Source organism: Rhineura floridana, chromosome 6 (genome assembly GCF_030035675.1).
Source record: "Rhineura floridana isolate rRhiFlo1 chromosome 6, rRhiFlo1.hap2, whole genome shotgun sequence".
NCBI classification, from domain to species: domain Eukaryota; kingdom Metazoa; phylum Chordata; class Lepidosauria; order Squamata; family Rhineuridae; genus Rhineura; species Rhineura floridana.
This window is the reverse complement of record NC_084485.1, coordinates 75802533-75874621: the sequence shown is the minus strand read 5'-3', so window position 1 is coordinate 75874621 and position 72089 is coordinate 75802533. Positions and strand designations below refer to the sequence as shown.

The window sequence follows — 72089 nt, the reverse complement described above, 5'->3', positions numbered from 1 at the left end:
TGGAAGCAGAGTGACAGTGGCACTGGGGAAAAAGGCAGGAGGGGAGAAAGAGAGAGGACTGTAGAAGAGTGGCAGAGATTCTATATATCAAAGATAGCATCTTCTAGTGCAGCAGCAGACTTCTCCTTTAGGGCTATGGCTAATTGGGAAAATCTCATTTGTAGTATATGATTATCAAAAGCAGTTTGTGCAATCAGCAGCTGATACTGCAAGGAAAGAGAGGAGCTGCAGAATAGGGTCAAGCAAATCTGAGCCCTGAGCAGCCACTAGCAGCAGACTGATTTAGGGCTGGTGGTGCTTGAAAGGCACTAGTGTGGGCCGATCAAGATATCAGAAAGGGAGAGATAAGGGGTGCCTGCCGAACAAGGCAACAGCCTGATGCAGCTTCCTTGGTCTCTTGATGGGTCACAGCAGTGATGCATGCTGCGATTTCTGGCTACCACCACCACTAAGCAGTAGCCAAGGAGGGGATAGAGGCTATGCACTTACTCCCTGCCGAGTGAAGGGGAAGAGCCCAGTTCACACAAAGAAAGTGTTGGAGAGTCGCGATGCTGGGAACGGAGAGTTCTGAGCGAGCTTATGTGTGTGTGTTTGAATCCTTTCTAAAGATTCTACCTTCCCTGCAAATCTGTCAGACAGAGACTTTAAGCTTTAAAATAAGAAATAACTACTTTATTCTGAAGTACATGCTTGATAGGAAAGAGTCCTATATCTAGCTAACTAGCTAAGTTGGAGAAGCAAACACTGAGCCCAGTGCTTGCCCTCATGCTTTGGAGGAGAGGGAGAGACAAAGGAATATGTCTGCTCCCCTCTCAAGAGAAAGAAGAAGACTGGGAAGGAGGGAAGGAACTGGGATCAACATCCTCTGCATATCAGTCTAGCAGGAACGGACAGCAGGAAATCAAAGGACAGGTACAGCCTAGCAATCAAGAAGGTCTCCTCTCTAGCTACCCTTTTTAACCCCATGCAGCCTCAACCCACAAGTTGGAGGTGAACCCGATATACAGTATTCCAACAGAAAGCACTGTAGTGGAGCTTGCTGTCCCTTCCTTGGCCATTGCTTGATAACAGCTTCTGAGGCTAAACCATGATGAGTTTTAACAGCGGTCTGTGCTATCTCCATTAAGATTCTGCCTATACATGCCGTCTCTTTTCAAGGAGACTGGTTGTCTGGTGAGCATCTCTTCTCAAATCCAGACCAAAGGGGCTGTTTGTGTTATGTGTGAATGTTAATGGTAACATGGGATAGAACAGGAAAGATTTTTTAAATGACTACACACTAGCCAGTATAGGTTTTATGTTTGTTTTACAGAGTGATTTAAGGTGTGGGTGTGTGTATGTATGTTTAATTGGAAATGCCCTTAGAACTGATGTGCCCGGAAGCTTTCCACACTAAACATTCACCTCATTAGCACAATACCAGAGACGCAGAAAGTGGGCAAAGAATCTCACACCAAAAGGAGAAATCCTGCTGTGGAGAACAGACCATCTATTATTTCTGATTCTGCTAACACCCTTCTTGAGGTGTAAATGTGTAGGGAGAGTGAGGGCCAAACTAGACGTGATGTTCAATGCATCTTTGCATTTCATAGACAAGGTTTCTAAAAAAAACCAAACAGACAAAAAACAAATAGCATTAGCTGAGGGGCTGGGCATTGCAGGAGGTGTACAGGGAGAATCTAACGCTTTCCTGCACTGATGCGATCCTGAGAGAAATCTCTCCTCTGAAGCTAGTATTTACATTGGGAGCACCAATGGGAGGGATTTAACCCTAATGCAAAACCTAGGTTCAGAGGAAGGATTTTCCTCAGGTCTGCATCAGGAGAAGGAAGAGTTAGATTTTTCCTATGTGCTCACTGGGATCCTAATAAGTGACAGTCCTCCCAGCTGATGTGATGTGCATTAAAAACAACAACCCTGATTGATTGCAAAGCAGTTTGGCCCTGAGTGATACTGAAGCTATTGTTAATGCACATAGACTGCAGGGATTGAATGTTTACCAGCCACACATCTGCCTTGCAGATGTGATTTTAGGCTTTGCTTTAATTGGCAGGAGAGAGCCAGTGTGGTGTAGTGGTTAAGCTACTGGACTACAACCTGGGAGACCAGGGTTTGAATCCCCACACATCCATGAAGCTCACTGGGTGACCTTGGGCCAGTCACTGCCTCTCAGCCTCAGACGAAGGCAATGGTAAACCCCCTCTGAATACTGCTTACCATGAAAACCGCATTCATAGGGTCGCCATAAGTTGGAATTGACTTGAAGGCAGCCCGTTTCCTTCCATTTAATTGGCAGGTTGGTTGGATATTGGCTGTAGAGCAGTGGATCTAGATCCTGGTCCAGCTCAATTGTTGGTGCAATTGTGAAGCTCAGGCCTTCAGCGTTGCTATTGCAGGCTTGTCCTATGCCACATCATTCTTTCTTTCAGAGCTACATACACCCCTTCAGCTGTACCAAAACTGGATGCAGCATTAAGTCCATGTACCCCACACAATGGGGAAAAGTCATTTGCAACCATGCAAAGCAACTGAGGTGAATCAAACAGAAATCTTAGTGTTTCTGCTCAGTGGGGCAAGGTGGTGGGATGCATCCTTAAAAGAAGGATCCAATTATCCTTGATGCAGAAGAGGAAGAAGCTGGCTCGAAGGGGAAAGGCCAGCCACGCTATTTGCTGGTGCACTATACCCTTTCTTTGCTGTGCTCACTGCTTTCTAGCTCATCCGTCATACAGCAACGACAGTCAGCGTGTGACTAATTTACCCGTAGCTCACTTTAATAAATCATCAGGAAAGCACCGGCTCGGGCACAAATGAAAAATTACTTAATTTTAATTAAGACTGCACAATTAATTTGCAGGACTCCTGCCAGGAGCTGGGGGTTACTCCATTCCAGAGCCAGTGAAGTTGGCTTGTGGTGCAGATGGTAATAGAAATCCAGGCAGTTTGGCTGAAATGTGTGTGGGATGAGCTGTGGGGGTAGCGTAGGAAGCCTGCAAGGCTCACAGGCACCTGCCTGTCTGGAAACATGCAAAACCCTTGGAGTGCATTCAGAAGGATGCATGGTGGGAGCAGATATGTTTTGCAGGCAACACACATGGGGTAGGATCCAAAGAATGACTTTGGATCTGAGCATTTCTAGTAGGATTTACTAGCTCTTTTCTCTAAATAGCAGACCTTCAAATGCACCCATCCAGTGCCATATTCCATCTGCCAGTCACCTCTGTCTCACAGTTTGCCATGTCATGAGAGGCTCCCATTCAAGAAGCACAAGGCAAAGAGTCGCATGTTCTGAATACGGCTAATATTGATGGTGTGCAGACTGAACATAAGAAGAGCCCTGCTGTGTCAGACCAAAAGCCTATTTAGTCTAGCATCTCATTTCCCACAGCGGCCAACTAGATGCTTATGGGAAGCTCAGAAGCAGAACATGAGGGCAATAGCCCACTCCCACTTGTATTCCTCTACAACTGGTATTCAGAGGCATACTGCCACTGATACTGGGGGCAGCATGCAGCCATAATCACTAGCAGCCATTGATAGCCTTTTGTTGTTGTTATGTGCCTTCAAACCGATTACAACTTATGATGACCCTATGAATCAGCGACCTCCAGCAGCATCTGTTATAAATCACCCTGTTCAGATCTTGTGAGTTCAGGTCTGTGGCTTCCTTTATGGAATCAGTCCATGGCTTGTTTGGCCTTCCTTTTTTTCTACTCCCTTCTGTTTTCCCCAGCATTATTGTCTTTTCTAGTGAATCATGTCTTCTCATGATGTGTCCAAAGTATGATAACCTCAGTTTCATTTTAGCGTCTAGTGACAGTTCTGGTTTAATTTGTTCTAACACCCAATTATTTGTCTTTTTCATGGTCCATGGTATCCACAAAGCTCTCCTCCAACACCACATTTCAAATTAGTTGATTTTTTTCTCTTACCTGCTTTTTTCACTGTCCAACTTTCACATCCATACATAGAGATCAGGAATACCATGGTCTGAATGATCCTGATTTTGGTGTTCAGTGATACATCTTTGCATTTGAGGACCTTTTCTAGTTCTCTCATAGCTGCCCTCCCCAGTCCTAGCCTTCTTCTGATTTCTTGACTATTGTCTCCATTTTGATTAATGACTGTGCCGAGGTATTGATAATCCTTGACAAGTTCAATGTCCTCATTGTCAACTTTAAAGTTACAGAAATCTTCTGTTGTCATTACTTTAGTCTTTTTGATGTTTGGCTGTAGTCCTGCTTTTGTGCTTTCCTCTTTCACTTTCATCAGCATTTGTTTCAAATCATTACTGGTTTCTGCTAGTAGTACGGTATCATTGACCATGGTATCCTTCTGGGCTGACTTGGTGAGATGGGTATTGGAGGCACTGTTTTACAATGGTTCCGATCCTATCTCCAGGGTCGCTTTCAAAGAATAGCATTGGGTTACTGTCTTTCGGCCCCCTGGCAGTGGTGCTATCTTGTCCCCCATGCTGTTTAACATCTATATGAAGCCCTTGGGAGCAGTCATCAGGAGCTTTGGGGAGAGGTGTCAGCAGTAGGCTGATGATACCCAGCTCTATTTCTCTGTAACATCTGAATCAGGAGAGGCCGTGCAAGCCCTGGACCGCTGCCTGGACTCGGTGGTGGGCTGGATGAGGGCCAATAAACTGAGTCTGAATCCTAGCAAGATGGAGGCACTGTGGGTTGGTGGTTCCCGAGTTCAGATAATTAGTCAGTTGCCTGCTTTGGACGGGGCCATATTCCCTCTGAAAGAGCAGGTCCGTAGTCTAGGGGTGCTCCTGGATGCATCTTTGTTGCTAGAGGCCCAGGTGACCTCAGTGGCTAGAGCTGCCTTTTACCAGCTTCTTTTTTTTTTTTTTTTTTTTTTTCAATAATTTTTATTCAGATTTTCATAAAACATACAAGACAAAATCATAAAACATTCAAAGACAAAAAACAAAATCAAAAATAGTTAAACAAAAAGAAAAAAAGAAAAAAAAAACAAAAATAAAAAATAAAGAGTAAAATATTGACTTCCCATTTGTCAAAGATCAAATCAGTTATAAGTCTATAATATATAACAATCCTGTCTCTTAAGTCATATTATAAAATCACTTTCCTCCAGTAGTTATCTTACTTAATCATCAAATCTCATAAACATTACTTTATTCTTTCCACAAAAAGTCAAAGAGAGGTTTCAATTCTTTAAGAAATATATCTATCAATTTTTTTTTCCAGATAAGCATATCGATTAATCCATCTCATTACTAATTATGATAATCTTATTGTCATAACCATAGTCAAAATAAACATTTCAATTAATCCATCACATCAGAATCTGTTAGGTTCAATAATTTCAGTAGCCATTGTTCTATTATCTCTATTAGTTCCATTTTCCATCTTCCATCTTCAGTAGTCTTGTTAAGTCCAGTAATTTCAATATCCAATCTTCCATTATCAGTATTCCATAATAATCTTGCTGTCAAAGCCATAGTCATATAGTAAGAGTCTGATGGGAATTACCTCTATCCCAAATATTTTCTTGCCATCCATTCTGAATAGGTTGCTGAAATACTGCTGTAAAATCATATCTCTGTTCTTTTTTTCAAAATACACTGGGTCATCTCTTAAAAGTTTTTCCATTGTCACATGGCTGCAGTTAATTCCATAGATTTTCTCTATATTGGGCTCCATCACATCATTCCAGTCCAGAAGATTATCCATGCCATTGATAACTTTATCTCTAGAATCTTCATTCATTTCTTCAGAGATAACATTGAGTTCCAAACAATAGATTTTATTTCTAAAGTCCATAGACTCCAAATCTTGTTCCTGTTCCACGTTGGTTCCAATCTCCGGGATCTCCTCTCTCACAGGGACCCCTATTCCAGTCTCCAGGGTCTCCTCTCTCACAGGGACCCCTGTTCCAATCTCCGGGGTCTCCTCTCTCACAGGGACCCCTTCCAGGGTCACCTCTCTCACAGGGACCCTTATATCTTTAATCTCCTGCTTCATTTTACTCAATTCAATTTTCATTATCTCAATCTCATCCATTATTTTCTGAAACATAGTTATTTCCAGATTTTCAGCCACTTTCTTAATTGCCATTTTAAAAGAAAAATATAGGAAAACCACTTCTTATTTCAGCAACAATTGGGTTAATTCTCCAAACTTGGTGACATCACAGTATAAACAGAGCAGACAGCCTTATCTCTCCAATAGTTAAGTAAACAAAATGCAGTTCCCAGGATCGAAACAATTAATGGCAATCGTCAAGAAACAGATTCGTCAAAATAAAATAGACCAAAAAGAGAGTAGTCTCAAAACAGTATAATATTTTTCAAAATAAAAATCTGGAATAGAAATCCCTCTTCTGTGTATATCTTTAGAATGCAAATCCAGGACAGCTTTTTGCAACAAAAACAGAGATAAGCTATTAATTAGTGCGTAGCAGAGAGAAGTTATGGCTCCCCAGTGAGATGTCAAAAACTGATCAATCTGGCAAATCTCTTTTAAACAGCAACAATTTAAGTCAAGTAAAAGAAAAATATAGAAAGAAGGGTGCTTGCCTGTTAGTGCGTTCTCTCTTAGAAGATAAGATGAACGTTCGCTTTAACAGATAGAGCTTGCTGTTGAAAATCCGTCCCACCTTCGTCGGCTGGACCTCGTCCCATAAATTAATGAGATCTGGTCGTCCCAACAAAAATAGGCTTTGAGGTTAATCTCTTCGTTTCTCCCTACCCGGGAGAAGTTTAATCAGTCAAAAAAAAAAAGAAAAAACTGACTGATATATCTGAATAAGCTTCTTTTGAGGCAGGAGCCCGTCTCAAAAGCAGGCACAGGCTAAGTCACCCTTCCCGGAAGTCCTTTTACCAGCTTCGACTGGTGAGACAGCTGTGGCTGTTTCTGGACCGGGATAGCCTGACCACTGTTGTGCACACACTGGTAACCTCTAGGCTGGATTACTGTAATGCGCTCTATGTGGGGCTGCCCTTGAGGTTGGTCCAGAAGCTGCAGCTGGTGCAAAATGCGGTGGCAAGACTGCTCACTGGAGCAGGGTATCGCCAACATGTCACCCCACTGCTGAAAGAACTGCACGGGCTGCCCATTTGCTACTGGGCCAAGTTCAAGGTTCTAGTTTTGTCGTACAAAGCCCTATACAGCTCGGGACCAGGATACCTGAAAGACTGTCTTACCCCTTATATGCCCAGTCGATCACTGCGCTCTGCAGGTGAGGGCCTCCTGCAGATACCATCTTATCAGGAGGTTCGTTCTGCACAATATAGGAAATAGACCTTTAGTGTGGCGGCACCTACCCTGTGGAATCCCCTCCTCTTGAATATTAGGCAGGCGCCATCTCTGCTATCTTTTCGGTGCCTACTGAAGACTTTCCTCTTTCAACAAGCCTTTTAAGTTGAGACCTATTCCAGTCTGCGTCTGTGTTAGAATTGTTTAATATGTTTTTTAATAATGCTTTTAACCCTTTTTAAGGTTGTTTTTTAAAATGTTTTTAATGCTGTTTTGTTTTAATGTATTTTAAGGTCTGTTTTTATGATGTCTTAAAATGTTTTAGTGCTTTGTTTGCCGCCCTGGGCTCCTGCTGGGAGGAAGGGTGGGATACAAATAAAATACATAAATAATTAAATAAATAATAAATCTATAGCCTTTCCCTCCGTGAACGTGTGTGATCCCCTTTAAAGGCTGTCCAAGTTGGTGGCCATCACGTCATCTTGTGGTAGACAATTCCATAGGTTTAACTGTGTGCCACTATATGAAGAAATACTTCTTCTTGCATGGCCTGAATCTCCTGCTATTCAGCTTCATTGTGTAACTCTGGGTTATGGTAGTATAGCACCATGGAATGATAGTATTTTCCACACTGCATAATTTTATAATCCCTATCATGTCCCCTCTTTGTCATTTTTTCCCTAAACAAGAATGCCCCAAACATTATAACCTTTGGGGAAGGTCCGTAGCTCAGCAGTAGAGCATCTGCCTTGCATGCAGAAGGTCCCAGGTTCAATCCGTGGCATCTCCAGGTAGGGCTGGGAGAGACCCCTGTCTGAAACTCTTGAGATCTGCTGCCAGTCAGTGTAGACAATACTGAGCTAGATGGACCAATGGCCTGACTTAGTATAAGGCAGCCTCCTGTGTTCCTAACCTTTCCTCATAGGGAAGGTGTTCCAGAATTGAACAAGTGAGTAATGATGTGAGGGCTTAGAATCCAGCAGCCATTTTGACTGTCCTTCCCTGCCACTGGCTGTCACTGAAAAGCCCTGGCGACCTGTGTGTGGGGAGGGCAGAGTCAGGCTTTCATTTGTAAGATGCTTCTTTGTTGAATAAATGGAGTTGGGAAATCGTATTGCATCCCACTCTGCCATGTTCTACAGTGCTGGTGATGGGAGAATCTGTCCATTTCTGTTTCCTCCAGGTTCTCATTTTTCCAAGCTTAAGTTCATTTCTGTACATTATTTTGACTGATATGTGCATTTTGTGCACACGTCCCCCTAATGTCTGCTCTTATTGTTTTTTTGTAGGTTTTTTTTTTGTTTGGAGAGCACTGCAAAATTTGGAGAAGTGTGACTTTCGAAGGACAGCTGCATTTGGTTTGTGTATTGGTTTGGAAAGCGTGAATTAAATTGGTTACCCTTACAATGTGAACTTGAATGAATCCCCCCCCTCCTTTCCTAGTGCTGGGTGAGGCAGCTGCTGCCATCTTTCTTATCCCCATTGCCTCAGGATCCTCCCCCTAAAGTGTGCCTCAGGGACAGGGGTCAGAGGCCTTGGGGGAAAGGAGGACTGCAATGGCTGTGGTGGGCCCTCTGGGTCTTGTGGGCTCTGGCATTTGACCCACCATGCCGGATCCTGGGACTGGGCCTGAACCCAAGTACAGAAAGTAGCATTCATTTTACTCATTGTATTGACAGATGCATTAACTCAATATGAAGGGTTCCATCACATTAACAGCTGCTCTATCCTTTCTGAAGCACAGATGAAAGACAGCCACCTTCGTGTGTCTGGATTTTGCCATCTCTAATGGCTATAATCCTGTTTCCCATCTGTGAAGTCAGCCTCACAGTCTTTGATTTATACTACAAATACGTTATGGGCAGATCTTCAGTCTGGGCTGTATGCGACATAATGAAAGAATGGAAATAAAATTATGTGTGAGAATAAAAAAGGGGGGTCTTGGGTCTCTAAATGTGCACGTCTTTCTCCAGTATCAAACAGCCTCAATCGGGATGCTTTGGGAAGGTGTGGAGATATGAATAATATTCATGCTGCCCTCACATTATGAGAACGGTAATACCTGACATTCAGGCAAGCTAGGGATACGTTACTGTAAGCCACCCCTTACTTAGATTTCCTTGCCACTGTAAGATGCCACCCTGGTCTCCTTTTGGGAGGAAGGCTGGGATAGAAATAGAAGAAGACGACTACGCCAAAGATCTATAGCTTAAGGGGAAGGGCTCTGGCCCGGTGGCACAGAATCCGATTTGCATGCAGAAGGTCCCTGATTCAATTGGCGGCATCTCCAGGTTGGGCTGGGAATGCTCGCTGTCTAAAACCCTGGAGACCCTCTGCCGGCCTAGACTATACTGAGCTAGATCGACCTTATTCAGTATAAGGCCGCTTCCTGTGTTACTATAGAGGCTTACAAGCATAAAGCCATAGTCCGTGTTAACTACACTTACTTCAGCAAACAGTTGTAGGCACCTTCTTGAGACTCATTTGTTCAGTCAGGCATTTGCTGGTTGTTAATTACTGAGCTTATGGTTATAATTTGGCTGGTTACAGCAGGTGGAATTTTATGAAGTTTTACAATGGTTATGGTATTCTAATGTATTGTATTTATTGATTTGTAGATTACCCCAAGGAAAAAGCCTTCCCGCTCCTGCTCTGACTCCTTGAAGGTGCCGTTATATGTAGCTTCCAGCCATACATAACATGTTCAGCAGAATGAGATGATAGGCTGATGTGGCAGAGGCTTCTGGACTGTATCACTTCTGGTCACAGGTAGGGCAAATTATATTTTGGAATGGTTCCCCATATAAAGAACTCCCTGCATGTAGTTAGCCAGCACAGGGGAAGGGCAGTACTAAACTTTCATCTCTTATGTGCTAGTTTACAACATGCAAGGAGAGTTGTGATGCTGTTGTTTTTACAAAGAGTACATTAACAAAATTGACACCCCTATTTGCAGTCTGAAGTGGCACAGACTAGAATTCTAGTATCTTTACCTTAAGTCTTCTGTCACATTCTTTGTAAGGCTGAGTACTGGGGGAAGTCTAGTTTTGCCATGGACCCTGCTGACCTGGATTTTTGATTGCTTGTGAGAGTGCAAACACTCATTTCCCGACGTAGCCAGAAGCTGCAGGTGCTCTCCTGTCTATACAGCAGCTGTAACCTTGTGGAAAGTTTTAAAGAAGTTATCACATGGCTAGCACCATCAGATCCTGTAGATAATGTTATGGTTCTTATGCTGCTCTAGTGAATTCCTGAGACGACTTTCCAATGCACGGCCAGGAGGGACCATAGCTCAGTGGCAGAGCATGTGCTTTGCATGCCAAAGATCCAGGTTCAGTCTCTGGCATCTCCTGTTAAAAGGGTCAGGAAGCAAGAGCTGGGAAAATTCTCAGCTTGAAGACCAAGCTACATGCTACAGTATTTACAGTTTTTCAGGAAAGGATCATGGCTCAGTGGGTAGAACACATGATTTCCATGCCAAAGGTCTCCGGGCTGGGGAAAAAAACCCTGTCTGAAACCCCTGGAGAGCTGCTGCCAGCCAATGTAGGCAACACTGAGCTACAAGATGAATGGCCTGACTCAGCATAAGGCAGCTTCCCAAGGTCTATATAGTATACAATGGCGGTGGCAAGGAATGGAGTGGGATGGTGGGACAAGTGATGGGGACATACTGATGAGATTTTACCTGCCACCTCGTCTGGAAACAACAGACACACCAATTTGCCCCCACTGTGAGCTCTGACAATGTGATTACTCTCCTGGGTTCCAAGATTACCTTAAGGCGTGGCTGAGAACAGATCAGACATCAAGGCTGCAATTGTAATGGTGACTGTCATATAAAATGATTAGATAAATGCAAGGAGGGATAGACCTAATGGGAGCTACAAGCCGATGATAAAAAGTGCACTTCTGTTCAGAGACGGTATGTTTCTGGCAGCCAGATGCCATGGGTTAGGAGCAGCGGAAAGTTGTGGTGATACTGTCATTGCACTGTGTTTCCTTCTGGCTTTTAACTGGCCACGACTGATAGGACAGGAGGATGCAAGAGACAGATAGACCACTGTATGAACCACCCTGGGCACTCTTGTATTTTTAATCTGAAACTACTCGTATATAACCAATTCTACTGACATCAATGAGACCATACAAGAATAAATGGCTTTAGGATTGTGGAGTGAAGTCTATGTAGAAGAGGAAAATAATGCAGGAAAGAAAAGGGAATCTCTTTCCAAACATGTGGTTGTTTTTTCTTTAGTGTTACCAGGAGTTTGATGGATGCTGTTACACTGTGAAATGACCTGTAATTACTCAGTGGGACAGTGAAGATTCATCAAGCAGTGATCAATATTCACAGCATCCAATCAGCTGAGAGTCTTCAGTCCTGGTCTTCAGGCATACAGATGCTGTATGTTGATGGAAACTGTTTATCCAACAAGCATAGTAATGCAACACACATACATGCACCTTCAACTATGTATAGTACACATGAGGAAAAGTGGAATGTCAGAAAGGAAGGGGAAAGAGTGGCTGAGGGAGACAGAGAGAAGGGAGTGGCCTGCCCACTTTTGGATCTGGTCCTGTCCCACCCATGTTCAGCTCACCTTGCCCACCACTTACTTTAGTCTCATAGACAGTTGTGGTGTAGTGGATAGAGTATCGGACTGGAACCTTCAGGGACCAGGGTTCAAATCCCCACTTGGCCATGAAATTACTGGATGACCTTGGGCCAGTCACTGCCTCTCAGCCTAACCTACCTCACAGGCTTGTTCCGAGGATAAAATTAGGAGAGAGAACCATGTTTGCACATCATCTGAAGCTCCTTGGAGGAAAGGTGGGATATACATGTAATAATAAATAAATATACCATCAGCATGTGGCCCCATAGGATTACCCCAAGACAATGTGGCCCTCAACAGAAAAAAGGTACCCTGTTCATGTTCAATTGAATCCTGCCCATGACTTGCACTGTGCCAAATTTAAAAGGCAATGGATGCAAGCCCCACTTGCAGAGGGACTATCAGGAGTGCACCCTAAGGCTCCGAATCGTTCCTTTGCAGCCATGACTTTTCCTGCCCCACACCTGATGTCATATGACATCAGATGTGAGTCAGGGGGATGTGGCTGGGGGAAACAGCTTTGCAGGGCAATCCTGGTTGGCCTAATTTGGCCCATAGGCTAGAAGTTGCCCATGCCTGACATAGCCTTTTAAATGAATGGTGTTTGCAAACACTAAGAAAGCTTCATTCTGCATTGGGGGAAAGGATGTACTCTTCACCTCTCCAGCTCAGCAGTGTACATCTCTCCTGATGATTTAGGGGAGAAAGATCCTTGTCAAATTCACTTCAGGAGTCTTGATAGTGAAACTGATAACATCCCTTTTCAGGGCAGCAAAAAGAGAGCTTTGAGATAGTTGCCCAGTAGAGAGAATACAATTGGAGTATGCTTTTCATGAATGTGTGACAAAAGCTTTATCTTAAGCATCCATGATTGGAAGTAAACCATGTTGATATTGGTGGTATTTACTTTAAGCAAATATGGTTCAGATCAATATTGAAGTCCTTCATTTTCAGAAGAGGCAATTGCATTTGCAGTGGTTCACTGAGAGGCAATCTCTTTCTGTAACTTTAGCTCCAACTCGCAGCTAAGATTTTTGCAAGTAGTCACTGGCATTTGCTTTTGTCTGTTCCAGTTATCTGTGACACATAGAGATCGTGATTGTAAGAGTAAGAGGGCATCACGTTTCCATACCACCCAAGCTGTGATCAGAGAGCCCTTTGGTGATTTTTCACCTGGTCAGAAGGACACGAAGAGGAGATATCAGTCAATTGAGAATTGATCTGAATTATTATTTTAAAAGGGAAAAAAAGAGTGAGTACCATCTCACTGCAAGGCAAGAAGCTAAGGTGAAGAAACTGCTGCATTTGGTAGATGCCTTATCCTCTCACTTGTCTTCTTCTGACCCCCAGGGCATTTTTGCTTAGGAACCTGGCTTCCAGTTCTCTTTTCAAAATCTATTGGGGGAAGTTTTTTGCTCTTCAATTTTGTTCCATTTCAAGTAATGAAAAGGATCTGTCAGCATGAACAAAAGGAATTTCTACTGGGAAAAACTGACTTTAAGCTGAGGAACCAGCTCCTGCTGCAAGACATCAACCCCCTGGGCACATCAAGAACAAGCTGGAGGTCTTGCCCTTAAGCGGCTCTCACAACTTTTAAATGTTCCACCAGGACCACAGTTTCTGACTAAATCGGACTAAATGGGTGCATTGATTTAATGCTAAGCAGATGTTGTTAAGTAATTAAGACTCTTTGTTTAGAGCAGTTTTACTGGAAAAGGATGAGAAGATCCTCAAACTTGAATAGGCTTTTTTGGTCATTGTATATGTTGGGATGGGTGTATGGAAATGGAAATGGACTGCCTTCAAGTCGATTCCGACTTACGGCGACCTTACGAATAGGGTTTTCATGGTAAGCGGTATTCAGAGGGGGTTTACCATTGCCTCCCTCTGAGGCTGAGAGGCAGTGACTGGCCCAAGGTCACCCAGTGAGCTTCATGGCTGTGTGGGGATTCCAACCCTGGTCTTCCGGGTCCTAGTCCAACACCCTAACAACTACACCACAGTGGCTCTCAGGATGGTTGTATACATTTTTTTTAAAAAAAATTGGTATTTTGCTGGAATCACTAAACAGGCACACTAAGGCACACAAAGTCACTAAAGAGACACATGACAAACAGGGGCAGAAAAAGTGAATCCCAAAGAGGAAGGTTTATTCTGACATTCAGCTAGGCACATTTTGTGCAGTGTTAGAAAAAAATCCCTGTGCAGTGTGAAATAAGTTTTTGTGCAGTTCAGCAGATGAGATTTAATAAGGAGCTAAGTAGTTTCTAAAAAAGAAATAGATGAGAAAAGATTAAAAGAAATAGAAAATGAAGATAAATACTGGTTCCTTTCAAATCTTCACAGCCTTATATTACCAGTCAGTGCTTTTTTGGTATATATAGCCAGCTCAAAATAGCTGGCATGGGCAGCAAAAAAAGAGGCACTGGTAATCCATGCTGGTGAGTACTGTCACACACAGAAAAGCCCTCCTAATAGTATATTATGGGACATTACTTGGAATAGTTTGAGGGGCAGGGAGGATGTTGGCTGCTTGTGCAGTAGGAAAAAAAGTTTAGAATAAACCCTGCCAGACAGTTAGCAAAGAGAAACCTCTGGTGTGGACTGCCCTGTCCTTAAGGCTTTTTCACATGATAGGGAAAAGGGCTTTCTGTTGTTGTTGTTAGTTCTATGCTAGTCTTCCCCAGCCTGATGCCATGCTGCTGGGGCTGCTGGGACCTGTAGTCTAAAATATCTAGAGAGCACCAGATTGGGGGAAGCCTTATACTTTACTATAACCCCAGTCCAATAGCAGAGTAGCAACATCCTCTCCTCATCTAGTGGATGCAGCTGGGATGGGAAGCCTGTGGTGCAGAATAGTCTTTGTGCTGCATTTTCCTCCCCTCCCCACAATAGGGCATGAGCACTCCTGAAATGAAGAGTGGAAGTGCACAGCTTCAAAAGGGGTGGGATAGGAGAAAAGTCTCTCACAATGATGTGGGGATGGTGGGAGGGAGAGGGTAGCCTTCCTCATATCTGACTTTTTATTTCTGAAGGACTTCAGAATCACCAATTATGCCGCCTGACAAGATCAGCCTCACAAGACCTTCTCTCGGTCCCACCTGTTAAAACAGCTAGGCTGGTGCAGACCAGAGAGAGGGCCTTTTCGATCGTGGCCCCCACCCTCTGGAATTCCCTTCCTTTTGATCTCCGACATGCTCCCTCCCTGAGGCCAAGCCTTAAAAACCTGGCTATTCAGGCGGGCCTATGGAATTGGGGAGGATTAATTTTTATGAGGTTTTAACTGGAATTGCTTTTAAATTGATTATGATTATGTTTGCTGGTTTATTATGTTGTATATTATGTACTGCTTTTATTATTGTAAGTCGCCTAGAGTGTCCACAAACCTGGACAGATAGGCGACCAACAAATAAAATTTATTATTATTATTATTCATAAGCTCTCTTTTACTTCCATGGTATAGCTTCTAAAGAGGGTAAAAATCAAATAAAAGCTACCATCCAGCTGAAATTAAATACTTTTTACTCCCATTCATTTATTTTAAGTGCATAATTTTGGTTGCCCTAATAATATTTTTAAATGATACAATGTGTTATAAATGTAGAAGATGGAGAGATACTTGTGTTCATGTCACAGGAGATGTTACAGCCATAGGCCAATCTGCTCCAATTGCACTGGTATGCTTTTGAGCCCAATTCAAAGTGCTGGTTTTGACCTATAAAGCTCTTTATGACTCAGGACTCTAATAGCTTTTGGAACGCCTCTCCCAATATGAACCTATACAGACCCTTAAATCTTCCTCTGAGGCCCTTCTCCAGGTCCCCCCTCTGAGGGAGGCTCAGAGGGTGGTGACAAGGGAGAAGGCCTTTTCAGTTGTGGCTCCCATCTGTGGAATATGCTCCCCAGTGAGGTCCACCTGGTGCCTTCATTGTCATCTTTTCGGTGCCAGGTAAAGACATACCTTTTCTCCCAGGCATTTGGTAGATTGAGATAATATTTTTGTTTTAGTATGTTGCCAAACCTTTCTGTGGCTGCATGGGGGTGCTATAGCTATTATTTTGTTGTTGTTCATTGTTATGTTTTATACTATGTTTTATTTGTTTTTGTTTTAACATTGTTTAAGTTGCTAAGGGACCTTCGGGTGTCAAGTGACTACTACTACTACTACTACTACTACTAATGATAATAATAATGAAAATGATAATAATAAATATATTGCATTAAGCACCATAGGCAAGACAGGAAAATGTATTTAACCAGTGAAATTCACCAGTAATTGGACTAATGGGAAAATGTGATTTTGCTGCTGTTGAACTTATACAACAGATTAACAATTGTGTATTCATAATGTACTTTCCCATTTACTAGAATTGCACAGAACTGTTAACTGCTATCTGTATATTACACAACCATAATTAATGGAAATTTGTGATTGTGTTTGCACATTAATATGAGCATGACACGGTTATTGATATGAGGGGCTCTTGCATCCCTCCATATATATGTTCCGGAGGAGAACATGAGAGACAAAGAAACTGGCCGAGAAGCAGGCAGATATATATGGAATTGTGCAGATAAGAGATATTACCGTAAACTGCCTTGAAAATTTTGAATTGATGGGTGGTATAGAAATCATAGAATCATAGAATAGTAGAGTTGGAAGAGGCCCATAAGGCCATCAAGTCTGTTAGGTCCAAACCCAACACGCAAGCCGCCCTGTCTCCCCAACTCTCTTATTACACCCGGGAAGAGTGCGGAGCTGGGTGCAAATGAACCCACTGTCAGAGACCAAGTAACACACAAAAGAAAGCCTTTGCAAAGGGGACCCAATACTTACACGCCAAAGCTTGCGAGCATGGGAACCCCGTTTAATTGGAAGTCAGAGATTATATAGGCTTACCCCGAGGTTTACAATATCGGGTTCACGTCATAATAACAAAAGAAGCAGTTATCCATAATTACAGTTTCAGGAGCATATCAAAGGAGGTAAAGGGGTACAGGAAAGGGGCACAATTGGAAACATCAAAAACTATCTTCCAGACTTCGTGTCTGCCTATTTCGCATGTCCTTGAGATAAGCACTATGCAGGGATAGACAAAGACAACTATGGAGAGGAGGTCCAGTTGCAACCGGGCGCCCCCTATAAACCAGAGACAGTCATGATATTGCTGTGCTTGCATATCAAAGGAGTAGGACAAGTCAAGGATATGAGGGGCATAGAAACAGTATTTGACATATTTGTGTAAGGCACATTTGCAACAATAAGCGAGGTTACATGTTTGTGATAAAGAGATGCATAGCAGGGAAGTTTCCAGCTTAAACCGGCTTTTATTATGCGAGCCGCTGGAATGTAGGTAAGGGTCAGGTCACCAGGAAATAAACCGACATTTTATATCAAAAGTCAAGTAAAGGCCACTTTGGTTCTATTTCCCATAAAGCCCAAGTTAATGTTGGCCTAGGTGAACTGTAGTACGATAAAGGAAGCAGAAGATCACAATTATCCTTAACAATTCCCCCCTTTCAGCCCTGAGAGACTGACTAGTCTCTCAGGCAGCTGCATTCTCTTACTTGGGCTGCCAGATCGGTCTCAGCGCCATTTCCACATAAGTTGGTTGTGCCTTTTGAGAATAGGCCAAAGTTAATTTGTTCACACAGGTTGAACCCAACTGTACCAGGTTGGGGATACATTGTAAGCAACAACACACTGTTATTAACAGGGCAATCACTATGCCTATGTACAGTAAGATCTTATGCCAATCGGGCCATGCAGAAAACCAATCAGAGAATCCTGAGAACAAAGAATAATTCCCAATGCGTTCCACCTCTTGGTAAATATTTCCAATATCATTAATATGTTTAATTACATCGGCCTTACTGTCCGTGATGTGAGTACAACATTCGCTCCCTATCAGCGAACAGACCCCCCCGTGAGAGCTTAATAAAAAGTCCAGGGCGAGCCGATTTTGCAGGACTACGGTTCTAATTTGGCCTTGTTCGTTTGTAAGGTCTGCAAATGAAATGGCCGAGTCATTCATAAAACGCTCAAAGGCTTGAGACAATTCTATGAGCTCTTGGTAAGTTTTGGCTGCTCCGTACATGGGAAAAAAACCTCTCAGTACTGCCTCCCCTGCGCTTCTTCTGTTACGACGGCGCAGGGTGGGCAATGTGGGGGAAACCCGTAGACCTGGGACCACCCTTCCCAACGTGCAGGTCCAAGAACCCGAAATTGGCAATTTCCTTACCGCTGAGTGTCCACAAAGCCACCAGAGTCCAGCTGGGGTTTGATGATCCACTAAATCCGTAAGGAAAGGCACTAAGTGGTGATCTGCAAAAGTCAACTGCAACAACAGTTGCCAGATGGATAGCCAAGTCAGGCCTTCCACCCTACGCGTTCCATTTATGAAAGTCCAATTGCCCGGGTGTGTTGAATAAATCAAGCCATCGCACAGCATTCCCCCTGTTGGTTGGCTGCCACTGCTTACACAAATGGATTTGGCGATGGGTCCGCTTAGAACCAACCCTCCCTCTAATTCCTGTGAGCTAGAATGCGAGGCGAAGGAGAGATACTCTTTCAACGGCAAAGGGGCCCCTGTTAAGGGGACTCCGGCCTGTCCATGCGGTGGTGTGTGTGCGCATACATAACAAGTGCCCTTTTTTGGGGCTGCTTCTTCCATTAGTGCTACAAAGGTGTTACCATCCCACCCATCGCCTATTTTAGTGTTTCTTTGTTTAAACCCGCCCATCTTTTTTTCTTTGGGAGGGGCTGGAGTTGCCTGAACGTTTCCAGATTTTTGAACATTTAATCTGTCTATTAACCAAGCATAACAGGATGGCATGCCAATGCCTACACAAAACTTTGGTCTTACCGCTGACTTGGGTTGGACCTTGTTATTCTGCACCTGAAAAGTAATCATATTATACTCTGTTCTGATGGTATTCACATCTAAATTCGAGGGGCAGCCATGATTAGGCATGGGGCGGTATTGCCTGCACCGAAGCGCTAGTCTGATGGGCCACTCAATTTCCACCCGGGTGCATTGTGCTACCCAGTTGCCTGTGTAGTTATGTTGCAATACAACGGCCGCTTTATGACACAAACGTCCAGCAATGTCAGCCTTCACTGTTCCATCTTCAATGCCTTGCACAGCGTATAAGAAAGGGTCCGGACAGTCTCGTGTATTAGGTATGGTTCGCCCAAAGTCTTTCAAATAGGTGTAGTCTTTTTCGCTGCAAATTTTCACATCGGGCGGGCAACATATGAGCCAGGCTGGGTGGAACAGTACACAAACGGCCCATATGAAAACCCACAGCTTTTCTTTCTGCTGAAACATTTCTTACTCAATTTCTACGTTCTGGAAGGGAAATTGAGTTGCTTGCCACTGTCCTGTATCCTCGTTCCTCTGCAAACGTAGTTTCGGGACCTGAGGAGGAGGAGGAGCCGTTACCACAGCAGGCTTCACATGGGAATGGTGTATCCACGATTTCCGTCCTTCCAGGAAAACAGCGGCTTGTGTGGTTAAAAGTACTTGATGTGGTCCGGTATATCTCGGCTGCAAAGAGTCGCCCCTCACGAATTTCTTTGCCCAGACAAAATCCCCTGGAACGTATGGGTGCACTTGCTCCTCGAGTGGCACTGTTTTAGTGGACCCTGCGATTTTCCACAACTCACGGAGCCGGTTCTGTAAAGAAAGATACTGGGATACAGTTATGTGATCCCCCCCCAATAGTGAAACATCCACATTTGGCAGGGTCCCCCCTTTTGTGGGAGGTCTGCCATACATTAGCTCGTATGGGGAAAGCCCGAGGGCTTGGGTTGGGCGAGTTCGTAAGTGGAAAAGGACGAGGGGAAGTACCTGAGGCCACCTTAAACCTGTTTCCTGAGTATACTTAGCCAATGCCGTTTTAATTTCCCTGTTCTGTCTCTCCGTGGCTCCGGATGACTGCGGATGGTAAACGGTGTGGAATAAATGCTTGATTCCCAACCCTTCTTCTATTTTGGTCAAAATCTGTCCGGTAAAATGTGTGCCGCGGTCCGAGTCGATTATCTCTGGGACTCCAAACCGCGGTATGATCTCTTTCAACAGTAATTTTGCTACTGTTGTAGCGGTGGCGTTTGTGGTCGGAAAAGCCTCTATCCATGCTGTCAGAGGGCATACCATGACTAGAAGATGTTTCTTCCCTTCTGCTTTTGGGAGATCGACAAAGTCAATTTGTACATTCTGGAAAGGTGCAGCTGGTACTGGTCTACCCCCTTGCGGAGCCCTATTTGGTAGGGCTGGCCCATTTGCTTGACAAATGTGGCATGCTTTCACTATTGCTCCACACACTGGTTGAATTCCAGGGGCGTACCAGAAGCGTGTAATGGAGTCTACCAGCGCGTGTGTGCCATAATGGCCTCCGTGATCATGAAACCACTTGGCCGCTGTGTGATATACTGCTCTGGGTAAGCAGGCTCGACCATCAGGCATAACCCAAAGTTGTTGCTTCTGGATCGCTCCCAGGTCTGTCCATTTCTTCAGCTCCTGTGAGGGTATTGAAACAGATACCGGGGGAAGAAAAGCAGTGGTTGCTAAGGCTAATGTTGGCATGCTTATTGGGAGCAATGCCGCTTGGCGTGCGGTTAGGTCTGCCAGTGCGTTTCCCAACGTCACAGGGTCCTGTTCCTTAGTATGTGCCTTGCAATGTACTACTGCTAACTGTGAGGGCTCAAGTATAGTCTGTAATAATTTCTGCACAAGTTCCAGGTGTTGTATTGGTTTGCCCCCTGCCGTTGTAAACCCCCGGTATTTCCATAAGTGAATGTGGCAATGTATAACCCCAAAAGCATACCTGCTGTCCGTGAAGATGGTCACCTTTTTTCCTGTCGATATCTGGCATGCTCTAGCCAGAGCATAGATCTCTGCTGCTTGTGCACCCCATCGTCCCGGGAGTGCTGCTGCCTCCACCACCTCCCATTGTGTCGTTATTGCAAAACCCGTGTATCTCACCCCATTCTGGTAATAGGAACTACCGTCCGTGAAGAGAATGACATCCGATTCCGGTAGGGGTTCATCAGACAGATCCGGCCTGATCTGCAGGGTGGATTGCAAGACTTCCACACAATCATGATCGGGGAGGGGTGGGGGTAGCTCAGGCAAGAGAGTAGCCGGGTTCAGTGGTCCGCAACGTTCAAACCGCACATTGGGGTCCTCCAAAAGCTCCGCCTCCAGTTGTTGCTGTCTCTGGGCTGAAAACACTTGCGTGGTACCTTTGCGCAACAAGGCGGACAATGCATGCGAAGTCCAAACAGTGGTGGAGTGTCCCAGGGTCAGCCCTTTTACTTTGGTCAAAAGCAGGGCCGCCGCGGTCAGTGTGCGGGTGCAAGTAGGGGTTCCGCGGGCTACATTGTCAATCTGTTGTGAGTAAAATGCCACTGGGAAGTGGCTGGGGCCATACATCTGGGTCAGAACCCCGCTAGCCACCCCCGACCTCTCGTGGACAAACAAATGAAAAGGTTTATTATAATTCGGTGGTTTCAGAGACATCGATGTAGCCACACTCTGTTTCAATAGTTCAAATGCCTTTTCATTGTCCCGGCTCCATTGTATCTGATCTGGAGCTTTGCCTGCAGTGAGCGCATGTAGCGGTTTACTCAATTCACCACAAGATGGCAGCCACGGCCTGCAGAACCCAATCAAGCCCAGGAACCCTCTTAACTGTCTCTTGGTTTCAGGAAGCGGGCAATTCTGTATAGTGGCAACGCGCCCCGGGTCCATTTGCCGTCCCTCCGGTGTTAAAATGAACCCCAAGTATTTAACCCTTTCTGACAGCCACTGGATTTTCTTCGGGTCTATTTTATGACCTCTTGAATGTAAGTATAGCAAAAAGGCCTTACCGGCTTCTCGCAGCGCCCCCTGGTGTCCGTTTGCAATCAGGATATCATCAACGTACAATACCAACACGGAGCCTCCTTTCGGGGTGAACCCCTCAAGATCATCCCTCAAACATTGACTGAACACCCCGGGACTATCACAGTATCCCTGTGGGATTCTTGTCCACACGAAAGAGCGTTGGTCCCATTCGAACCCGAACAAATGCTGCGAATCTGGGTGGAGAGGAATGCTAAAAAAAGCATTTTTTAAATCAATGACGGTGAACCACTTGGCGTCCCACGGGATCTGACTAATGATCGTCACTGGGTCTGGAACAACAGTATGCAAGGGAACCACATACCTGTTTACCGCCCTCAAGTCTTGGCAAAATCTCCACCGTATGGGGTCTCCTGGTTTCTTGGGTGGTTTTTTTATTGGTAAGATGGGCGTGTTGCAGGGGGTTCGCTGTGGCCGGATGACCCCCTTTGCGATGAATCCTTCAATTATGGGGCGTATACCTTCTCGGGCTTCTAAAGACAAGGGGTACTGTGCGACATTTGGCGGTGGGAGAAACGGTTTTACCTGAATTCTAACAGGGCTTACCGATCGCAACAGTCCTACATCCGTGTCCTCTGTACCCCATAAATCCGGCGGCAAGTCGGCAAGGTCTTCTGGCAGATGGTAACCTATGTGTTTGTGTTTAATTGTATTCCCTTCTGGTACCCCCAAAACACTCATTAATAAGCCCACCCCTTCAGGGGTGCAGGTTAAGGTAGCCTCCAGTTTACACAACATATCGCGACCCATCAAAGAAATAGGGCAAGAAGCAGAGTAGAGAAAAACATGGTTAAACATTTTGTCATTGTATTTCACTTGCAACGGTAACGTGACGCACATGGGTGTGGGGTTTCCGTCTACCCCCATTGTCATTTTTACTTCCCTACTCAACCAATTTTCAGAGACAACATTTATCAAAGAATATGTGGCTCCTGTGTCCACTAAAAAGGTCACCGCTTGCCCCTGTACATTTAAAGAAAGCCTGGGTTCCTGGGTTGGGTAAGAGAGAGAGAGGAAAAGACCTGCCAAAGACATAAGATTCATTAATCCTGTTCCCAATCCCTCCCTCTCCCTAGGTAGTCATTGTTGATTTGGCTGTTGTACTTGACGCCCGCCGTATTGGTCCCATGAAGCCGGTGTTTGCTGAGCTGCAACAGGCGGAGGCGGGGGTGGGAACCCTGCATTCGCATCTGCACCTACATAGTCTGGGTAAAAAGGGTTGTTATTGTATTGTTGCAAATCCCCTGTCCTCCACGGACAGTCCTTCTTAAAATGAGTGTATTCGCCACACTGAAAGCAAGCCCTATCTCCTTGCCAAGAGTTTCTCATTTGTCCCCTTCCTCTCTGCATTCCGGCTCTTGGCCCCCTCGGAAAACCTCTACCTCTGCCTCGAAATCCTCTATTTGGTGGCTGGCCTCTTATAGCAAGAGCCAACATTTCAAAGTCCTCTTTCTTTTCCTTTTTTCTCATTTTCTCCTTATCCTTATCCCAAACAAAGTCCGCTACTTCCAAAATCACAGTCACAGCTTCCCCCCCCCACCCAGGCCTGAAGTTTAAAAAGAAATCCCTCACCGCTGGCTGCGCTTGATGGACAAAATTTGCAATGAGGGTCGGGTGATCCAGCACATTTTCCGGGTCCAGATTGGTATAACTACGTGCTCCCTCTAACAAGCGCGACCAGAATTTCCTGGGAGGTTCGCTGGCCTCTTGTTTGATTGCCATAAATTTAGCTTGGTTGGGGGGTTTCTGTGACATTCGTTCTAAGTGCCTCAAAATCCTATCTCTATCGGTCTGCAACTGAGCGCGGCGAGGCTGCGTCCAGTCTCCCGCTACCCAAGCTGCAGCCGCCTGAGCCTGTTCCGGCCAAGCCCTATTTGCCGCCGCCTCCGCGGCCCACGCAGTCTCCAACGTCCACAACCTGCTACGTTCTTCACCTGTCAAAACTCTCCTCAACAAATGCTCCACGTCCGAGTACGTCGGATTGTGACTTTCAAACAGTCTGGCTAGCAATTCCCTAATTTTTCTTGGCTGTTCCCCGAAGGTCCCAGCCATTGTACTCCATTCCTTTAAGTCCCACTCTAACCAGCTCTTCAATTCCACTACCTCTGTACGCTGGATGCCTCCCCGGCCATCCACATACGGTTGGTCATGTATAACAAGAGGCATCTCCAATGCCTCTACCTCCTTCCTTCTCTTGTCTTTGTATCGCTGGCGCGTGTCCATACCCCCTGAGGCCCCCTTCTCTTTTTCTTTTTCATCCATCTCATCATCTGAGATAGGTGAAGAGCCCCTCTCCTCCAGATCGGGATGCCCGCCACCGGGAGCTGGTGGCGGATCTGGAGCAGAGGGTATTATAGAACGAGTAAGGACCGTTCTTTTATTTGACGTATCGTCATTAAAATACTGAGGGGGGGGTTCCTCAATGGACAAAGTTCTAACTGCCATCAAAGTAAGACTATCCCATTTTTGTGACCCTATTTTCCATAGGAGCCAAAATTCCAATTGGTCCGGGTGGGTATCCCCAATCCGCCTCCGCACTCCCAGTAACGGAGCGGTTTCGAAGGACCCACCCCTCGGCCACCGTTCACCCGGTGCCGACACTGCAGTCATCCGCGGCCACTCCTCCTCACAGAGCTCTATCATTTTTTTCTTTTTCAGGCCTCTTCTTCTAACCGGCAATTCTTCTTCTTGCCACAGCATGCACATAATTCCCAAGGGGCTGTCCTTTACCGGTACGCTCCCTTTATTTCCCATGGCGTCTGTCAGCGGGTTTTTTCCTCAGCTGCGCTTTATCCCCAAAATGTCAAAGCCGCCCACTTTATTGATAGCCGAGAAAATTCTCTCGTGGCGCCTGCTATCAAATAAAGGGGTGCAATGGCAAAAAGGGGGTCCGCACAAGGGATCCCGGACGAGCCCCCAATTGTTAGGTCCAAACCCAACACGCAAGCCGCCCTGTCTCCCCAACTCTCTTATTACACCCGGGAAGAGTGCGGAGCTGGGTGCAAATGAACCCACTGTCAGAGACCAAGTAACACACAAAAGAAAGCCTTTGCAAAGGGGACCCAATACTTACACGCCAAAGCTTGCGAGCATGGGAACCCCGTTTAATTGGAAGTCAGAGATTATATAGGCTTACCCCGAGGTTTACAATATCGGGTTCACGTCATAATAACAAAAGAAGCAGTTATCCATAATTACAGTTTCAGGAGCATATCAAAGGAGGTAAAGGGGTACAGGAAAGGGGCACAATTGGAAACATCAAAAACTATCTTCCAGACTTCGTGTCTGCCTATTTCGCATGTCCTTGAGATAAGCACTATGCAGGGATAGACAAAGACAACTATGGAGAGGAGGTCCAGTTGCAACCGGGCGCCCCCTATAAACCAGAGACAGTCATGATATTGCTGTGCTTGCATATCAAAGGAGTAGGACAAGTCAAGGATATGAGGGGCATAGAAACAGTATTTGACATATTTGTGTAAGGCACATTTGCAACAATAAGCGAGGTTACATGTTTGTGATAAAGAGATGCATAGCAGGGAAGTTTCCAGCTTAAACCGGCTTTTATTATGCGAGCCGCTGGAATGTAGGTAAGGGTCAGGTCACCAGGAAATAAACCGACATTTTATATCAAAAGTCAAGTAAAGGCCACTTTGGTTCTATTTCCCATAAAGCCCAAGTTAATGTTGGCCTAGGTGAACTGTAGTACGATAAAGGAAGCAGAAGATCACAATTATCCTTAACAAGTCCAACCCCCTGCTCAATGCAGGAATCCAACTTAAATCATACCCAAAGGTGGCTGTCCAGCCGCCTCTTGAACGCCTCCAGTGTTGGAGAGCCCAACACCTCTCTAGGTGGTGTTTTGACTAAATGACTACTTCTACCAGGCTGCAGGTTTATAAATTACTTCCAAGCTGATGCCACCCAGCTACTGACAAGGGGCAATGTACCTTAGGATGCATTTAGAGAAGATAGCTTAAATGTCATGTGGAAGGCTTTGTTATTTGACTGGCAGGATGTACGACCCGCAGTTTGCATAATGTTTGTCTTCTCTGGAGAGAGGAGGTGACATACAGGGAGAAAAAATATGAAAGGATTTAAAATCTAGAAGGAAAGAATGTGAGTTTGTTATTCATGCACTGACATTAAGGAATAGGATTGCAAAGTACACCAGAGCCTAAACTTGTCTGAATGCAACAGCCTCTGGTCTTGGAAACCCTTTCCTCTAATCCCAGATGTATCACTGGCTAGCTTTGTGAAGGAAAAAGTGCTCTGTGCATACTTCAGTATGTCCTCTTATTACTTAAACAGTAATAAGTAATTGCTCTGACTCAAATTCAACCCTGGATGGGACAAATTTTAAGCCATTCTCTTTTTATTTCATTGCAGAGCCATTGGCCATGCAATACTATGCATGCTTACCTGGAAATAGACACACACACTCTGTGTTGAATAGGGCTTATTTGTGTGTTTAGGATTGCAGCCTGAGTCTTTGTAAAGAAAAGCCTCAATGCTGAATTATGTTTGCATGGCAAATAAATTCACTTCTGTACAATGTAATTAATTATGTTAAAAACCCATACAAAAATGCTACCAGCCCTAGATACTCCATGCACAATCTCTCTGTTGCTTATAATAAACCTCACATTAAAACAAAAGAGGGTTTAGTTGATTGATATCCTGCCTTTTAAGTAATCAATTACATTTAAATGAATTTTCATGTCACCAAAACCTTTGGGATATTGAAAGAACTGTTAAGATAACTTAACAATTTAATAAAGGAAAACTATAATGTGTTAGAAGGAAAGGCTCTCATATTATAATTTCTTTTTCATTTCCTATCGCAGTAACACAATACCTATTACCAACCCAAAATAGCCTCAATATATAAACTAGTGTGCCCTTAAACTCCAAGCTTTGCCCATTAAAATTTGTGTTAGCCAATTAATCAGCGAAAACTTGGTCTGATTAATGTATTATATAAAGCTTGCAGCCTTCATTAAAACTTACAATGCCATTCCTTCCTAGCTATTGCTTCTAAGCAGCACTTTGCAGGTATGAATCCCATGCATTACATATCCCTTCACTTGTGGCAAGCCTGCCTATTTGCCCACACTTTCACATGGTGAACATAAACACGCAGGTCCACAGGAGTGCACACAATTTCCTACACAAGTTGTGCATAACAAATTGGTCATTTGTAAAATGCCCCTTTGTTGGTTTTGGTGGAATGGTTAGGAAGGTTTCTGGATGCTGGCCCAGCAGGCTGGAAGGTGGTGGTGGTGGTGCTGATGGGGTGGAGGAACGAATCTTAGTGTTCTGCACTAGCTCCCCAGCCTGTCAGCCACACCAGTTGGAGTTTCCCCTAGGTGTCAGCCACAGGTAGGTGGAAGATCGTTCTCATTTCATAGATTTGTTAATCTTCTTTTGGCAGCCTTGCTGAGGAAATAGGTGCATGTGAGATGTGGCCTCTCATCTCCATTCTTTGGCAGTGCCTGTCCCCAAGACATCTTGCTGCCTACACATGACACACATGGGCACATCATTGAGAGACGAAAGGGCCTTCTGCTCTGCCTGTACGCCCTGTACATAAAATTTAGTCACTGGGAAGGTTTGTTCTGCATGGGCAGGCAGGCAGCTCAGTCTAAGCTAAAGCTCCATCACAGTGCCTGGGCTGGGGGAAGGAAGAGAAGACCTGCAGAAGACCAAACGGAGCCATGGGACCAAGAGGTCAGGAGTCTGGGGCAGACATCCAGGCCCCCACTCAGCAGATGAACAGGAAGTCCCCCAATGTAGCAGGGCGAGTTCACCTCATTTTGAATTGCCATCTAAAAAGCCCACCCCCACCCCTTAAGACCATTAAGTCCAAAGTCTAAAATATCTAACTGCACCACTGCAACTGAGGCAACATACAACTTCGATACGCGTTCCTCAGATGAACATCTAACTGCCCTAGTTAAAGCTGCAATCCTATGTACACACTTTCCTGAGGGTAAGTTGCATCAAACTGAATGGGGCTTACATCAGAATAGGCAAGCATAGAATTGCACTGTGAGTGACCCTTTCTCAGAATTGAATGGGTGGTGTAGTAGTTAGAGTGTTGGACTAATACAGGACTAATACTCAGCCATGCACCAACCTCACTCAGTGATCCTGGGTCTAGCTTATCTCTCTGCCTTATCTACCTCCGGAGGGTGTAGTTGTCTGGGGTCTCAGGGGGGCTTAGATCCCTTACTTTTTTGGGAGCAGGGTCCCAGCAGGATCACTATGTCTCCAGCATCCTATGAGCCAATCAGCATGAAAGGGGAGTGGGTTGGCTACCAAGAAGAGTCTCCTAACATGCTTCCTTGTCTTTTCTTGCTGATTGGAACCAATCAGAGTGAAAGGAGGTGAGTCAGCCACTGAGAAGACTCTTCTCAGTAGCTAATACTCTCCTGTTTCATGCTTATTGGCTCCTGGGGAATTTGTTGTTATGGGAAAAGAAGATCTCATTCTCTACCCAGCAGAAAAAAAGAATAGGGCTTCTAAATTTGCCACTACACTACTGCCTGCCTCACAGGATCACTGTGAAGATAAAAAGTGGGAGAAGAACCCATTGTCCTGAGCTCCTTGGAAGGATGATGGGATAAAAATGTAATAAATAAATAAATGCTCTATATAGTGTAAAAACTACCACAATGACAACTGCAACTATCACAGCATAGCTTTGTCATGGAGGAAAAGTAATCTTGGATCAGTTATACAAATCTAGCATGCTGTTGGTAATGTTGTGTGTGTGTGTGTGTGTGTGTGAGAGAGAGAGAGAGAGAGAGAGAGAGAGAGTGAGAGAGAGTGAGAGTGAGAGTGAGTGAGAGAGAGAGAGAGAGAGAGATGCACCTTGTGAAAGAAACCCTGCTGGATCAGGCAAGTGGCCCATCTAGTCTAGCAGCCTGTTCCCACTGTGGCCAGCCAGATGCCCATGAGAAGCCTATAAGTAAGAGAACTCTTCCCACTTGTGATTCCCAGCAAAAAGTATAAGTGAGTAGAAAAGCAGCAGTGAGTAGAAAACTTGTCATTTGGATGCTTCTTTTGTTGTCATCTGCATGGCAAAAATAATGAGCAGGCCAGCTATCAATGGGAGTTAAGTTTAATGAAAATCTGAGTGATTGTTCTAGTGTGAGGGCAGATGGCTCGAGGGGCTTGAAACCTTCTCCATATAAAACAGGGGTGTCCAAGGAATTCTGTGTTGTTTATAGTTACATTCATGTTCACTATTAAAGATCTCATTCATTTTAGTTGTTAAAATCACATTCATTTTGTGAAACACTTGCTGCAGACACATTTACTCAATTAATCACAATATTCCCCCCCGCCACAGTTTGTGATTTTTGTCATTCCTTAACTGTTTTTTAAAAACTTTTTTTAAAAAAATTGCTACTGCTTGTAGTGGCAGTGACCAGGGAGCTGTTGGTGGCTGCCACATTTCCCCACATGCCCCAGGATGTTGCATCATCTGGGGCAGCCTTCCCCAGCCTAGCGGCTCCCGGATGTCATAGGACTACAGCTCCCATCATCACTGACCATTGGCCATGCTGGTTGGGGCTGATGGGAATTGTATTCTAAAATAGTTGTAGAGCAACAGGTTGGTGAAGGCTGATGGAGAGTATTGTGTGTGTGTGTGGGGGGGAACTGGTCTCCCCCCAGGTGGGTTTTCCCTACAATGCTCCAGAATGACTCAATACCTGGGCATCTGGAAGGGAAAAATAACAGCCACCAGGAGCATCCTTTGAATTCCATTCTCCTACTGATACCGGATACCGGTAAGTTCTATCTCAACTCAAATGGTTGAAATCCATTTTTAACTCTGTGCATCCATTTTGGAAGAAATGGCAATTGAACCGAGGTCACTTCCAACCCATACTTTTAAAGCATGTTAAAAATACTTGGCTTCCCCCAAAGAATCCTGGGATGTAGTTTGTTAAGGGTGCTGGGAACAGTAGCTTTGTAAGGGGGGTGAACTACAGTTTCCAGGATTCTTTGAGGGAAGCTATGACTGTTAATGTAGTATGGGGTGAATGTGACCTGAATGGCAATTGAATCACTTACGTTTTTCATTCATACTTAAATGCATGTATTTCACCAGCACCATCCCAGGAACAGATATTCTAGCTGCACAGAGAAGACAAGCATGTCTAAGGGAAGTCAGGCTGGTAGAAGCATTCAAAGGTGGAATGGTGATGCATTCAGCCATGACGAGATCCCCCAATTTCTATTTAAAATGGTGTAGTCCAGACAAAACTGATCTCACGATTCTGCTGCATGGTCAGACTGACTGTGAGCACACAATGCTTGATTTGGGGTCATCACACAGGGAGATCTCCTGATCCCAAGCAGTGAACTTCACTATAAGCTGACGGCCTAATTGATGAAGTAGCAGTGAGCAGTACTTCATATTTATAGGTGGGGTGGTGGAAAATAGGGAGTCTATTTTTTACTAGACCTAGGATGGGGAGCCTGTGGCCCTTGAGATATCATTGGACTCCAGCTTCCATCAGCCCCAAACAATGTTGCCAATGGTGAGGATGATGGGAGCTGTAGTCTAACAGCATCTGGAGGGCCACGGGTTCACCATTCCTGGACTAAAGCAACTTGTAGTTCAGCTTTTAGTCCTTCAAACAGAAGCCAAGCTGTCAAAGTGAGAGGCAAAGTACTGGAAAGTTGCCATCCTTGTCTGGCCCCTTGTTCGAGTCACCTCGGAGTCAGATGGGGTAAATCACCTGACTTCTACTTGACGTGAGCTTTGATTCACAGCAGCTGGAGTTGCTGGCTCAGAGCCAGCACTGCAGGACCAACGGGAGAAGCCTTGGGTGACGGAGTGACTTCTTTCTTTATCACTTGCTGCCTTTGTCACCTTTGCTTTCTTGATGCTGCCCATTTCACCCTTCTGCTGAAGCCGATGTGACAGCCTTCTGTCAAAGATGGGGAGGTGAATTTTATTCCACCTTTTTCTTTGCCAGTATCAGCTCTGTCAGGGAGGCATGCTGGACGGCAGAGCTCTCCCCCAAACCCTCCACCAGCAGCAAAACACAGAAGGGATTATGCAGAAAGAATGCCCTTCAAGGTTAGTTTGCTTCTCATTTCTGCTCCCTGAGATGAGACACCTGCTGAAAGTTTTTAGAAATCTGAAATAAGTTTCCAGGGCATTACAGTCCCTTATTACTGCTGTTTGTTTCTGAGACCGGAGGGATTATCTGAATCAGTGAACTGAGAAATTCTATCATTCTTGCAAAAATGGGTAGAAACAGAGGTGGCTTGAGGCACGAGGGAGCAATTAGAGTGACCTTGAAGGCCCAAGAAGTGCGGTTCTTCAGCAGGAGGGACACCTCAATTAGGGTTGCTGCATGTGGACAGAGGATGGGGTGGGAAGGTAGGAGATGGCCTGTAGCAGCCTGGTTGGAGGTCTAAGGGCCAGAGCTAGAAAACAACAGTGCCATTATCCTCCCTCTTCCCTTGTAAAATACAAAAAAGAGGTTGTAAATCAGAAACATGTGTCTTTGGGTGCCTCCAGACTGTCACTATTTTGTGGGAAGGATTCGATTGCATACAGAAAATTTAGGGGCCCCTCCAGACATCCTTTTAATTGCACATTCATGGTGGTTTGTGCTCATGATGCTATTGGGGTAGTCATACGCAATCCCACTTTCAATATGGTTTGCATCTGCAAAAGTTTTAGGGCGGTCATATTGCTTCGTTTTCAGACAGTGGATATCCTGCAGTAGCTCAGTGACGGAGCCTCTGCTTTGCATGCAGCAGGTCCCAGGTTCAATCCTTGGCATCTCCAGGTAGGGCTGGGAATGTGTACTGAAGAGCTGCTGCCATTCAGTGTAGCCACTTCTGAGCTAGATGGGTCTGACTCGATGGGTCTGAGCTCAATTCTGAGCTAAATGGGTCTGACTTTTTTTTAAAGTGTTTTTAAATGTATATATTTGTGTATTTGTTTTTAATTGTTGTAAACCGCTCAGAGAGCTTCGGCTATGGGGCGGTATACAAATGTAATAATAATAATAATAATAATAATAATAATAATAATAATAATAATAATAATAATAATAATAATAATAATAATATGAAGCATCTTCCTAAATTCCTGCTGAAATCCCATAGCATTTCATGCCACAAATGTTCTAGGATTTTTTTGGTCCCACTTTTGTTGTGCCATAGTCCCTCCAGACAGCAATAATGTGGTAGCATTAGGGAAGCATCACAGAATTGCTATTAAATCCATCACTAATGCAATATTATTGTGCTAATAACATGTTGCAGAATACACTTGCAATAAAACACCAGTCTGGAGGGGCCCTAGCACAACGCTTAAAAAACAAACCAACCCTGAACATTTTGCAGTTAGGAAAGTCACGGGGAAATGCACTGAAAAGTGTGGAGTGGATGAATGATTAATGGGAAGATACGCAAACACCCCATAATCAATTCAGGATGCATGCTTGTCGTAGTATAATCACTTCATAAAGAAATCAAAACTAATGCTCAGTAAAGACCGGAGATAGTCTAACCATCGCAAGCAAATCAGGACAACTGTTGAATAAATGGGTCATCCAGTAGGAGCCCTTTATGGTTCTCCCTCATATCTTTTGAGTTTGTGCTGCTCATGGGAAGAGAAACTGCGAGACAACCATGAGGAGCAAAAAGAGCACAGTGGGAATGGCAGACAGAAGACATGAGATGACTATGTCCAATCTCATCTGAAGTACTGTCCAATTTGAGTGCAGCAGTTAAGGAAGTATGGCTTCAATCTTAACCTCACTTATCTGGGAATAAACCGCATTCAGTTTTATGGGACTTAACTTCTGACAAGACATGGTTATGAATGCGCCGCATGAAGACAAAGTGGAATATGTTCAGAGGAGGGCTATGAAGATGGCTTTGTTTTCTGGGGCATGGAAAACAAGCTTGGTTGTTGAAGGAACTGGGTATCTTTAGCACAAAGGGCTACTTTTCAAATACCCAAAGGGCTGTCACATAGAAGAGGGAAAAGGTTTGTTCTCTGCTGCCCCAGAGGGCAGGACTAAGTCCAGTGGGCTTCAGTTATAGGATGGTAGGTTTTGGTTGAACAACAGGAGAAATGTCTGGATGGTGAGAGTAATTTGATGGTGGAACCAATGGCCTGGAGGGGTGGATCTCTCTCTCTCTCTCTCTCTCTCTCTCTCTCTCTCTCTCTCTCTCTCTCTCTGGAGCAGCCTTTCCCAACCTTTGGGTCCCCAGATGTTGCTGGATTACAGTTCCCATCATTCCTTACCACTGGCCATGCTGGCTGGGGCTGATGGGAGTTGTAGTCCAACAACATCTGGAGACCCAAAGGTTGGGAAAGGCTGCTCTGGAGTCTTCAGGCAGAGGCTAGACAGCCATCTGTTGGGAAAGAAGCTCTAGCTTGGGATTTCCTGCACTGAGTAGGACAGGTGTGGGGAACTTTTGACCTTCCAGATGTTGCTGAACTACACCTCCCATCAGCCCCAGCAAGCATGGTGAATGGCCAGGGATGATGGAAGTTGTAGTTCAGCAACATCTGGAGGACCAAAGGTTCCCCACACCTAGAGTAGGCAATTAAACTAGAGGATTTACGAGGCTCCACCAACTCTATGATTCTATGAAGAGGAAAGCACTGTGGCATCAAGACAATCTGAAGATCATTTATAGTGCAATAAACACACAGGCATGACTCCATTTTCGTGGGGAATCCAGATGCGTCTCCTTCAGGCAACACTTCTGTTGAGTGGGAATATTGAACATTGCAAGCAAACAGCAGGATTTTGGCACTAGGAAAAACAGATAATGCCCCCCCTTTCCATGCTACTGTGTTTACTGTGATTGTGACAGTTGTGTGGAATATGGTCACCCAAGTGTTGGTAGGCTCCTGTCAGACAGTGCTGGAGTTGCTGGGTTCCAGCCCTGAGATGTGCATGTTAAACTCTTTGCAGCACCTTCAGCAACACAGTATTTCTATGTTGTCTCCCTTCTCCACCTGCTGTAACAGGCAGGACTCCAGGTGGGAAAATAGGTGACATGATAGAATCAGGGAGAGGAATCACCAGAAGAAGCTACAGGTGTGTTTATTCTTACTTGGCATTGGGGAATGAAAAAATGCAGCAAACTCTTTGGATTATAATCTGGCAACCCTGGGTAGTGCTCCTGGCATCACAGGCAGGGCCCAGGTGGGGCACTAGCTGAGGACCTACAACCAAAGAGGGAACCATTGTCTAAAGCTGGCTGGAAACTACCACCCATGTGGCCGCTATCACCATCCACCTCCCCATCAGGAAAAAAGCATCTCCTCCCTACCCAACACACTGCTTACTTTCTAGGCTTCTAGATTTCTTTACCATCCTCCTTGCTACTCACGGGAGCTGAGTCACTCCCAGTGAGTGAGTGTTGTGCCTCTCTGCCTGGAGCTGAATTGGTTGCTCACTGTAAGCTCACTGTAAGTGTGGTGGCACCTACCCTGTGGAATTCCCTCCCATTAAATATTAGACAGGCGCCATCTCTGTTATCTTTTCGGCACCTATTGAAGACCTTCCTCTTTCAACAAGCCTTTTAAGGTGAGACCTATCCCAGTCTGCAACTGTGTTGGAATTGCTTTTTAATATGTTCTTAAACCTTATTTTTAAAAATGTTTTTAATCTTAGAAGGTGTTTTGAAAGCTTTTTTAAGAAATGTTTTTAAAGATGTTTTTGTTTTAATGTGTTTTAAAATTTGTTTTTATGATGTTTTAAAGTTTTTAGTACTTTTGTTTGCCACCCTGGGCTCCTGCCGGGAGGAAGGACAGGATATAAATCAAATAATAAATAAATAAAATAAATAAGAAGAACTTAGAGAAAGGGGGAGGGACAAAGTACACTCTACACAATGTTTCACTGCGACATATTGTCTCATTTTTACACAAGGTTGTTTGCTATGTTGGCACTTTAAAATAAATATTTACAAAAAACCCACCAATTTTTGATGCTACTGCATCAAATTTGTGAGGTAATGATTGGATATGCGTTCTCTGCTTTTTATCAACATTTTTTTTAACCCAAGTCTGCGGCATGCTTTTGTCCCTGCCCCCCCCCGCTCAAAAAAGTAATAGTAGAAACTCCAGATGTTCTTTTCAAAGTGTTTTCCCTGTTCTTCAGTTCTGGTAGTGATATCTTTCTAATGGAAAGGATTTGTAGATAAAATGAAACTGCCTTTTACCAAATCCAGCCATTGGCATACCTACCCCAGTGCTGTCCATTCCCCAGTCTTGCTTTTCAATTTGTTCACAAATGACCTGGAGTTAGAAGTGAACACTGAGGTGGCCAAGTTTACTGCTGATGACACTCAGTTGTTCAGAGTGGTTAAAACTAAAAAAGGTCACAAAGAACTCTAAAAGCATCTCTCAAAACTGGATGAATCGTCATTAAAATGGCAAAATTGGTCCAATGTAAGCAAGTGTAAAGTGATGTACATTGGGACAAAAATCCTAATTTCACCTTTACACTAATGGTGCTTTGTCACCCATCCCCTTTTAGAAAAAAATTAATTTAAACCCCATCAGGTCTGCCTGCTTGCAGCCAGTGGTGGCGGCGGCTTTTCCTCTCTCCTCCCTGAAGATAGAGCAAAGTCCGACTGGATCTTTTCCTCTTCTTCCCTCCTCCTTAACCCCCCCCATAAAGCTAATATAGAAACTCCATATTTTTCCAATTCTTGAATTTTGGTATTCCAAATGAGAAGGATTTGCAGGGCCAATCTCATCATTGTCTAGGATGAAGGGCAGTGGCTCTCCAGAGTTTCAGACCACGAAATATTCACAGCCCTACCTGGACTTGCCAGGGATTGAACAAGGGATTTTTTGCATGCTGACATGCACATTTTCTGTTTACATCTAAGTTAGGGCTCCAGTTCTGTATCTGACAGTGCAATCCTATGTATATGTCTACTAGGATGGAAGTCCCTATGAATCTGTTTGTTTTATTTATTTATTCAGTTTAAATCACACCCTTCCTCCCAAAGGAGCCCAGAGTGGCAGGTAAATATGCATAGGATTGCAGATTAAATTATATCACTAAATTATATGGTTGACAAAACAACTAAAAAGACACCTATTGGAATACTGAGGTTTGTGCTGTTTTTCTTTGACAATGGTTGTCCCATCAGTCAAAATTTGTTTTAATTTATTGGGGAAAAGCCAAGATGCAGGGGTATGGTTTAAGAAGGTATGGGGCCAAAGGGCCCTCTGATATCCTATGCCCAGGGGCCCCAAGAAATCTGGAGCCAACCCTAATCACAGGTTATGAGCATCACGACTCTTCCTCCCTGCCAATCCACATGCTTTTTTGTGTGTGCAGAGTTTAAGGTGTCCCCCACTGGTTTGGATGCTGAGCAAGACTGGCATGGACCACTGTAGATTTCATCTAGTCCTTTAACATGAACAAAAAAGTGACAAATGCACCATCAAGGTTACCTGCTGTTCTTGTAGCAACATCTTGTCACTTCATTCTTTCATCGTCATCATATTTTTAGTTCTCTGAAGACTGGAGTGCATATGAAACCTATGAAGCTATCAGACCATTGGTCCGTTTAGCAGCTACATTTAGCTCATCAGCAGGCGCAGTAATCATCATTCCAATGCTAGTCCCCTGATTCTGTCAGCAACATTATCCACCATTTCACAGATGAAAATAGGAACATCCTTGTAGCACTCCAATTCTCATACAAAGGATTATAGCCTGAACTCCCACCCACTATCCCACGTTACTAAAGACTGGATCCTGCCTGCTATATGCTTTGCACAGTATGGTGGTTCAGTGTTGTGCCATCCTTTGCATGCCTGTGTGATAGATAAAAGTTGTATCCACTCCTTGCTCAGAGACTGAACATTCTAGAGACTCTAGGGAGGAAATGGAACCCAGAATAATGTCAGTTTTATCCTGAAAATGTTAACAAGGTATCCCCCAAGAGGCAAAATAGGGCCAATGATTTACCAAGGAGAAGCACCAGAAAATAGGAACAAACTGAAAGCGTTTGTACAAGGTGGTAAAATTGTGGTAGGCGCATCCATGCCACATTGCTCAACGCCCTCCTTAGCTACTGCCTATCAGTAACGAAAGCCCCGCCACTTCCTCCTGTACCAGGCAGCCCCCACAGCAGTACCTGCCCACAAAATGGTTCAGGCAGGCAGATGAGCTCCACACCAGGTGTGCCAAAGGGAGTGAAATAAAGCAGAGAAATTAGAATGGGACACTTAGGTCAAGAGCACAAAGGGGTATCCATCATTGCTGCAACCTGGCTGCTGCCACTACGTACACTCTGTGATATGGCAAGCAGACCCAGGCCCTGGCTTATGACTGGGCTTTCTTTTGGGTGGATTGGTGGTGGCAGCAGTAGCAGGGAGCAGACCTGTGGGGCACCCTCTTGATCCACTGGAGGCAGATGGGTAGATGGAAGCTTGACCCTTGACCCTTGTTGGTGATCAGGCCTGGAACACAGGGGGCAGTGTGCTTCCCTGTCAGGAGCTGTGGTAGCTGTCTAGTGTCCTGATCCATGGGTATGCCCACCACCGTAGATGGGTGATTGTCTAAGCAAAGGGGAGGTCAGTAGTCCCAGGGTTCCAAAGAGATGGCAAGGCAAGGCAAGATTAGCACCTTGGAGAGGGACCTACGTTGCGGGTTTCAGGACCATTGGTAGTGAACCTGCAGCTGAGGCAGAAAGTACAAGTTGTCTTAGTAGCATGCTGGAGCAAGAAGCAGATCTTTATAGCCTGGGCTAGGTATTGATTGACTAAAGACCCCACCCCACAAATGCTTCTTCTGACCAGTTCAAGTACTGGTGCCTTCATTTGTTGTTACTATGTCTTGTGGTTTGAAGCTATAGGGATCTCTTCTAAGGGCTCCGTTATCCTTTAAGGAGTCTGTGAACCAATGAATTAACAGAGTTTAGTAGCACAGTTGTCACCCTGAGGTTTAGGAGAGGACTTGCAAGCTTCACATGGATATGAACCAGGGAATGGATCCCTCACCTTCTAGGGCATGCAGTTGTTGAAGGACTGTCCCTGGGGATTCCTGGTCTGGGGCCATGACACTTGGTAACCACAGATATTTTGAGCTGCTTGGAAGAAGGCTGGGATTATAAAACAACAACATAACCCACAAACACACTTGATATCACACTCCAGCTTTCAAACATATGCACTGGACCTATTTATGCCTAGCCAGGAATGGCCTGCTCCAGGTTGCTCAGGAAACAACCTGTTTGTTCTCTGATGACTTTATTCCTAAAACCCTCTGATTTGGTATCTTTCGCCATGCATCTAGCCCACGCATAAAGCTTATTTGGATAGAAAATGATCTGATTTCCAAACTGATGTGCTAACAGGAATTCTTAGCTTGCAATTTTTCCTTTATAATGACAGATGAGAGGACTTTATTTGTATCTCTTCCAAAAAGCTGACAATTGTACTAAAATGTCAATCGCCCTGAAAACTCAATGCTTTGATTGATAAAATCACCAGCTCATGGCACCTCCATACAACTTCTTCCATCTTGTTATAGATATAAGACAGAAAGCCTATTCTAGCATATTCAACATGCATAGATTTATTGCTGTCTTCATGGTGTGCAAGATACAGAAAAATCATAATGCAAGGAGTATTGTCCTTTTTACTAATAGCCTGGTTTATAGTTTAAATGTTCTTGGGTAATCGTTAGCCTGCCAAAAAGGTGCAAAAAACTATGCTGATATGGGGGATATAGTGAATTTATATTTGGAGCACTGGATAACTAATGTTCAAAAAAGTAGGTAGACATACCATGTACAAGAGGAGGGATGTATGGCTGGCTCCCGAGTGCAGCAAGACTAGGCATTTTTGAGAGATCTATGACTTTTACAAATGGCCCACCAAACACCAAGATCGTCCCTGTTCTCATTTTGCACAGAGCACCCAAGAGAGTTTAAAGTATCATAAGAAATTGTTTAGCTCATGTGCCCTACCTTTTGAGGTTACAGAGAGTATATTGCCAAAGGGCCAATGAAATCCTGTTGCCAGTACCAGATGGATATATAGATCAAAGTCCAGTGCTAATCTGAGTTGATGATGATCCTGAATTTTCCATATGAACATCTACCTTATTCAAATACTTTCTGCATTTCTTGCTCCGTTTCCCCAGCAATGCATTTAAGGAGAATCTACTGTCTCTCCAAAGGCATGCACACATGGATGTATTCCTCATTTATTATTAATTAATTAATTAAATTTCTTTCCCGGCCTTTCTCCCATAAAGAGCCCAGGGCAGCAAACAAGAGACAAAATACTAAAAACTTCCTAAAACATCTTAAAAACATCTTAAAAATAAAACATCTTTTTAAAAAAAGTCTTTAAAAATGTCTGAAATCAACAGTAATTCTATAGATGGCCTGAAAGCAGCTCCTTAATAAAGGGCAGCGAGCAGCAGTCATTCTACTGTGCCAGCATCTGTCAGATACAACTATTATGTATCATTTGGTGTAGCTGAAATAAGGTGATTGTGATAGGGAGTGATGAAACAGGAAGTGTCTTGGTTCTGCCTGGAATTTATGTGGCTGAAACAGAGCATTAGCATGAGACATTGTTCTGTTCTACTGGCATTACCTCTTAATACATTCCTAATGCTCATCATTATAGTGTATAGCCCCTGCTTCATTCCACGCAGCCAGCCAGAAATGTCCTCCAATCAGTCAGCTGTCACTATTCATAGATCAAGATTCATGATCATAACAGATTCAAGACTCTGTCCATGTGGCAAGCTGCCTTCAAACAGTGCTGCCATCCATCTTGCGCAGTGACCTCTGGTTTGGGATGGAAAAGCTGCAGCAAAGGGCTGGGCGACAACTGCAGAAAGAAAGGAGAGTGATGGGAGGCAATTGGACTTAGCTGGAACTAAAGCTGTATCTCTGCAACACACACCTGTTTATCTGTTATGGTTCATTTCCTATAAGGAGTCTGGGATTCAGCTCTATGAAAGTACTAAGGTTTATCTACTACAAACCCTTAGGCTCATCAGACTGACCTTTCTAGAAGTCCTCTGAACCATCCCAAGAGATGTTTGTACCTTGGGCATTTTAACGAATGATCTCTTCCTTGAATCTTTGGGGTGGAAACAAAATGGGGGCAGGGGCTAGTAATGAAACAAGGAAGGGATTGGGCTGAACATAGATTCTTCTGCCACCCACTCCAACCCTCCCTGATGCTGAAGAGGGAGGAGCCAGGCATGGATCTCTGTTTTGGAAGGTGAGAGACCAGGGGAGCATCACACATATTCTTCTTCTGGGAGCTCCTTTCCTTTTCCTTGTGCAAGCATCTACACACACAGTATGATGTGAGAACTGCTTCTAAGATCCACCCCTCCCTTCCATTGATTGTGCTGGTCCCTAGGGAACAGCTACTGCAGTAAAGTCTGGTTTTAGAACATGCAAAATGAAAAGAGTAGCTTTAAATTGTTTTCTGGTTTATTTACTTTTTAACAATAGACAGTACACCAGCTGTACCTTACCTGTGTCCATCGTGGAGATGTACCCTGGACAAGTGCCCATAAGGCTGCCCAGTTCTAATAATGCCACTGTGTGTGCATGCGCACGTAGCTATGACAATTAAGCTATCTTTTATTAGATCAACTATTTAGAAAAAATACTTGAAGTGGGTGCCTTGACCCTTGAGTTACATGGAATGCAGATTTTTTTGGGGGGGGGGATATTTGGACATTTATATCCTGCCTTTCTATGTTATAAATCAAACTCAAAGTGTACTTCATATAAGAATATGACATTAAGAATATGATAAAGTCATATTCTTATATAGAATATGGCACTTGGAGTAGTAGACACTTTCTAGTAGTGGGCCAATTCATGCAGTGTAGGGCATTCATGTTTTCATGTACACTGTATGTCTCCCAGGGGACATTATGAAGTAGGAAGGGAAAGACGTGACTGTAAACACACAGTGATGTGTAGCAAATGTGGGACATACAGCATAAAGACAAAGACATGCAGTAGATATGTGTTACAGATGCACAGTTGACTCTACCAGGAAGGCATCCATCAAATCAATGCAGACATGCCTTCTCCTCACTATTTGCAATATTTGCTTCTGGAAACACTAGTACACAAATAGGGCTGGCTCCAAAAATGTCATTGAATGAGAAGAACAACTTCCACTCGCACAGTGGAACTTCTTCTCCCTCTCCTCTCCCTGTGCACTACCCCCAGATCTGTACTAGAAAGCTGCGGGAACATCTGGAGACTGGAACCCTCTGAATATTGGAATGAATATATATAAGTGAAGCTCCATACGAACGAAATGTTGCTGCGCATCCCTGGCGTGTGTCTCTGTGTGTGCATATTACTTCACCTTGGAGTTGAGAGGGTTGAAAAAACAAAATCTATCATTAAAAGACAGGAGTCTCTGCCTTAACTTGGGCCTTGGTTAATGTGCCATGTTTATGTTTTTATTTTTGTAACATTTAAACAGTGTAACTAGTTTGCATACAAGTCAATGGAGAATGAGGTTCCTCCATGTAGCTAAAGTTTATTTGGCCTGGGAGGAGGGGGCAATTTAAGTAGGCCCATCTCTGACTTGTGGCTGCAATACTGGACTACTTTGGAAAGCTGCTGTAAGTTCTCTCTCAGCACAGTCCTCCAACCAGCAATAGGAGTATAATAGTGCACTACAGGGTTGTTGTATCCTATCTGTAATATAAGAATAAAAGTGATAGATAACTCTGCATTGCTGTTGGAAGCTACACTCTCAGCTTCACTCCAACCCTCCACCTGCAATAGGGAGCTAATACCCTTGTACAACATTGCAGGGTTGTAAATCATGCAGAAGCTGACTTGAAGTGTTCAGTGTGAACTACATTGCAAGGCTGACATATAAATCACTCTCTCTGAGCAACAGCCTGTTCCAACCTGCAATCTGGGGGCAAAGAACTGCATTTGCTTTGGAATTCGCATCAGCAGGGCTATTTTAAATATAAAAATGCTAAATAGGAACTGTGTTAGAGCAGGAAATCTTCTCTACTCTACTATATTTTGAGTTTTTGTTTTGTTTTGCTTTTCTGGTAGGGGATGGTAGACACACCACTACTGAATTCCACCTACATTAAAATCTTGATTTCTATGGGCAGGTCTTGCTTTCAGTGCCCCTGAGGACATTTAAAAATAGCTTCTAGCTGTGAATCAGAAGTGGCCTATCCAGACAATGTTCCTTCAACTAAAAGTTCCATCAACTAGGAGTGTGTGTGTCAGTCTGTGTCCCCTCCTGTTCCAGTCTCTCCATTCTATTCTCCCCCACCTGGGTTCTCTGCCATCATCCCATGCTATTGAGTTAATATAGAACTGTTCAGGGTTTTCTTCTCTAAAGATTGGCTTGCGTATCTGCAAACCCTGGAGTTGCCCTGAATCTGTTGATACCTTTTCTGTGGTTTGGCTCCAGCTCCACAAGCATGGGAAGAATCTAACTGGTGTTAATTGAGGAGGAGGAGACCAGCCAAGGCTGCTTGATGTTCAGCACTTCAATTGTCAGTTGTTGTTGTTATTGTTGTTGTTATGTGCCTCCAAGTCGACTATGACTTATGGCGACCCTATGAATCAGTGACCTCCAAGAGCATCTGTCATGAACCACCCTGTTCAGATCTTGTAAGTTCAGGTCTGTGGCTTCCTTTATGGAATCAATCCAACTCTTGTTTGGCCTTCCTCTTTTTCTACTTCCTTCTGTTTTTCCAAGCATTATTATCTTTTCAAATGAATCACGTCTTCTCATTATGTGTCCAAAGTATGATAACCTCAGTTTCATCATTTGAGCTTCTAGTGATAGTTCTGGTTTAATTTGTTCTAACACCCAATTATTTGTCTTTTTCACAGTCCATGGTATCCGCAAAGCTCTCCTCCAGCACCACATTTCAAATGAGTTGATTTTTCTCTTATCAGCTTTTTCCACTGTCCAACTTTCACATCCATACATAGAGATCTGAAATACCATGGTCTGAATGATCCTGACTTTGGTGTTCAGTGATACATCTTTGTATTTGAGTACCTTTTCTAGTTCTCTCATAGCTGCCCTCCCCAGTCCTAGCCTTCTTCTGATTTCTTGACTATTGTCTCCATTTTGGTTAATGAGTGTGCTGAGGTATTGATAATCCTTGACAAGTTCAATGTCCTCATTGTCAACTTTAAAGTTACATAAATCTTCTGTTGTCATTACTTTAGTCTTTTTGACGTTCAGCTGTAGTCCTGCTTTTGTGCTTTCCTCTTTAACTTTCATCAGCATTCGTTTCAAATCATTACTGGTTTCTGCTAAGAGTATGGTATCGTCTGCATATCTTAAATTATTTATGTTTCTCCAATTTTCACACCTCCTTCATCTTGGTCCAATCCCGCTTTCTGTATGATATGTTCTGCGTACAGATAAAACAAATAGGGTGATAAAATACACCCCTGTCTCACATCCTTTCCGATGGGGAACCAATCGGTTTCTCCATATTCTGTCCTTACAGTAGCCTCTTGACCAGAGTATAGGTTGCGCATCAGGACAACCAGATGCTGTGGCACCCCCATTTCTTTTAAAGCATTCCATAGTTTTTCATGATCTACGCAGTCAAAGGCTTTGCTGTAATCTATAAAGCACAGGGTGATTTTCTTCTGAAATTCCTTGGTCCGTTCCATTATCCAACGTATGTTTGCAATATGATCTCTGGTACCTCTTCCCTTTCTAAATCCAGCTTGGACGTCTGGCATTTCTTGCTCCATATATGGCAAGAGCCTTTGTTGTAGAATCTTGAGCATTACTTTACTTGCATGGGATATTAAGGCAATAGTTCGATAATTACTGCATTCCATGGGATCCCCTTAATAGGAGCTAAATGTCTATTTCCCAGAAACATTTAAAAACACAATTGATAAGGTTCATTATTCCTAACATGCTGTATTTATTATGAGATTTTGAGATGTTTTTGTATTTTTATATTTTGTTGTACACCGCCCAGAGAGCTAATGCTAGTCGGGTGGTATAAAAATCTAATAAAATAAATAAAATAAATAAATAAACATGTGTGGTAGATCCTCTGGCAGATTAGTGGGATGCATTCACATTTTGCAGTCATTCTTCCAGGCCCATTTACTTTGAGAGTGAATGAGAGAGAATAAATCCATGAACACAAAGCAAATGTAATGAAGGCACAAAAGATGTAGCCATACAAAGAGTCTAAAAGAATGGCTCAGAACTTCCTCATTCATTTCAGTGTGTGCTTCTTCAGATGCTGGCTATTTAACTCCCACTTTTTAAAAAAACAATTTGCTGCCACTGGGGGTTGCAAAATAAGAACAACATGGCAGCAGTCAGGGTGGAAAGAAAGGATACTAAAGAAAGGCCATGATCCACCTCCCTGCAGTTCCTACCCATTCCAAGGAAATGTGCCTATAAGAGCTTCCCCATGGTAGCTATTCCTGAAGAGTCAAAAGAGACCTGGTGGGCGAGGCTGACATCTGTTTTATAATGAGAGCTACGGCAGCTTATGCAACCCAGTGCCCTCCAGTCAAAAACAACTGGAGGGCACCAGGTTGGCAAAGGCTGAGCTAAGATGTTGTATGAGATGTATGGCAGCTCTCTCTCTCTCTCTCTTGAAATTCTTTTTGGAGTGTCTTGAAGGTTGTTTCACAGCATAAGGGTTTAAATTTGCCTGTTTACTTTGTAACTGATCGGAAAAGAAATGAAATTGTCATGCTAATATATTTTAATTGACCCATTAGAATTGCTAAATAAAATAAATTTTCACAGGCAGATGCGTCCAGCGAAGCATGAACTTTCATTTCTCACTCTTGGTTAGCACAAAGCAAATTATTATTTTTTGGTGCCTTCCAAGAAGATTTAAATTACAATTCATTGTCTGACACCCAGTTTCCCCCCACATGTTTTTGTTCCATATGAACATACACATACATATTTCCCTTATCTAAGGTGTGTGTGTGTGTGTGTGTGTGCACGCGCATGCATATACAAAAAATACAGGGGTAGGGAATCGTTTTGTCCTGTCAGACCAGATCTTTATCTCCCCACACCCCATGGGCAAGCTTTGGCAGGTGGGCAGGATGTCATAATGTTATCAGGTGATTGACAGGTGGGCGGCATCTGAAACACGCCGGTGAAGCAACACCAAGCAGGATTGAACTGTCCTCTCATCAGCTGATGAGGGAAGGGTTCAATCCTGCACTCTGCAGGGGTCTGATTCACCAGTGCTTTCTCCACAGGATTGAACCCCACCCATCAACTGACATCATTCAGTGACATCAGCTGATTGACAGATTGGCGTGATTTTGGAGAAATGGCCTCGCTGGACAAATTGGACCCCCTGACAGGCCAAGACTGGCCCACAGGCTGGAGGTTTCCCACCCCTGGTTTAATAGAGTAATTGTTATGACAGGACCTTGAACTTCCTCATGAGCAGAGCCCACTAGAAATCCAAGTCCCCATAAAGAGAGCAGTAGGATCTTTTGCTGGAGTTAGCCGCACGTCACCCCCAGAGCATGTATAATTTTACCCTTAACCCAATAACACATACACTGAAAGTAAAATAAAGAGTGGTTTTATTAAGAGAAGGAACAAGGAAAAAAATATTGCAGTATACAATTGCAGTTAACAATGAGTAGTTTTCTAACTATTATTTATTCATTCATTCAGCATCACTGGATAGACTAAAGCAAAGAGACTAGCCCTATAAACACTTTCACATTAAGCTCACCCACACAGAAAGAAAGAAAAAAGGAAAGGAAAAAGGCCCAGATAGTTGCATATACCTTTCCTGGAGAGTTGCTGCCAGCTGAGAGAGACTTTCGTATCTAGCCCAATGAGCAAAAGCTCCGCCCTTTGTAACCAGCACCAGATTTGAAAGTTCTCACCCAAATCCATAGCTCTGAAATTGTCCCAAAGATGCTAGCGTGCGTTGATAAGAAAAGCAGTTGTTGCAGCCCCCCAGAAGATGAACTGAACTCCCCTTCTCACTCCTCATGTTTTATACCTTTTCCTAACTAAACTGACCTCAAAGTAAACCCAAAGTAAATGTCTCCAGGAGGATGTGGACCCATTCATTTTCTGATAAATTCCCAGATAATAGGTGTGATCTCCTGCTGTAGATTCCTGATGATTTCTCAAGGTTAAGATCATCATAATCCTTGTGTAAAACAGTTTCTTTGTTTGACAGGAGTTTATCCTGTCTTCTCCAAAGGCTTAGAAATGCACAACACCACCTAGTTTGAAAGGAGCTATTCTGTTTCCTCCTGATGGCCTAGATTATCATAAACATTTCCTTTGTTTGAAAGGAGCGCCTGTTCTTACTGGGTGACAAATCCCAAATTTCCATGAGTCAGGAAGTCTATACCTTCAGGCATTGCAAGATATGTACTCAGAGGTCACAGAGGGGCTGTTTCCCAGGAATCTTTGCTGTTGTAGGCCTTTTCAAACTCCGGTTCACTGAGATGAATCAAAGATTAAAAATTCCAAATATTTGATACCTCATAACATAATGGAATTATAGAGTTGGATGGGAACTTGGAGGTCACTGAGTCTCCTGTTCAGTACAAGATCTACAACACAGGATGCCACTACTGTAGCATCCCTCATAGGTGGCCACCTCACCTCTGCTTAAATACCTCCAGTGAAGAGAGCCCACAACTTCCCATGGCAATGTGCTCCAGTGTCAAACAGCTCTTCCCATTAGGATGTTTCTTCTAAGGTTTACCTGAAATCTGCCCTGCAATTTCTACCCATCAGTCAATGTTGTGCCCTCTGGAACAACAGAGAACAAGTCTGCTCCACCTTTAGCATAACAGCCCTTCAGAATTCAGGGTGGCTTTTACTGGATGAGTTTCATTTGGAGGAAGGAATACAAGAGACATGGGAACACCAGAAGATCATTGCTCGATCAGACCAAAGGCCCATCTAGTTCAGCATTCTGTTTCCCACAGTGGCCAACCCCCAGAGATGCTTCTGGGAAGCTGTCATGAGACCCAGACGCCAGATGATCAGCCAAAGGTTCTGAAGACACTGAGTAGGAGAAGGAAGATAAATTATTTTCCAAACCAGCACACCCTGAGAGCTACAGGGAGAAGGAAGAATCATGTACACTGCCCTTAACTCTGTGGAGGAGTGGCAGGACAAAGATGTAATTAAAAAGAGATAAAATATCAGAACTCAGAAGACACCACTGTCTAAGGGTATGCAATTGGAGGAAGAAAAGGTGGGAAGGACAGTATTGTTATGCACTGCAGCGCATCTCCCCCTCCCCTGTAATGCTCAACAAGGTCCAGGAAGCCTAATGAGACCTTACTAACCAGGCAATGGGGAGCTGGAATACTGTGTGTGTGCGTATCTGGGGGGCATTTCTTCCTTAGTTTGTTTAAAAAGTTGAAAAATAATAATGTGCATTTTTAAACTTTTCTCATGGGAACTTGTTATATGCCTTCAAGTCGATTTTGACTTATGCAACCCTATGAATCAGCGACCTCCAATAGCATCTGTTATAAATCGCCCTGTTCAGATCTTGTAAGTTCAGGTCTGTGGCTTCCTTTATGGAATCAATACATCTCTTGTTTGGTCTTCCTCTTTTTCTACTCCCTTCTGTTTTTCTCAGCATTATTGTCTTTTCTGGTGAATCATGTCTTCTCATTATGTGTCCAAAGTATGACAACCTCAGTTTCATCATTTAAGCTTCTAGTGATAGTTCTGGTTTAATTTGTTCTAACACCCAATTATTTGTCTTTTTCGAGGTCCATGGTATCTGCAAAGCTCTCCTCCAGCACCACATTTCAAAGCTTCTTGTCCAGAGTATAGGTTGTACATCAGGACAACCAGATGCCGTGGCACTCCCATTTCTTTTAAAGCATTCCATAGTTTTTCATGATCTACACAGTCAAAGGCTTTGCTGTAATCTATAAAGCACAGGGTGATTTTCTTCTGAAATTCCTTGGTCCGTTCCATTATCCAATGTATGTTTGTGATATGATCTCTGGTACCTCTTCCCTTTCTAAATCCAGCTTGGATATCTAGCACTTCTCACTCCATACATGGCAAGAGCCTTTGTTGTAGAATCTTGAGCATGGGATATTAAGGCAATAGTTCGATAATTACTGCATTCCCTGGGAGATGTGTGCTTGTATAGTTGATTCTAGCACATGTAGTTCACAGAGATGTATAGTACCTATGTGACATGCTGCCAAGCATTTCCTTATGAAAAGTGATGTTTGTAACCATTAATTTAATTTTTTAAAATGAAACTTCTCTTAATTGCTTTCCTGGCATGGTAAGGGACACTAGGGTAAATAATTTCAGGAAGCAGCTGCCTCAGAAGAACTGAACTCACAGTTCATGTGCTTACTAAAACATTGCACCTTTACAAGAAAGCCTTTCCTTGCATACATGCTTTGTGTGCTGCAGGACACACCTTTGGTGCATCTACAGCTGTGTGTGAAAATTCATTCTCAACTTTGACGTGTATTGATACCATACAGGTGTTCAGTTGTTCATCAGAGAAAAATAAAATTCATAGAATCAGAATAGTAGAGTTGAAAGGGGCCTATAAGACCATTGAGTCCAACCCCCTGCTCAATGCAGGAATCCAAATTAAAGCATACCCAACAGGTGGCTGTCCAGCTGCTTCTTGAATGCCTCCAGAGCTGGAGAGTCCACCACCTCCCTAAGTAATTGGTTCCACTGCTGTACTGTTCTAATGGTTAGGAAGTTTTCCCTGATGTTCAGTCAAAAGCTGGCTTCCTGTAACTTGAGCCTATTATTCCTTGTCCTGCACTCTGGGGTGATCGAGAAGAGATCCTAGCTCTCCTCTGTGTGACAATCTTTCAAGTACTTGAAGAGTGCTGTCATATCTCCCCTCAGTCTTCTATTCTCAAGGCTAAACATGCTTAGTTCTTTCAGTCTCTCCTCACAGGGCTTTGTTTTCAATCCTCTGATCATTCTTGTTGCCCTCCTCTGAACCCATTCCAGTTTGTCTGCATCCTTCTTAAAGTGCTGTGTCAAGAACTGGATGCAGTACTCAAGATGAGGCCTAGCCAATACTGAATAGAGGGGAACTAGTACTTCACGCAGTTTGGAAACTATAATTCTGTTAATACAAACTAAAATAGCAGTTGAGTTTTTTGCAGCTACATTGCACTATTGGCTCATATTCAGCTTGTGATCAACAATTCCAAGATCCTTCCTGCATGTTGTATTTCTCAGCCAAATATCCCATCTTATAACTGTGCTTTTGGTTTCTTTCTCCTAGGTGTAGAACACGTATCCCTCTTAAATGTTATTCTGTTGTTTCAGCCCAGTGGTCCAGCCTAGCAAGGTCCCTTTGAATTTTGTTTCTGACTTTTATGGTATTAGCTATGCCCCCCAATTTTGTATCATCTGCAAATTTGATAAGCATTCCCTGCACCTCCTCATCCAATTCATTAAAGAAAATGTTGAAGACCATTGGGCCCAAGACTGAGCCCTGTGGTACCCAACTCATTTCCATCCCCCAGTTTGAGAAGGAATCACTGATAAGCACTCTTTCAGTATAATTCTGTAGCTAACTGTGATTCCACCTGATAATTGTTCCATCTAGCCCACATTTAGCTTTGCTGAAGTCAAGATATATTATGTCCACATCTTTCCCACAGTCTACCAGGGACGTTACCCAATCAAAAAATGAGATAAAATTAATCTGGCAGGATTTGTTCTTGATAAATTCATGTTGGCTTCTAGTAATCACTGTATTATTTTCAAGGTGTTTACAGATTGCGTTACAATCTGCTCCAGAATTTACCCAGGGATTGCTGTTAGGCTGACTGGTCTGTAGTTCCCAGGTTTTCCCATTTTGAAGATAGGGACAACATTAGCCCTCCTTCAGTCATCCTGCACTTCACCCATCCTCCACAATTTTGCAAAGATAATAGACAGTGGTTCTGAGAGTTCTTCAGCCAGCGCCTTCAATACTCTAGGATGCAGTTCAGTCGGGCCCTGCAGATTTGAACTCACTCAAAGTGATTAGGTATTCCTTGACCACTTGTCTATCAGTCTCACACTGCAATCCTGCCCCTTCAACTTCACATTTGCCAGGAGGGTCATAGACCGTGTTTTGGGAGAAGACTGAACCAAAGTAGGAATCGAACACTTCTGCCTTTTCTTTGTCATCATTTTGCCATCCTCACTGAGTAGCTGTACCACCATTTCTTTTACTATGGATGTACCTGAAAAAAGCTTTTTTGTTGCTTTTAGCATCTCTCACTAACATCAGTGCACTCTCAGCTTCAGCCTTCCTGACGCCATCCTTGCAATTTTGTGCTACCTGTCTGTACTCTTCCTTTGTGGCCTGGCCTTCCTTCCTGTATGTGCCCTTTTTTGTTTTCAGGTCATCTCTTAAGATTTTTGTGAAGCCACATTGGCTTCCTCTGCTATCTTTGGGCAGCAAACTTACTAGTCTTGGCTTTTGAAAGCAACATATTTGAAGGAATTTCAAGTGAACAGTTCCTCTGCAAGTTTGAAGAGAAATCATGGTGCATTAGACTTTATTAACAGTTAGATCATTATGGTAGGATAACTTGCACTATACATTTACTTCCTAGTCACTGTTATTTAGTTTACATAACTATTTTTCATGTGGAAAATATTGTATTTTAATTTGATTTGATTTTTTGTAAACTTCACAAATCATAGTTCCTAATTAAAATGCATAAATTGGAATTGATTTTTGTCATCACTTAAGAAAGCTTTCTCCCCCAGAAACCTTTTTTGCAGTGACTGACGCCTCAACCCTTCTGCCCCTCAATTTTTGTCTCTGTACAAGCTTTTATGTTTTTTATCTGTTTCTAATCCATTGTTGGTTTTACTTCTTTGAATGTTTTAAAATACCTGTGTTGAACTGTTTTGCCAATGATTTTATTGTTTTAATTCCTTCTGTAAACTGCTTTGAGTTTTTTTACAATAAAGCAGTATATAAATGTCGTAAATAAAATACATAAATAACTTTTGGAGTCACTGTGGCCCTTGGGTCTCTTTCCACTTTTAAGAACAAATGAATCTGCCTTATACCGACTCAGGCCACTTGGTACCATCTAGCCCTGAAAATCGGAGACCTGGTAACCCTATCCTGCACATCTTACTTGTGGTATCTTTATATTTAAATCCCCATTCATCCATGAAACTCCCTGGGTCACCTTGGGCTAGTCACTGTCTCTCAACTTAACCTACCTCAGGAGGTTGTAAAGATGAAATGGAAGGCAGGACACAAATACGTTTACCACCTTGAACTCCTTGGAGGAAATGTTAGATTAAATTGTAATAAATTTCATTTTAAAAAAACTTACCTTCTTTGAATGAAATTTACTTCCAGAAATGAGTTCATTTGAGTATGTGAATTACCCTAACACTTTGGAACGAGAGAAACTCCTTGGAACATGCAATAACAGAATGTACTGAGTTCTAGTGATGTTTTAAATTACGTTTTATGGATGCTTTTATTGATGTTATTATAATGTTGTATGTTGTATACTGCCTTGATATAGTTTCATGAAAGTGCAGATTATAAATACTTCGATAATAAACAAGCAAACAAACCTTCTAGATTTGGTAGATGAAAGAGCTTTGGAATTAATATTGTTAGCTGCTATATTCCAACAGCTCATCATTCATCAAGCCTGCCTTTAGGGGTCAGAAGCTGCCTCTGCTTATCGCCAAGTCCAAAGGCCTTTGCTTCAGCTAGGATGCATTGCTCCCTTCTATGTGATGGATTGTGACATGTGACATTCCTTGCTTCCAGGTGCACAGTGTGTGGTATTGTTATTATCCAATCAATCCCATCATCAGGAAGCCAACAGCTGAGTGATCAGACAGGCTGACTTGGGAAGGTATTAAGCAGGCTGCCAACAAATAGCTGGCACCAGCACTGAGCAACAGATCCACATTCCCCATCAGCCGGTGACTGGAGAGTTGGCAGTTGTGCATAGAAGGAGAAACTGAATCCTAAACACCTGCCAGTAATACCTGCAGCCAGAAGGGCACCTGGGAGCCGGTAATACCTGCAGTCAAAGCAACATAGTGGGCAGTAACAATGAGAAAAGAAATAGGTCTAGCAAGCCCGCAGTACCTGGAAATGCTGTCGTTTACTCTGCTGTCTAGGGTGTAAGCAGTGCTGAGTTGCCTAACAGCAGCTCTCTTATGCCTGCTACAGCTGTTGCACTGCAACTTATGTTTTTCTTTACCTCTTTAACAAATCAGAGGTGAATAGGTTTCATTCTGTTCACTGTACTCAGCAGGGAGCACAGTATTTCCAAATGTATTCAGAAGCAAGCCAAAAGGAGCATGAAGGTGTCAAAAGAAATGACTCAAACCTTCTTCAGCAGGGGTAGCCAATATGCCTTCTAGATATTGCTGGACTACATAACTTCCATCAGCCCTTGGGGGCATGCCAATAGTCAGAGATAATGGGAGTCATAGTCCATCAAGTTTGCTTCCATGTTCTACAGTACAGAGCCAGAAGAGGGAACTTAGTTCATATCTTCACAACCTTGTGCATATTTGTTTAGTCCCCCCCCCCTTTAACATCACCTTAGTTAGAAGGCATTATGTTGACCATCACCTGTTCTGAGAGGGACATTTGTTAAAATTTATTTATTTATTTATTTATTTTATATCCTGCTGTTCCTCCTTGAAGGCAGCAAAAACACGAAAAACACCCTAAAACATCTTAAAAACAATAGACACAATGTATTAAAACAAAGCATCTTTAAAAGCATCTTTTTTTAAAAGCTCAAAAAATTATTACATTTATATCTCACCTTTCCTCCAAATTGCTCAAGGTGGTCTACATGGTTTCATGTATTGGGGTCAGGAGTGTAGTCATCCAGGTCGTAGACCTCTTACTTTTTTGTAAGCAGGGTCCCTATGTCTCCAGGAAGAAGGCATTAACAAGGATGTCATTCTCAACTCAGCAGCAAAAAAGTGGGGAGGGGCGTGGTTGTGGACCCTGCACTTCTGAATTTGCCACTGCACTACTGATTGGGGTGGTAGGAAGGAGAAGGAATGTTAGCACTGGTCACTTCTTATAACTATATATAAACAACAACAACAATAAGGCTATCTTGATCTCACCTTCTATGCCACCCACCTTGGATGAAATATGTACTGCTGTAATTGAAAAGCAATATTATGCAAAGACATATAAATGCAGTTAGGGCATGCTTTGATTGTTGATGGGGTGGAAGGCATATGTAGCTTAGTAGGGAGGACACTGGCGGGGGAAGGACCTTTGCTGGCAATCTTGGGAGTTGAACCGTCAGGCAAGGTTAAAAATACCAAGCTAGATGATCCATTGATCTGACATATGTTCCTATTTATGGAAAATACTTCCATTACCTCGTCTTGCTTTATCCCTGGAAATGTGGACATTTGCCCACTAAAGACTTTTCAAGTAGTCACCAAAGAGCTTTGGGCTAAGAGGTTCTGTTAAGAAATCTTTAGAGTTAAGTAACTCTAACTCATAGAGGAACTTGAGGCTGATGAGTGTGACACTCATTTCAAGTTTCTCTGGGTCTTCCTCCACCCCCAATCGCAGTTTATTCTGGCCCTTAACTTGACTACTTTTGCTGTGATAAAAATAGGTGTGTATGTCATATTTCCTGTGGATTTTACAGCTTATGGCTTCATGTTACTCAATTTATCATCTGCAATTCCCTCTTTGGAAAAAATATTTTGGATTAAAATTCTTTTCCTCTTTGGATTACTGTGCTCACCCCACAGAACACAAACACTCCAACATTAGATTTACACAATCGTGAACCTTACAAAACTTAACATCAAAAGTGGCTGGGTGACAGGCCCCATAAATTGGTACATGGCCACAGAAGGCTTGACCATCTACTTGTGCATTTATTGGGAAGGAAACGAAGTAGCAAGGACTGTTCTTAAGATGGCTGATGGAAAGGCAGCCCATTTGCTTCAGTGTTTGAAACAGGCCCCACATGAGCACTGGAACTGCCAAGGGACATTTCTGTAGCCAAGGGACATTTCTGCCCTTACCAATACTATGTTTTATGGATAATTAAAGGCTCCTAGGATCTTGTATGTACAGACTGCAAGCAGCCTCTCCATTGTTTAAATGGATTCTTTAAGAGGGCATCACGTTGAACATCTTCAAATGGTGTGGTGATAATGAGAGAGACTGTTGTATGTGGAAATCCAATCAATGATAATTAGGCCGAGACATGAATTAGTGCCTTGGAGACTTGGCCTCTCTGCAGTCTGATTGCATGGAGGTGGGCAAAGCAGAATAGGCAGGTATTGCTGCCTAGATGCATACATATTCCCTTTACTTGGACATTTGCCCAGATTAAGAAAAATATGTTGTTGTTCTCAGTTGCATTGCTTGGCAGAGGCAGACTGCTTCTAACCTTGTCACTGAGCTGCTTTTTCTAATTCATGGGATGTTAATGTTTGCTGGTATTCATGCAAGTCATTTCTCTGAACAGAGTATCATCCACCATATCTAGAGAAGACAGTGAGAAATGAATTTTGCGCAACAGGCAGGAAGAGAAATATCTTGGGTCTGGGGCAGTTAGAATAAGACAGGGAACTCAAACCCTGCTTTGTTACATCACCTGCACATAAAAAGAGCCCTGATGGATCAGACCAAAAGCCTATCTAGACCAGCATCTTCTTTCCCAAAATGGCCATTCAGATACTTCTGGGAAGCCCACAAGCAGGACATGAATGCAGTAGCTGTCTCCCACTGTTGTTCCTCATAAAGTGATTGTCAGAGGCAGGATGTCTTCCATCCTGGAGGAAGGCTCACTAGAAGTCAGAATGCAGGAGGCTTCCATAAATCAGGTTGTTGTTCAAAGATCTTTATTCTTTGTATAAAGGCCAATGGTTCACTGACTTCAGCTGCTCTCAGGACTAGAGATGTCCAGGCCCAGGAAAAAAATGGGACCCCCCATTTTTGCAGGGACCTTTTCCAGAAAAAAAGAGGGGTTTCCCCTATTTTTCCCCATGCCTTCACATCTCTGTTCAGGACCACTAAATATATTGATTGATTTTGTACTTGGAACTAGAGGTGGAATAGTTATTGTAGAAGCAAAATAGGATATACATAGTTTTATTAAGACTTGCAGTTGCTCATTACTTTGTGATATTTTAGTTGGGTCCTAAACAAAGATATGATACTACGATTACTTTTGGATCCTACCCCCTTTTAATGGATTGATACAGCTACCTGCAACTTTTGTTAGTTATTGCAAAGTTGGTGCCTAGGTTGTTGCAAGAATTGGGTAACTTTGATTTTGAACCAAGGACGATCAGCTTCTGAAGCATCACAGACTGAGAACTTTGGCATGCATTGACTCACAGACTCCATAAACACCCAGTAGAGCATGAGCGAAGTGCCTTTGCCTCATGCCATCACATAACCATAACACAAGCCCAACACCGACATTCCTGATGTTTAAAAATTAAAATTAACAGTCTATCTCTGTAAACGATAGCATGTGAGAATCTTTCTCCATGAACAGAAAGACTTGTAATGCATGTGAACAAATGCCAGAGCCAAGACTAAGTTTATGGCATTTATTGACATTGGCCAAACATCCTGTGATCTACATGGCAAGTATCTGTTTTCATGCTATCTACACCAGGGGTACCCTTGTCCAGTCCCAATGAATGTGTCACTTGTATGGTTTGTGTTACATTTTATGACTTAAGAAAGAGTTCCCATTTCCCAGGATGTCTCTTAGCACTGGATAGACATTTTGCAGCCCTTTCTCCTCACCCAGCACCTGACCTTTATTACTTCCACCTGTATCTGGGGTTACTTTAAAAAAAAGTTTAATTTTGTGCATTTGCTCCTTAGAAATCCCTGGATTAATTGCATGAGGAAGAAGTACATATGGACAGAGATCATCAGACAATCCTTACAGTGACAAATTGGTAGGTAAGAAAGGAAATGTTTAAGAAATATTTTAGACTGGAGGGATTGACTGCAAAGCAACACCAATATGTGGCTTCTCCCCCCCCCATAGACTAATTGTGAATTTGTAAATAAATCAACATAATTGGACCTACAGTTTTGTCTGCTAAATGAGGAATCACTTGTCTGCTTTTCTAGTATACTAGAGCAGGAATAGGGAACCCGTGGCCTTCCAGGTGATGCTGTACTACAACTCCCATCAGCCCCAGCCAGCATGTCAAATGGTCAGGATTATGGGAGTTGTCACTCAACAGAGCACGGAAAGTAACTGGTCTTCCTTTGCTCTAGTGGGACAGAAACACACCTCTTATTCTGATGACCGAGAACCCTGTCCCAGCTGTTTTATAGTGAATCGTTTCTAAGGACAGCAGAGAAGTGGGTGAACTCCCCATACTTGCTGGTAACATGTTTCTCAAGTGTTTGTGTAACAGAGCAGTTACCACCAACAAGCACGGTGCTCAGCACCTCTGCAGGAGGATTCCACTTCCTGTGCATTATATACAAATCCTTCCATAAGTGTTTCAAGTCAGTTCCTTGCAGGTGCATGTCAAGGGTACACTCTTGCACTTCTTTTTTGTTTCTGTGTCGAAGAACAATTTGTTGTATGTATCCCACATGGGATTCCTCCTCCAAAAACTACAGATCATTTCATCATTTTTCTTTAACTGTATTCGAGAATTCATCGCCTGTAGGATCAAACATGTGAATGGTGTTGTGGGAATTCATGGATTAGCCTCAACCCCTCTATGACACATGTGCCGGCAATGTCCCCCAGTCAACATGTGATCAGCTTGATCTGAAGGGAGCCACTTCTGCGCATGGAGGATTTCCTCCACAGGGTCAGAAATCCAGATTGGTCAGGATTCTCATTTTCATAGATAAACATTACATTCATGGAAGCAACTCCCTAAGCTGAGCTGATCACGTATTGGCTGGGAGATATTGCCAGCACATGCCTTGTTATCAAAAGGGTAAGGGTAGCCCTTCACATTCCCAATAGCCCTTTCACCCTTTCAGAAATGAATGTCTGAATAGGGTTTTTTAAAATAAATGACTGTGCACAATCATACTTTTATATTTCCCGCCATCCAGGTGCTATAGTTTTTATTACCGAGCATCCACACATGCAAAACTAACAGGAAAGATGGCGGTATCTTTGTTGACTAATAAAGTTAGAATTTATTTCCTTGCTCTTTTTTTTTTTTTTTTTGGACATCACAAATTTTGGAAATTTATTACAGTGGAAAAGGCTCTTGAAACATAAAAGTCCAACTCACAATGAGACAAAAAAGAGATGGGATGAAAGCAGACCCCAACACCTTTGATATTTACAGGTGAGGGGCCTGAACTTTCTAGAGCATTAATTCTCAAATTATCAATCAGTGCCCATCAATGGGTCTTGCGAGGCTTCTAATGTTCTGTCAGGCCACCAGAAGTGAGTTATGGTGGCAATTCAGAAAGTGAATGTTGCATTTCTAATAATGGGAAGAAGGGAAATCAGCAGGGCAGATTGTAACACACACACCCCTACCGCAATCATTGCTGGGTCTTCTTGGTAGATCTTAGGGCACCGTAAAGACAAGAGACTCTTGTTCAGTCCTAACTGAGCATTGTATTACTTGTTAGTCTCTTCATTTTGAGCTGCTTTAATTTTCCCACTGTAGATGTCAGCAACTGATCAGGCCTTTTTGTCTGTTGCTGTGTATTGATTGCATGCTCCTGGTAGAATTTATATTCCTGCTTAGGCCTGTTTCCCTCAGAAGGTCTTCTCTGCCATTCAGAGTTGCAGCCTGGTACAGCCCAGGCTTGTGCTGTCCTTTCACCTCAACCATCCCACCTTTTACCTCAGTCAACCTGATTAAACCTTCTGTTCATCCTTCTCCTATAGCTATGTATTTTATCCTCTGCACTGACTAGTTGGTTGTTCAAATTATGTTATCAATAAAGATGGATTTCTATGAAATTCTGGATTTGAATGCGGGTTTAGCTGGCTGCATGACACACAGCCTAACATGCATTGAGGCCAGAACAACTCTTCGTCATTTGCGAGGTGAGACCTGGGTTAAGTGATCTGGACAGCTGTGATGTGTCAAAGTTAAGGGAGGACAGCACATGGTTCACCATACACGCTCAAAGTATGAAATTACTCCCCCCAAACCAGGGAAGGCAAAGATTGTTATGATTTGGTGCTGAGTGCATAGTGCAGTATAACTATAATCTTCCTGGGATGTTACTGGTCTTGCTGTGCTTAGCTTTACGAGGATTTGGCGAATGGAGGACCACATTTATTGATCTCCTGATTTGTATTCCTCCTGACACTGACAATCCATACTTGGAGTATACCAATTCCCTAGCTTGCTGTCAGTAGTCTAAAGGCAATCTAGAGTTGACCAGGACTGGTGTGGATGGTACACAGTCCAACCAATAATTAGTACCAAGTCCCCTGCCTTAATCTGAACTTTTTGTTTGCAGTAGCTTCTCTTCACCTCTAGTTTAATACTAGAGCACTAAATCAATTGTGGGAGAAACTGCTACCTGGATGCAGCTTAATTCCTATATAACATAGCTTGAAGGGGTAACCATTGCAGGTAAAGGTGCAACAATTAGGCTGCTTTCACACATGGGGCTGATTGCATTAGTTTAACGGATTAAAAAGGTAGTGCTTCTTTCCCGATTTCTAAAACCCCTTTCACACTGCAGTAACTGTTGCATTAAAGAACAGCAGTTTTTTCACTGATATACCAGCATTCTGCGCAACTGTCTTTCATGCAGCTTGTTTTCGCCCCTCACCCATTATGCACATGCACACTGTTCTCCACTGTGTAGGAGGTCTCCCTTTAGGATCTGATTTTTAAAATTATTTTAGTTGTATCGACACAGGGGTGTATATGGGAAATGCTGTTGCTATCCGCACTGATGCCGGATTACTGGTAAAATGTTCATCAGGCAAAACAAAAAACAAAAAAACCCATGCGACTAAAGGGCAGGAACGCACTGCATACTGGGATGCCTGTCATGTGAGCAGCTGCAGCTAGCAAAAAACTCCCACAATTTTCTAGGTTCCCAGCCTTACTAATGGATTATTTCTGGTATCATTTATCACAGAAATTTGCACTAAATTTGCACTAAATTCCACTAGAATCCTGGAGCTAGCTTGTACATTGTGTGAAATATCAAATATAATTAGCAAATTACCAGGTAGAAAATCATCAGAATAACGGAATAAAGTGCAGTGTGAAAGCAGCCTTAAAGATGGATCTATTTCAAAGGCCCAGCACCAGACCACGCCTAGCAAAACCAACCATTTCCGAGGCAGTCCAACTGGATACGTTTGGTCTGAGGGACAAATTGGATGAGAGTTTATGCTTTTCCAAAGCCAGACATGAACGAATATCTTCTCCAGCCAGAATGCACAATGGTATGTAACTAATCATATTAAATCAATTCTGCTCAAATTCAGAGCTTGCCTGTTTAGTGGTGAATGGGAATGCTTCTCAGCTGTTGTTTGGGTAGGTGCTATGAGTAAATGGAGATAAATAAGAAGTTGTAAACACAAAAGGATTGGCTAATTAAATACACACATTTGTTTTTTGTCCAGGTTATTCACCCTGCTGTTTCACAATGACCTTTTTTTAAAAAAAACCAGGAGAGTGGATTGTACAGAGTATGTTCCATGCCTTTGGTGAACTCTTTCCTCTCTCTATGCAGGGTCCACAGCGGCAGCGATACATTCCTTTTTCATTTTCTTGCCTCCTTTGGATTTGGGTGGCTGGGGACGAACAAGTGAAAGGAAGAGGAAAAAAGAGAACATTTTCTTCACAGCAACTGGAGAACATCCCAGACTCTTAGCAACTGCCTCAGTCTGTCACAGCCATATGTCTCAAGGAGGCAACCATTTCCCAGATCTAAGAAGCCTGTGGAAATCTTGAGTACCAAGTGGCAAATCTTCTGTTGTCATGGGGAGGGAGCGGGGAAATAAATCTACAGAAAACTGTATTTCAGATTTAAAAGCCCACAAAATAAGCCAAAAATAGTTGTATTTGCTATGGGAAAGAAAAGGAAAGGAAACAAGGGGAAAATCTCACAGGCACAACCCCAATAAACTCTTCTGGTAGCCTCTGCGTTCCATGTTCAGGCACAAGAGGAAGTACAGATGGGACTCATGGGGATGAACCCATATCGAAGAAGTTGATGGTCCCTTTTCCCCCCATAATGAGATGACCGCTGAACAGCGCTGTCAGTGCGCAGGAAGTGGAGAGGCTGCTCTCATGGGCAGGTGTACCACGGCTGTCAGGAGACCTGGGGGAAGAAACCATAGATATCTATTATTGTATAATCTCGGGCAGTTAGAATTTGCCTCCTGCAATGTGGCAGGCAATGTTGAGAATGAATCCCAGGCATCACCCAAGAGCACTTTCAGGTTTAACTGCAGGACTGAGGTAGGGCAGAGGGGTGCCCAACACTGTGCTTGTGCAGGGGTGGGGAGACTTCATGCTCGTGGCATCTACTTTGATTTTACTAGGACCCTGACAGCACCAACCGGAGCCAGGTGCAAAACAGCGACTTGGCAAGGCTGACATAAACTAAGAATTATGGAACAGGGCACTTCTGAGCACAGACTCAGCCCAGACATTTGTGGGCTGCACTAGAACCAAGTTCACAAGTAGTTTTACACAAAAATCCACTTCTGGTTCCTCCCCCCCCCAAAAAAAGCATTTTTTCCCAGCAATCTGAACTTTTTAGGTGTTGCTGCTACTGTTGGAGTCAGGAAACCTTGCCAACACACTACAAATCTCCCAGCAGATCTCCATTTACCCTCTCCTCACCCCTGTGATTGACCTGTTTATCTTCTCCTGCATTGGGGATCCTCTGTGGTGACTATATCATATAGTCCACGACAACTGTAGGAAAATCTGATAATTTTGAGAATAGTTTTCCAACTGGGAATGTATTTTAGCACTTCTGATTTGTAAAGGCAACCTGACAAAGTGGGCATGTCCTGCTAAACTTTAGGGTACTTCCAGAGAAATGGGCTTGTGGCTGATTAGCACTCTGAAACAGAGCACTGGTCATTCGTAGCTCACACATTTGGTAAAGGAGGGATCATTGTGCTAGCCCTGATAAACTAGAATCAGTACAGGGGAAGAGCTGTTCTACCCAAACAACAATGGTACTCAAAACACCCTCAGGGAAAAGAGCCAATGAAAGAACTGCTTTTATTGCACCTCTTGCTTGTTTCCTACTACTATTACTGATCCCTGTGATGTCTAGAAGTTCCCTTAGAAATCACAAGAGAGGTGCTCACATATTACATTCAACAAGTGGACAATCTGTGTACACACACAGCTGAGCTGTACACTTGTATAGTTAATCCCATGTAATATCTACTGAGTGTATAGGCTATGTATCTGTGTACATGATCACTGAAGTGTACAAATCAATAAGCATATCCACACCCAACACTTGTACATGTACAGAGACAGCTTGTACCTGTGTTCAGTGTAATGTGTGAACAAGCCTCAGGGGATTTCAGCTCAGGGATATCAGAAATCAGAGCATTAGGTTGAACAAGTCAGCACAGACAGCTGCTCTGTCCCACACTGCCTCTAAACCGACTGCTTTCTCTCTCTGCGCCCTGTTTCATTCACAGAGGTTTTGTAGACAATTCCACCTTGCTCAGGCAGCTCCATGGGCTATCTGTGAACTTCTTGGAGCTTGAGTGTTCTGAGGGGAGTATTGACCGCCTCCCAGTCTGTCCTGTTGAAGACAACTAAAGCCAGAATGTTTCACAAAACAAAATCAGAGAATGTGCCTTTGGATGCAAATATTCAGTCTTTGAATATAAATCCCACATGCTGTAAATGTTCCACCTTAAAGGTTTATTGAATTTTGATACACCATGTGATTATTAATGCACCAAAAACTCAACTAAATAAAAATTAAAAAGGGCATAAGGGCACATTACATTAATGACACAATTAGCAATCATATTATGGATTGTTATAAATTAAATCCCAGATGCTTGAGGGGATAGGGAGAGACTGTCATAGGTACTCCAGCATGTGGGAAGGGGAGATTTAATCTTTCTCTCCCCACCTGTGATCTTAGTAAAAAATCCCATGCATGCACACACAGCAATTAGCATTAGAAAAAATAGTACTTGTGGCACAGGAAGGATATATTTTTATGAAGATTGCATTTGGGGTGAGTAGGCTTAACCTTTCCCTCCCTCAGTGCTGGTGACAACGGCTCCCTCCCTGCTATGATATTTAATTTCTTAAAAACCACATCTTGTTTGTCAAGGGAGGGAAATACGGCCCTCTGTGTCTGACCCTCAGAGTACACCCCTCACAGACCCTGCTTTACAACCTGAGTGTTTTTGCTTGGCTAGAACGTGGCGTTGAACCACGTCTGATGAGGCCTTTTGCTTGTTTGGACAGCAGATGCAGAGACATGTGTGAGTGTATGTAGAAACTAGCCTATTGTACAAAGGTAAAATTTACATTTGTTGCTCCACCCACTTTTGCTTCTGGCCCCATACACCATTGGCATGTGGCCCTCAAAAGATTGCCCAGAAAAGAATGCCAGTAATCAGGCTGAAAAAGATTCCCCATCCCGACGTAACATGTAGTTAGGCCCCATTCTTCTTTTATGTAGCTAACTCTTTCCTTCTGTTTACTACTGACACCCCAAAGCCAGTAGGTTCTTATGTTCAGCCTGTGAGCACAGATGTGTGACACAAGTTACACAGATTCCAACATGGCTGTGGAACACACAAATGTGTGCACTCAAAAGTGACAGAGGTTTACCGGTCCACTTGGTGAGACTTGGCTTAAAAAATTGACCAAACATGCTACATTCATATCCTTTCCAGCCTCTTCTGAATTCAGAGCATTCAGCAGTGTATGAGGGGGCAGAGTTTTGCCACTTTGTACACAGGAAGGAAAGTGGGGGGTGAGAACATGTCCACTCATCGACCTGGACCTAATCCGCTTGAAGTTATCCTGTTAAGTCCCACTGATATGCACTACACCGGCAGGTAGCAGATTGTAACAGCTTTAAGCACATTCGTTCCAGATTTTCTACCCTAATCTCACTCTCAGCTTTTTCCTTTGGGCTGGAGAAAGGACATGGAAGCATCTGGGAGTTTTGGAAGGGGGCAAGCTCTCTTCCCATAGGACTAGATTAGTATGAATTCTTCTGCACACACACACACAAAATAGGAACCACTTATTCAAAAATCTTGTGGAGTTCAGTAAAAAACTAATTAATTTTGGGTGTCGGAATTAACATTTCTATACTTCCTGCCCCAACAGAAACCTCAGTTCCCTTTTGTGGGACGGTTCCAGGATGATGCAAAAATGTTGCCAGCACTCTCTCTTCTATGAGTTTTTAGAGCAGTTCCTCCTAAAATGTTAGTTTCTATAGAATGGAGGTTAATCAAAGTTATGGAGTCCAAGCTGTGTATGGCTCCCAGTACCAAGGGTTAAGGAAATGTGCTGCCCTGCCTCCAAACTGGAGAACTGGTTTTAGAGGACAGCATTGATATAGTGAGCATAATGGAAACCTGGCAGAATGGAAAAAATCAGTGGGACCCAGTTATCCCTGCATATAAACTATATTGGAAGAACAGGGAAAAGCATACTGGAGATGGTGTCATTCATACGTGAAAGAGGGCATTGAATCCAGCAACCTAGAAACCTCCAAAGAGGCAGACACCTCCACAGAATCATTGTGGGTGGTGATATGAGGCCATACTGGGGATGTTCTATCATTCCCCTGATCAAAATGCTCACAGAGATCTTGAGATGAAAAATGAAATTGAGGAAGCATCCAAACTAGGAAATGTTGCAGTAATGGGTGCCTTCAACTACCCTCACACTGACTGGCTGCATATGTATTCCAATCAGAACAAAGAGGTAACATTTTTAGATACCATAAATGACTGTGCCTTAGAACAGTAGGTCATGGAACCAACCAGATAGGCAAGACCCTGGACTTAATATTAAATGATGCCCAGAACCTGCTGTGAGGTGTAAGTGTTGTCGAACTGATTGGGAGCAGTGACCATAGCACTGTTAAATTAAAATTATATATAAATAGCCAATTGCCAAGAAAATCCAACACAGTCACATCTGACTTCAAAAGAGGAAACTTCCCCAAAATGAGGGGACTGGTAAAAAGGAAACTGAAAGGCAAAGTCAAGAGGGCCAGATTACTCCAAAATGCTTGGGAGTTGTTTAAAAACACAATATTAGAAACTCAGCTGGAGTGTATACTGTAGCGTAGGAAAGGTACCACCTGGGTCAAGAGGATGCCACCATGGTTAACTAGCAGAGTCAAAGATACAACAGTATTAGAGGCAAGAGGGCTTCCTTCAAAAAACTGAAGTCTGGTCCAAATGAGGAGAATGAAAAGGAACGCAAACTTTGGCAAAAGAAATGCAAGAAGACAATAAGGGATGTTAAAAAAGAATTTGAGGAGCACATTGCTAAAAACATAAAGACCAACAACAACAAAATTCTTTGTATACATTAAAAGCAGGAGACCATCTAGAGAAGTGGTTAGACCCTTGGATGACATGGGAGTCAAAGGTGTGCTAAAGAAGGATAAGGAGACTGTGGAGAAGTGAAATGAATTCTCTGCAACTATCTTCACAGCTGAGGATACAGGGCAGATCCCTGTGCCTGAACTAACTTTTGCAGAAAGTGAGTCTGAGGAAGTGAGGCAAATAGTGGTGATGAGAGATGAAGTTCTAGGCTTAACAGACAAAATAAAAGCTGACAAACTGTCAGATCTAGATGCCATCCACCTGAGAGCTCTTAAAGAACTCAAATATGAAAGTGCTGATCTTCTAATAATGATATGTAACTTGTCCCTCAGATCCTCCTCCATACTTGAGAACTATAAAGTGGCAAACATAACACTAATCTTTAAGAAGGGATCCAGGGGGGATCTCGGAAATTACAGGCCAGTTAGCTTAACATGTGCCCTGGGAAAATTGGTGGAAAATATTGATAAAAGATAAAATAACCAAGCATATAGAAGAACAAGCCTTGCTGAAGCTGAACCAGCATGGCTTCTGCAAGGGTAAGTCCTGTCTCACTAACCTATTAGAGGTCTTTGAGATTGTCAACAAGCATATAGTAGAGGTGATCCAGCTGACATAGCTTTCAACACCTCACCAAAGACTCCTGAGTAAGCTTAGCAGTCATGGAATAAGAGATGTCCTCTTGTGGATCAGAAACTGGCCAGGAAACAGAAAGCAGAGAATAGGTATAAATGGACAGTTCTCCCAATGGAGGGATGTAGAAAGTGGAGTGCCCCAGGGATCGGTATTGGGACCTGTGCTTTTTAACTTATTCATAAACCATCTAGAGTTAGGAGTGAGCAGTGAGATGACCAAGTTTGCTGATGATGCGAAATTGCTCAGGGTGGTTAAAACAAATGGGGATTGCAAAGAGCTCCAAAAGGACCTCTGCAAACTGAATGAATGGGCAGTAAAATGGCAAATGCAATTCAGTGTAAACAAATGAAAAGTTATGCATAATAGAGCAAAAAATCATAATTTCACATATATGCTCATAGGGTCTGAACTGACAGTAACTGACCGTGAATGAGACCTTGGGGTCACAGTGGATACCTTGATGAAAATGTCGACCCAGTGTGTGACAGCTGTGAAAAATGCAAATTCCATACTAGGGATCATTAGGAAAGGTATTGAAAATAAAACTGCCAATATCATGCCATTATACAAATCTTTGCTGCAGCAGCATGCGAAATACTGTGTACAGTTTTGGTTGCCTCACCTCAAAAAGGATATTGTAGAGTTGGAAAAGGTTCAGAAAAGGGCAACCAAAATTATCAAGAAGATGAAGCGACTCCCCTATGAGAAGTGCCTGCAGCATTTGGAACTTTTTAGTACAGAGAAAAGGCGAGTAAGAGGTGACATGATAGAAGTGTATAAATTTATCCATGGCTTAGAAAAACATTTTTCTCCCTCTCTCATGACACTAGAACTTGTGGGCATCCAAGGAAGCCAAATGTTGGAAGATTCAGGGCGGACAAAAGAAAGTACTTCTTCATGCAGTGCAAAGTTAAACTATGAAATTGGCTCCCACAGGAGGCAGTGATGGCCACCAACTTGGATGGCTTTAAAAGAGGTTTAGACAAAAGCATGGAGGATAAGGCTATAAATGGCTACTAGCCATACTGGCTATGTTCTTCCTCCATAGTTGGAGGCAGGTTGCTTCTGAACTAACTTTTCAATACCAGTTGCTGAAAACAGCGGGGAGGGGGAGGAGTGTTCTCTTTTCACTCAGATCCTGCTTGCAGGCTTCCCATGGGCGACTGGTTGGTCACTGAAAACAGGATGCTGGCCTGATCCAGCAGGCTCTTCTTATGTTTTTAAACTTTCTAGCAAGAGGCCATAACCAAGTAGCAAGAGGTAATAGTAGGAGGTATTCTTGTAGAGTTCTGTGACTCCCCTGATTGTACATAAATGCTTCAGCAGTTAAAATGTGCAAACTTCATGTTGTCAACTAGCTTGTATAAATATTTAATAATACAAAATAAGAGCTGGGGTGATCAGACAGATTTTGCCAAATCTGTGATCATGTGTGATAAATATGGATGAGTCTATCCTCTCCCCGCACTACTTTCCTCCACCACTCCCTGTCCTGAAAGCCCAAGGTAGATTTATCTTCCCATAACAGCCAGAAAATTACATGCAGAGTCTCAATGCATAGATGAGACACTGGCATTGGGAGGAAAGGTTTAGATTTGTTAGGCATTGGAGAACTTTTGGGGACAAGCTGAACCTGTGCAAATGAGACAGGCTCTGCTTGAAGTGCAATGGAACCAGACTGCTGATGTTTAAAATCAAAAAGGTTGCACAGCAGCTTTCAAAAGGATTTCTGAGAGGAAGCTGAAAGGAAGAGTATCTAGTATCTAGATACTAGGGGAGTATCTAGTTCAGCATGTGACTCGTATGCCCTTAAGGATAATGATGTCAATGTTTCAGATCATGAAAGTAGGGAGAGGATAGATCTTGGTAATGGGTGCACCCAGTAAGAAATGACTGTCATTTAATGAGGCCATACAGTTGTAGGCAAAATTACACATGAATATGATATATTGAGAGGGACATAATGTACTGTTGTTTATGAGCCAATGCCAGCTAGAAGCTTCCATGGCAAGATGGGGAAACAGGAGTGCTTGATGCTAAATGAGAATGTAGATACGGTGGGTGCTTCCGAAACCTAGTTGTATAAAGGAAAGTCAGATATCCCAGGATATAGGAAAGGAACAAGGAAAGGGATATTGGGAGTGATGTTCTTCTGTATGTTAAAAAGACCCTTTAGTCCAATAAACTAGAAAATACAAGAGGAATACACTCTTCAACTGAATCACTGTGGGTGAAAATTCTAGGTCTAAAAAGAAATTTGGTACTGGGAACATACCTTGCTCAAACTCTGAGAGAGATCTTGATGGAGAAAGAAAGAAGGGAGGTAGCCAAAGAAGAAAAATATTGGAATATTGACTTCAACTTTTCTTACATGAAATGGGTAAATGCATATTCAAATCTCGACACTTCTAGATATGACAAATGACTGTGCCTTACAATAATCAGTCTGCAATCCTGCAGCCCATAGGAAGGCATCCTAAGGCTACATTAGGTCTCCCTTCCCAGTGGTGGAGAAAGAGCTCTGATGTCCAAAATGGAGAGCCAGTGTCTGATTTCCCCTCCCCATCACAGCGGAAACATCCGCAGTACTGCCTTATTGACATAAAAGCTCCAACACTGGTAGGGCCAAAAAGGGGGTGCATCAGCACGGAGCCAGAGATGGCCAGGGAAATGGTAAAAAGCTGAGGAATACAAGAGTTAAACCACCTCCACCAACCACCACCACCAGACTGCAGCCTTAGAGGGGAGGTGTCTTGGGATATGACAAACTGACTTGGAACACTGAGCACAGGACAATCAAATCCAAATTTAGCACAGTTATATTTAATTTCAAAAGTTTAAACTTTTTTTAAAAAAGCTATGGGGATTAGCTAGAATTAGAGTCAAGAGGGTCAAATCCTTCCAGGAAGTTATATAAAGCCACAATAATAGACATTCTGTTAGAAGTATACCACAGAATAGGGAAGTGACAAAGAAAGCCAAGAGGATGCCAGCAGAATGAATGAGAAAAGTCAAGGAAGCTTCAAAAGACAAGAAGGCTCCCTTCAGAAAGTGGGTCTTGCTCAAGTAAGAATACAACAAACTCTTTAGAAAAACAAATTTAAGTTGATAATAAAGCAAGCAAAAAATAAATAAATCAAGTACCGTATTAAAAACAATCAGACAACAATTAAAACATCTTTAAACACATCACAAGCATGAAACTAGTCAAGAGGCAGTCAGAAGGTTAAAGATGTGAATGGATTACTGGAGGGGAGATTGCAGAGAAGCTGAATGCATTTTTTGTGTTAATCTTCACAGGAAGATGTTGGACAGACACCTAAACACATTTTTTCTGGGTAGGGTGTCTGAAGAACTAAGTCTAATAGAAGTTACAAGAGAAGAAGACCTAGAGTTCATTCACAAAGTAACATATCACAATATGGATAGCATCTGCCAGAGAATTCTTAAAAGAACTCAAATGTGAAATAGTTATTTTTATTTATAACTCCATCTATGCACTTGGCACTTCATCTCTATCATGTTCCCTCTTACTCGCCTTTTCTCTAAACTAAAAAGCTCCAGATGTTGTAACCTTTCCTCACAGGGGAGTTGCTCCATCCCCTTGATAATTCTGGGTGCTCCTTTCTGAACTTTTTCGAACTCTACAAAATCCTTTTTGAAGTGAGGTGAGCAGAACTGTACACAGTATTCCAAGTGTGGTGGCACCATAGATTTGTATAAAAGTATTATGATATCAGCAGTTTTATTTTCAGTTCCTTTCCCAATGATCCCTAGCACAGAATTTGCCTTTTTCATAGCTGCCAGATATTGGGTCAACATCAAACTATCCACTATGACCCCAAGGTCTCATTCATGGTCAGTCACAGCCAGTTCAGACCCCATGAGCATATATGTGAAATTATGATTTTTTGCTCTATTATGCAGAACTTTACACTTGTTTACACTGAATTGCATTTGCCATTTTACTGCCTATTCATTCAGTTTGGAGAGGTCCTTTTAGAGCTCTTTGCAATCCCTTTTTGTTTTAACCACTCTGAGCAATTCAGTATTATCAGCAAACTTAGCAACCTCACTCCTCCCCCCAACTCTTGATCATTTATGAACAAGTTCAAAAGCACAGGTCCCAATGCCAATCCTTGTAGGACTCCACTTTCTACATCCCTCCATTGTGAGACCTGTCCATTTACTCCTACACTCCGCTTCCTGCTACTTAACCAGTTCCTGTTCTACAAGAGGACCTCGTCTCTTATTCCATAACTGCTAAACTTACTCAGGAGTCTTTGTAATTATGCATGAGATAGAAAAAGTGGAAAGATTTATATTTATTAAATGCCTCTCACATAACATTAGAACTCCAAGTTACCAATTAAATTGATTGACAGCTGATTCAGGACTGACAAAAAAAGTTTTTCTTCAAACAACACTTAATTTATAAAATGGCTATCACTAGATATAGTGATAGGTGGCTTCTGGCTTAGGAAGGTTAAAGATGCAATCCTAAACACAGCCAATGCCCAGTGGGGTTTAATGGAGTGGCAAGGCCACCACCGCATGCCCGCCAAGGCAGAAGGTGGGAACTGCAGACAGATCACTGCACTAGTTTGGAGCTGACATAGCAACTGGGCCTCTATTGGCCCTAGGGTAGTCAAATGACAGCCACCTCAGATCCAACAGCTCGGATGAAAAGGCAAGTTCATCCGTGCCCTGAAAGCCCCATTTGAGGATTTTATGGTGGCTGCTGCCAGCGGGGATCTCACCAGCAGCACTTCTGTCCACCCAACTGGCAGGTGGAAGGGGGAGCTCCATACCAGTGGAGTGGTGCTGAAGTCTCTCTGCAGGCAAAGACTGGCAGAGGCAAGCACAGCTGGGGGGGGTACCTTCACCTTATCCAAACATCCCTCCACAGAAAGGGGTTTTGGATTGCTCTATCGGGCAAGCTCAGGGAGGATAGGTCTATTAGCCATGTTAGATAAGAGGAACCTTCCAGGTTTAGAGACAACAAACTTGAGAATTCCAGCATCTGGAGGAGTTTGTGCAAGAGAACAAACAATGGGGAGCACTGTTGCCCTTCATGATCTCTTTATGAGCTTCTTGGAAGCATCTGGCTGACAACTGTTGCAGACAAAATGCTGGACTACATGGAACCTTGATCGGATCCAGCAGGGCTCTTCTTATGCTCGCCATTGGTTGAGGCTGTGGAGCAGTAGGAAGGCCCGTGTTCAGGTAGGACATCTATCAGGCTTCAATGCCACACAGCAAGGCAAAGAGACAATTTTGGAATGTCAGCCGCTTTGCCTAAGCAGAGCCATCACCACTTTTCCTGAGTTGCCCACAGTCCAACAGGGAGAAATTCAGCTAATGCAGTTCCCTCAGTCACTGTTTGAAATACTGTGTACAGTTCTGGTCGCCTCATCTCAAAAAGGATATTATAGAGTTGGAGAAGGTTCAGAAGAGGGCAACCACAATGATCAAGGGGGTGGAGCCCTTATGAGGAAAGGTTGCAGCATTTGGGCTTTTTAGTTTAGAGAAAAGGCGGGTCAGAGGAGACATGATAGAAGTGTATAAAATTATGCATGGCATTGAGAAAGTGGATAGAGAAAAGTTTTTCTCCCTCTCTCATAATACTAGAACTCATGGACATTCAAAGAAGCTGAATGTTGGAAGATTCAGGACAGACAAAAGTACTTCTTTACTCAGCGCATAGACAAACTATGGAATTTGCTCCCACAAGACGCAGTAATGGCCACCAGCTTGGATGGCTTTAAAAGAAGATTAGACAAATTCATGGAGGACAGGGCTATCAATGGCTACTAGCCGTGATGGCTGTGCTCTGCCACCCTAGTCAGAGGCAGCATGCTTCTGAAAACCAGTTGCCGGAAGCCTCAGGAGGGGAGAGTGTTCTTGCACTCGGGTCCTGCTTGTGGGCTTCCTCCAGGCACCTGGTTGGCCACTGTGAGAACAGGATGCTGGACTAGATGGGCCACTGGACTAGATGGGCCACTGGCCTGATCCAGCAGGCTCTTCTTATGTTCTTACTGTATCCTTTCTCATGCTGGTGAAAGCTGCACCCAATTAACTCCTGCCTGTTGTTACAGAATACAGCTCTGTTTAGTTGTTTCCTTAGCCTCTCCAACAGTTTTAACTGGTGAATGCTGCTGCCTCTGTTAATTCTGACTGATTTTAGATAATTGTATTTGTGCTTTTATGATACTGTGAGCTGCTTTGAGTGGGCTGTCCCCCCAAATGGTGGTGTATGTATGTATAAATAAATAAATCAAGCAAGCAAGCGAGCGAGCTGTTAAAACCATAGAGCTGCTATCAGAAAAGGATGCAGCAAATCTGAATCCAACAGAGTGCAGACTAGTAAAACAGAGTCTAAGGTGTGGAAGACAGGCCCAGCCTTCTTGAAGCCTGACTTCTCAGAAGAGGCCCCAGCCCTATATATGGAAACCTGGGGGGGGGAGGCTGGAGGGGAGGCTGCTGATCTGTCTTGAATATCAATGAAGACACACCTCAAGTAAGGTCCCAATCCTTTTGTCTTTTAAGGGCAGAATTAGGCATCATGCTCAACACAAGGCTGCCCCTGAAAACAGCATCCGTATCTAGTTATCCCCATAACTTTGGGGAACATGTATCCATGTTGCAATGTCATCATGTGATATTTTTCTCCACCCCCCACCACGGAAAGTAGCAGCATGACATGGAGCAGGGAAACGTACAACCTGCCTGCATCATAATATGAGTGTGGGAATGTGAGATGGGCTGCATTTTCAGTGGCAGTGCTCCGTCAAGCACAATTTCCAGTTCTGCCCCAAGAGCTGCACAGAGGGAACAATTCCAGCAGACGCAGAATGCAGTCAGGGTAGAGGATCTGCGTCTGGTGTAATTTCTCCATTGCAATTATTACAGGAGCCCTCTTAGCAACTGGTCTTTGGCAGCCCTTCTAATGCTCAGAAGAGTATTTGTATGTGAGGAAAGCAGGCTTGCCCTGACAATGTCCATCTGTGCTCTTCTTTGGGGAATATCATTCACTTCCCTTTAAACCTTATAGAGCCTCTGGCATTAATAAAATATCCCACTACAGAAGCTCCAGACGGCAACCTCCCTTGCCC

At 43.3% G+C, this 72089-nt stretch overlaps 1 long non-coding RNA gene across 1 annotated transcript; it reads left to right on the top strand.

The window, feature by feature from the left end:
- Window positions 1-30592: 30592 nt before the first annotated feature.
- On the top strand, window positions 30593-59867 carry LOC133387527 (uncharacterized). Its single transcript, XR_009763510.1, has 4 exons — window positions 30593-30856; window positions 55671-55747; window positions 59057-59205; window positions 59496-59867. It is a non-coding gene; the product is annotated as an uncharacterized LOC133387527 (long non-coding RNA).
- Window positions 59868-72089: the final 12222 nt, after the last annotated feature.